The 72089-nt window shown below is 37.9% G+C and overlaps 2 protein-coding genes across 5 annotated transcripts; one reads left to right on the forward strand and one right to left on the reverse strand.

The window, feature by feature from the left end:
* The first annotated feature begins 11176 nt into the window (after positions 1-11176).
* Positions 11177-31429, forward strand: GUF1 (GTP binding elongation factor GUF1). 2 transcript variants are annotated; one of them, XM_005517742.3, is made up of 17 exons: positions 11177-11326; positions 12408-12519; positions 13420-13568; positions 13771-13851; positions 15463-15540; positions 16360-16443; positions 16897-16961; positions 18754-18957; positions 20405-20544; positions 21749-21872; positions 22246-22378; positions 23750-23893; positions 24832-24965; positions 26882-26983; positions 29005-29124; positions 30011-30047; positions 31078-31429. In XM_005517742.3, exons 1-17 carry the CDS (start codon positions 11195-11197, stop codon positions 31213-31215), a joined length of 1977 nt encoding a protein of 658 aa, XP_005517799.2. In that variant the 5' UTR covers positions 11177-11194; the 3' UTR covers positions 31216-31429. The 2 variants fall into 2 exon arrangements, with proteins under 2 accessions (XP_005517799.2, XP_087913235.1); XM_088057109.1 differs by lacking the exon at positions 30011-30047.
* A 2247-nt stretch (positions 31430-33676) lies between these two features.
* GNPDA2 (glucosamine-6-phosphate deaminase 2) lies at positions 33677-41340 on the reverse strand. 3 transcript variants are annotated; one of them, XM_005517739.2, is made up of 7 exons: positions 41209-41340; positions 39664-39827; positions 39261-39362; positions 38624-38806; positions 38128-38312; positions 37860-38034; positions 33677-34699 (listed from the first exon to the last, which is right to left on the reverse strand). In XM_005517739.2, the coding sequence occupies exons 2-7, from the start codon at positions 39785-39787 to the stop codon at positions 34641-34643; spliced, it is 828 nt and encodes a 275-aa protein (XP_005517796.1). In that variant the 5' UTR covers positions 39788-39827; positions 41209-41340; the 3' UTR covers positions 33677-34640. The 3 variants fall into 3 exon arrangements, with proteins under 3 accessions (XP_005517796.1, XP_087913236.1, XP_014116603.1); XM_088057110.1 differs by lacking the exon at positions 41209-41340 and adding an exon at positions 40838-41187; XM_014261128.2 differs by lacking the exon at positions 39261-39362.
* Between the last annotated feature and the right edge of the window lie 30749 nt (positions 41341-72089).

Raw genomic sequence — 72089 nt, forward strand, 5'->3', positions numbered from 1 at the left:
TGCTCAAAAATATTTTCTTTACTTGCAAGTCTTTTCAGGAAATAACCATCAGAAGGATTTTAATTGTCCCTTCTTTACAGATGGATGGATCTCGGTTTCTAACATAGTCAACTTAATGAGAGAGAAAAGCAATTAAAATTGGGATTAATGACCTTGGCCTTATCTGTGTCTGGAGGGAACGGAATCACAGCAAGGTACATGGATTGTGCTCCTCCAGACATGGCTCACATGCCTAAATGAACTCTGCTGTCATCCTCAGGACTGTCCCAGTCACTGGAACCTCATTTTTAAACAATATAGTGCTAAATTATCTCTTCTGTTTCCAAAACTAAAGCTCTTAAGAAGAGGTGGCAAGCCAGTGGAATTAAAGAGGATATAATGAATGTCAAGAAAGATGATGAAAAGGATGGAGGCTGGAATTCTTCACACTGGAAAAAATGAGAGACATGATTGAGGGCAAGAGGGATGCACTGAAGGCCTTGGCCAAGCCCGTGTGCTTCCAGGAAAAAGCACCTCCTGCTTCAGCTACTGAAGGAAAACACTGTTCTGGGCAAAGCATTCATCTCACCCAGAAAGGTATTTCTTATACTCTTTCTGTCTTCAGCTACGATTGTAAGTTATCCTAAAATGTACATTTAATCAATGGAAACATAGAGGTGAGTCAGGTCTGATGAGCTTTTTAAGGTCCTTTTCTGTTATACATATGTAGAAATTGAAGTGATGCCATTTTTTTTTTTTGGATAATTACATTAGCCATATTAAGCTGTATATACTGTCTTTGATTTTTTTCAACTCTAAGAAGGGCTGGTGTTCCCATAAATTTACATCCTCCTGCTACCCCTGTGCAATGTATGCATTGGGCTGCCAGACGTGACCAATGCTTCCTCGAGAGAAAAACCAAGCATCTCCCAGGCCACTCAAGTGCTGAGAAGTGTGATAGGGCTGTGAGGGCAACTGGGATGGTGGGAAGTTGATGATGAAACATGGCTTTTGCTCTATGGAAGGCCTTCAGATATGGGTTCTGCATGAGCAATTACCTTGCTAAGTACACAGGCCATGCAGCCACAGGCTGGCTACCTTTCCTTTTTCTAGGAAACTAGAAACTAGAAACTTTTCACGTTTTGCTTGTGTGTTTTGTCTATTTTGTAAATGTCTTTCAACATTCTGGAAAATTTATTTTCTATATATCTTAGTTTTATTGTTCCTATACTCTGGAGTTCCTATATTTAGTCAGAAACTTCTTGAAGCTGCACTAAACCAAACACTAGTTTTAAGAAAATATTATTTCTCTGCTAGGGTGCCACGGGGAAGTACTGAGTCTCTGAGACATCCATAGTGAGAGAGGCAGAATGACTGCAGTATTGCATTCCCACAAATATTCCCAGTTAAAGCCATTGTTTTAAAACTACTAATTGCAAAGAAAGGGTTAACCTCAGGTAGAAGATGGGAAGAAGAATGGAATGGATCCAACCATACCTCAGGAAAGACCTGAGGGTGGGAGAAAAGGGGGACATGACATTATGCCATAGCATGCCACACTTCATGTGGCACACAAGACATTTTGTTACAGCACAAAGTCAGGGAAATCATAAAATGAGGACACATAACAGACATCTGCCTTGGAAGGAGGCCAGATGGATGAGACACTGCAGCAGACAGCAACTGATTTATTTACAGCAACAACAAAGGAAATATCTATTTCCTTGAAGAGCTTAGAAGCAGGATTTGTTCAGACTTCAAACAAATAGGGCCAAAAGGCCTAGATCTTAAAGAAAACCAAAAGATGCCAAATGCTCAAGAGGCTGGAGTCATTCAGAAATTGTCTTTTGAATGTGAAGCTGGACCAGGGCCACTTCACAGGATTGCTGTCGATATAAACTCTGAATACACAAGCTCATGGAAACAGGAGGAGTAACTTCCCCACCTGCTTTCAAACCTGAGTTGGGGAATCACTGCTTTTGATATTGTAGCTACACTTCCTATAAGAAATTGGGATTGTCAAAAACCTTGCTGAAGTTGAAAGCAGGGTTGAAGTTGAAAGCATCCTTTGTTGTTTTTTTCTGTGTTCATTAGGTCAAGTAGTCTGTGATAAGATAGTTTTCTAATGTGACATAATTTTTTCCATTAATCCATCCTATCTTTTTCTTTTTAATGGGTATTATAAATTCAATAGTTAGCACTAATGTTTTTCTGACTATCAAAGTGAGTGATTAGTAGGTCTTCCTCTTCTTGCTGTTAGGTCTGTCCTCCTCTAAGGAGAACTGCCTGTCTTCCATGACATCTCAAGGACAAGTAATAATGCAAATGAGCTATCTTCTCCGTAGGCTCTCACCCTTCATCACCTTATTCTTTCAGTGCCATGGGAATGGAGCTTTAGGAATCGGTAAAATGGACTGATCAACAACACACCACTGAGCAGACCTCTAGCATCCTGAAAACACATCTCCAGGCCTTGTATATAATAAACAAGGTATATGGCATATTACAGTTTAGCAGCAATCTTTATTCTCACTGAAGCAGAGGTAATGAAAATCACTACATATACAGAGGCACTTGCAATTTTATATCAAAGGCAAACCTGGGACACACATACCCCACACACCTCCCCGCTCCAGATTTACTATGAAATAAGAAAAAATGTGGAAATAATTATCACTTTGATGCTGCAGGTGCTGCACTGCTCAAAACATCTACAACCAGTAGGTACTCATGTACTGCTAGTAGCTGAAAGATACTGATGCTTCACTGAGTTACCCTCTCTGACTGAAGTTGTATTTTTTAACAAAAATCTTTATTTGTTTTTTAATACATACAGCATTGTTTTGATTGTTTGCTTAAATAATTTTTTTGTTCCTTTCTAATTATCATTGAATTACTTGATTTCCAGGCATCTATTGTGATGATATAGATGTAAAATAGGTCTCATGCAAAGAACTGATTTTTGTTCAAGTTAGCTCACACTGACTTAAGTTTGTTGAAAGTCCCTATGAAAAAGAATCAGAGCCACTAATCTGGGAAAATTCAGGTCTATTATAAGTAGTCTAAAAAAGTAATACACTTCCTCCACCTTGGTGGATGATAAGTAAAATATGTGAACTATGAATCAGAGAGCATTTTTTTAATGTTTATGAGCTCCATTCTTAGAAAGGTTGTTATTATTTTTTAAAAGGTTAAGCAGCATGTTCATTATGTGATAGACCAAGGCACATTTTTATGTTCTATAAACCAGGTATCCATGCACAGAAAATCAATCTTTTATAGTAACAAGCCAATCTCTTGCCTTTCCTAGCTCTGTTTGCTCATGCCTAATTACAGCATGTCGCTTGCAGTATTCCTATTAAATATTAACTGAGATAAATAATGGCTGTACTATAGAAAGAGCACAGTATTAACTGAAACAGACCATAACAAAGGGAAAGAGCAGAAATGGCTCTATACTAAATAAGCTACAAAACTTTGGTTAGTATCATAAAAAAGGGAGAAAATACAAGGGAAATATAATATTCAATTAATTGTTTTGTCATTTACCTACTCAAGACCTCCTAAACCATAACAATCTCACAATTACTCATCTGCCTTCTAGGATTTTTAATTAGTTTTCTTTCTCTATAACTGCAGGTTATGTAATTCATGGCCTTACAACTATTTATAGCTTTTTAAAAACAAAACAAAGTGTAGAGACAATGTTCTGATGAGGAATTTCAATATGTTCTTGAAAAGTACTTTGCTGACCTTCATCTACTTACACTAACAGAACACAGAACTTCAAAGTTAATCCAACTGTATCTTCTTAAGCATGAATCAATTATTACTGGCCCACATGGTAAACCTGGGTTCAGTAATTCTGTCAATACCACTTACGTTTTGCAGGAAAAAGGAAATGAGTTTTGGGAAAATAAAAAGAATTTTTATACCTTTTTGGAAAGGATGGGGAAATGAAAAAATGCAGAGTAGCATTCTATAACTGGAATTCCTTGGAGAATAGCTAAGGCTGGGCTGCCTTGACATGGCAACTCCAAAAATTTGATTTATTTTTGAGAGAATAAGACAACAGTTAATATTTTAAAACAAAGCAACTTGTAGCATGGTAGGCCTTTAACACCTCTTAAAAGCCAAAGGACAAAAGTATGGATTTTTCTCTAGGATACAGAGCTCTCACTGCAGTCCAGAACACTGGCAATAGCAGTGCCCAAAGAGTCACAGGGCACTCAGCAAAGACAGAGGCTACGCTGCTTCAACAAACCATTAATCTTAGAAGGGAAGAAGAGGTATAAGAAAAAAATAAACAAGAAATGAAAGAAGATGTAAGGTGGCAATAATTACTGTAAATAAGGAAATGAGATCCACAGATTCTTGGTAATAGAGTTCTTTAGGAATTTTAAAGATGATTCATTGTTGACTCCAATATTTTCAGGGAACAAAATCCATTCCTCAGGAGAAAAAACCTCCAATCCTATTTATGCATAGGGTTATTCACTTTTCAGAAAGAAAACAATATTTGCTATGGAGAACACTTCTCTTTTGTCAGAATCCTATCCAGCAATCTTTATATGTGTACGTCACACAATAAGGAGGGTTAAATTTGTTAAATTCTAATAGCAGTACCAGAAAACATTGCACTGTTTGATTTTAAAATAGCTGTGTCCAGATAACTTGCACACAAAACTTTTAATACTGCTGCCTGACAAGCTCTGTGAACCATTAACATGGCTTTCCAGCAACTCTTGAAACACTGTCAGTTCAAGAACAGAGACAGAGAGGAAATGTGTTTCAGTTTTTAAAGTGGGCAATTATAGACCTGTCAGCTAGATGCCAATCATATGCAAAATAATGGAATGGATGCTTCAAGACTATAATCAAGAATTAAAACAGGTTAACATAATTAATGGCAGTCAACTTGGATTTGTGAAGAATATACTGCATCAAAATAATTTGATTTCTTGTTTAAAATAAGGTTAAGACTTACATTGACGGTGGTGGTAAATAACATACTCAATAAAAAATATGTAGATTTCTATTTGTTATGTAACTTTAATAACATGCTAATTTTTATCATAAAATTGCAAAAAACTTTTAAAATGAACATCACATGGATTGGTGTACTTGTTAGATCTCAAAGGTTTGGTGAGAGGAAATGATCATCATGTACTTGTGTGTCTAGTGGAAGTCTAGGAGAGTTTTTCCTTGCTTATAAACATTTTTACAATTCTGTTTATTATTTCTAGGAAAGTGATTTCTAATACAATTAAAAATAAGACAAAGATTGAGGTTTATTTAGATAATGAGAAGCACAACTCTCTGATACAAAGCAATCTGAATTGTACTGTAGGGTGGGCATTATCAAACCTGGCATTTGTGTTGGGGCCAAATGTAGTTACCTATCTAAGTACAAAGAAATTGGTTTCTATGGCAGCAGCATCAGCTTCAGAAATTTTGTGGCAACACAATTACCCTTGAACACATAAATAGTTCAATTATGAGAAAGGGAAAAAGCTATGCTACTAGCCTTTTCTCATTAAAAAATCATTAGCAGAGAATAATGCAAATGTGATAGGAAAATCGATTAACCAGGAAATAAAGGAAAACAATAAAAGAAATGTAATTCCATAAATCAAAACCAAAACCTTAGGGAATTTATTCTGATTTACAAAGAAGACCTTAAGGGAGGATTCCTAATCATGTAAGAACTTACACAAGAGAGAATCTTTCCTGATGGCCTTTTCAGTCCTGGCAATAGGCAGCTGAGTAATTCAGAATAGATATAATTCCACTTTTTTAAAGATTTAAAACTAGGTAGTTATTAGAGTAATCACCCAATGTAAAGTATTCTGCATCACTAAGAGTCTTCTAAACAAAGACTCTTTAGTTTTTATTTATAATTGTATTATAGTACAAAGAAGAATTAAATCCAGAAACTCTAGAAACTCTTATTATGTGCAGGTGAAAAATGAAGGACTTTTTTTCTTCTGTCCAGATACATATGATGCTTTTTGAATATTTTGAAATGCCTAGAATGAACTTTGGATGAGTTCAATTTACTTCATTAACTTTATGTTTTTTCTATTCAGAATGCTAGAATATACTCCTTATGAAGTATGCTCTAAAATTTAGAACATTCTCAATAAAACTAACTAGATAATAGAAAGGTGAAAGCATATTTTAAAGAGCTCCATTTCTATGAAAAAGCTAAATTTTAATAATTCTAATGAAATTTTAAAAACCACATTTTTTCTCACCATGTAGTTTGTTAAAATAATGAAATCATAGAATAGTTTGCATTGGAAGGGACCTTTGAAGGTAATCTGCTTCAACCCTCCTACAATAAGCAGTGACATCTTCAATTATATCTAGTTGCTCAGAGCCTTGTTGAACCCGAGCTTGAATGTTTCCAGGGATGGGGCATCTACCATCTCTCTGGCTAATGTTTCACCATCAGTGTTTCACCACCCTAACTGTTAAAAACTTTTAATATATGTTGGCCCTCTTTGAATTTATCATTACCCTCATAAAAAGAAGTTTGTCTTTGGTCTTTGTTTAAAACCCTGTTCAAGTACTGACAGGCCACAGTGAGGTCTCTCTGGAGCTTTTTCTCCAGGCTGAATAACCCCAGCTCACTCAGCCTTTCCTCGCAGGAGAGGTGCTCCAGCTCTCCACTCATCTTTGTGGCTTTCCCCCAATAACTCTGTGTCCTTCCTGTGCTGGGACCCCAGAGCTGGTGCAGCCCTGCAGGTGGGGTCTCAGCAGAGCAGAGCAGAGAGACAGAATCCCCTCCCTGGCCCTGCTGCCCATGGTGCTCTGGATGCAGCCCAGGACACGTTTGGCTCTCTGGGCTGTGAGTGCCCATGGCTGGGTCATGTCCAGCCTCTCTGCCACCAGCACCGCCACCAAATCTTTCTTGGCAGGGCTGCTCTGGATCTGTTCATCTCCAGTCTTGTATTAACAGGGATGAACCTATTAAATATGTTCAAATTATTTTGTAAACATCAAATCAAGCTAATAGGAACCCATCTACTATTAATTAAGCCTTCCAAGAAAATCTTAAAATAGACAATTTTCCATTAGACTGGTAAAGGCATGCAAAGCTCTGTATACTAAGAATATAATATAGGGGATAAGAAGGGAGAGAAACTTACTTAATCACTGCCCATTAAAAATATATTCAAATTACAAGCTGAAGGAAGTAAACAGAATATAATTCCAAAATATTGTCTTTGTGGTCAGTAGAACATAGAAGATACATGTCTTCAATGAAAAGAAGTTTCCAATATAAAGAAAAAAAGCAATTATTCTGTTATGCACTTCACTATATACTCTTCTTCCTCTGTAAGCTTTGGCCTAGAAACATACAGTTTGTCATTATTTATAGAAAAAAGGAAAAATTATTCTTTTTCTTTTTATTAGACAGACATCCATAATCTCTAACAGTTCTCTTTCAGAGACTAAAACACTGCTGTTTCCCTCAATTTCTGCAGTGACTTTTAAAGATTAGAGAGGAAGATGATAACTACCTTTTCTGCCTATTTTTAAGGCAAGAAGTAAATATGTGTCTGGTACTTTGTAGTCAGCTTGGCTACAACAGAAATATTTGGCCATCAGCATCATGAAATGCCAAGAAATAAAAGATTAAACTGCACTTTCAAGCACAATTGGAGAATATATATTGCAGCAACCTGACAAGTCAGTGTTGAGGAAAGGCTCCAAAATGGAAATTTGTCCTAATAGGAAAAATATTACCTGCAGTCACTGCTGCCTCTTAGTCCATAATTACTTTGGTTAAGAAAGATGTAGAAAAGATACAACAGCAAATGTGGACATTGCACATTGAAGACAAAAAAAAAGGAAGGAAGGAAGAAAGGACAAGGATTTGCTAGTTTTTGTCCATGCAAGAACAACAAGGGCCTGTCAAACTCAGATACCCTGAGGAAAACTGGGTGACTACTCCTGGCAGACCAGGTTAGTTAATTAAGGTGTCTGTTCAGGCACCTCACTCTGCCACATAGACATTCATTTAGAAGACCAGTGTTAGTGACCTCTCCTGTGTTTAGTTTGAGACTTTAGGTTTTTTCAGGGTAAACTTTGTCCTTGTAATTCAGGTCATTACTGTGCAATATAAAGTCTTAGAATTTGGCTTAGGAGAATGTATTTTACAGATAGGGAAATTTCTGCCAACATTATTTTTTAGGTAGTAATTCCCTTTTAGCATCTGCTGGCAGCAGTGCTCTCCAGTGACAAGAAAGGCAGAAAGGCTGTCACAGCTATTTCATTTTCACAGTAAGTACTTGTGGAGAATAGAAATCTGTTCTGTTACAGAAATCCTCACCAATGAAATAAAGAAATATTCCCTTTTTTCTTTTTTTTCCCCCTTTTTTTTAACTACAGCTATTGAATGTTGCTTTGTTCTTACTTCTGCATTTCCACAATTTCACAATGCTACCAGAGGTTGCTTCCAAATGAGGTGCACTGATGATTGAGTGGTGCAGTGTCTGCTGTATTTCACAGGTACCACTGATTACGGATCTGTTTGGCCTTCTGAATGCATCCATACCTTACACTGTGCAATCCTAGTTGCATTTTAGCAGCTCATACTTCACTATCAGGGAAATGCTTCCTTAGTTTTTATATTATTCATTGTATTAGGGTGTGCTATTTCACCCTGTGTGACTGTCACAGAAGTTTAGCAGATGACTCTGATCCCTGACTGGGTAAATGCTTAATTTTGCAATCTTTTCACTTTATGGGAAAACACAATTCCTGTTAAAACTCGGGCTATGAAACCATGTCAGTTAGGGAGCATATTTGTTTCTATTGAGCACAACTGCCAGGAAATAGCACGTAACACTGAGTGGTTTGCGTTTATGGCAATCACATTATGTCTTCAACTTAAATGATTATTGACAGGACATACAACACCTGCATTCAAGTGTAGCTGAAATAAGATACTTGGGAATCAGACAAGAAATTCATGCTTGTATTTTGTTTTCACCTTTTCAGTCATGAATCTGTAAATATCTGAATTTACCATTTACATGGTTGGTTTCAGTATTAGTAAATGCAGCTAGTGACAGGTACATTTAATTTGTCCTCATTACAACAAATGACTTTTGAAGTTCAGGAAATGTGTGCATCCATCCATCATATTTTGACATGCAAATGATCATGTGAAAATTATTTCTTGCTTATAGCTTACTGTCCCATAAATACTTTAATATTTATTATTCTGCTAAATTGTACATCTTTCTATAATATCTCTAGTGAATATGTCCCATTGCATATAGAGCTCAAATTGATCAAAAATCTTAATGTTTGATTAGTATATTTATCTGAGCTGAAAAGTGAAAATAAAGGCAGATGACTGTAATTTTTACTGTGCTCTATCCTGGTTTATGATGGACCTCCAATCTGAAAGGGAAAATTCTAGTTAATATATTTTGTTCATATGATTAGGAGTCATGCTTGAAATGCAGTTCTGTTCCAGTTTTTCTTCATTTATCTCAGAACTCTAAAATATATGGAAATATATGGATCTGCAAGTAGCTTTACATTTGCAGACTTCTGTCTCTCTGCCTGGACCAGTCACTTCAAAGGTGTTCACTCAATGTCAATAGGACAAGAACAAGTTCCAGGATGAAGATGCAGCACATGAGCTCATTCAGTTACTCCAGCACAGCTCCTTGAATCCAGCCAGCTGTGTGTGCATGTGGTGCAAACAGAAGTCTCTGTTCTCTAAGGTGTAGATATGGTGTGCAAGTGCAACCTATTTGGTTTGAATTATGCTTTTTCAGTTATTTTTGAGACTACATGATTCTGCACATCCCTACACGTCCTGATAGTGTGAACATGTGGTTTAGCTACCCCTGCTGCTGTTCTGCAATTGCTGAAATCTGCCATCTATATAAATTGCTCAGTGCAAGAGAGTGCTGTCTCTTTAATACAATATGTAAAGCATATTAGTTTAATTCTTGCTAATAGAGCACTTTCTTAGATTTTTTGATATTCATGTACCTTAGCACAGTGAAGACAATTATCCCTTTTGGAATGACAGGATTGCTACATATTTGTGTTCTCTGGTATTGCACACAGGTAAGTCAATACCTACAGTGCATCAAACAATCTGTGTGTAGCAGGAACAATGTTTTCCTCCAAATACAGCTGATATACTCATATGCCTGCTCTGGATCATGGCTTTGGACTCTTGGTTCCTGTTGCATTTATTCAGCATTCAAGGACGTACTTCTTCCCTATACATTTTAATGAATTTGCCAAAAGATTCTCTTTTTCCATTACTACCCAAATTCCATGGGATCTGCCCAGCAGTGAACTAGGTTAGCAAATTCACCACTGTACAATCCCAAGTCGTTTTACATGGAACTCGTGCTGTCTGCACTACTGATCACTTTTATAGTGCTTCTAACTTAAAAAGGAGTGTGAATTTAATATTGATATCCTGAAATTAAACCTCCTTTAAAGGATTTTGCCCCCAAAAACTCACTGTCTTGCTTTATTCGGCACACCTCTAGATAGTGAATCTGATTAAATACATGTAGTTTTCTCAGCTAAGTGGTCTGCTGGCATTTCTGAAATATTTTACATAGCTACAGCTGAAATCACAATTGGATTGAGCAAAAGAGAAAGGAGGAGCCAATACATGTAAACAGAACAGCGCCCCTTGTCTGCATGTTTTCTCAGGTCTGTAAAACCTGAATGCAAAAATTTCAAGAAAAAACAGAGGAACACGCGGTCACTAATAAACGCCAAACTAGGGAAGATACAAGCTGGCAAAATATCTGGAAGACCCGCAAAGACTGTGACGAAGAGTAACACGGAAAACGCAGCTGAGAATACGACAACATTCGTCCGCTGTTAAATGATAGAATTTATCAAAGCTTTGACGGCCACAACAGCCACATGCCAGCAGAGCAGCAGGCATGCCATGCAATAAAGCCGGCTGTAATGCCCGCACAGCAGCATTTGGCGGCAGCACCGTCCCACGCTCCGGCCGCGTCCCGGCGCCGCTTCCTCCCCGTCACAGCGCGGCCGCCGCGTCCCTTCCCGTCCCTTCCCTTCCCGTCCCTTCCCTTCCCGTCCCTTCCGGGGCGCTGCGCCCGGCCTGCGCGGCGCGGCCTGAGGGCAGCAGCCCGTGGCGGGCTGGGCTGAGCTTGGCTGGGCCGGGCTGGGCTGGGCTGAGCTCGGCGGCATGGCCCTCGCCGGCAGGGCGGCTCTGCGCTGGCGGGCACGGCTGCCGAGCCCCTGGCATGCCGCCGCCCCGCTCTGCCGGCCGGCCTGGCTGCCCGCGGCCTGCCAGCGGCCCCTCAGCTCCCGCGGCAAGGTGAGTCCGCCGGGCGCCTGCCCGAGGCCCGGGACGCGCGGCCTGTGCGGGCAGCACCACGCCGGCGCTGGTGGAATTTACCTGTTGGTGGAATTGCTCACATTACTCGTTGGTAGAATTGCCTTGCTGAGGTTTAGGGCTTGACGTGTTTCAACGATCTCATTTCTAGGGGCAGGTTAGCAAAGCTTGGAGAGAAGGATGTACTGTTAGTAGTGGACGCAAAGAACGCAGAATTCACGGGCCAGAAGGACATTTGACAGAACTCCCAGGATAAGGAAGGAACTAACAAAGCCAGCTCAGCAAGTCTGCTGAAATCGGCTCTGGCTGGGTAAAAAGGTAGTTCTGGCAGGGGGGGATCACGACCCAAGAGACCCACCGACTCAAGAGAAAGAGACTGTGTTGGCAAACTAGCATAAGAAATGAGGGAATCATTTAACCAATAGAACACTAATTAGAAGACAATTAAGTAACTTTCAGGCAGCAGATATTAATGCCTTTATTTGCTACAATTCGTAAATAGTACAAAGTTTTGGTAGTTGTTTGCTGGCTTTGTGGATTTTCCACGAAGTGCCCCTTTCTGCATAAAACTTTGACTTTTGCGTATGGATTGGCTTCTTGCACACTGTAGCATCCTTTTCCACTGTCTGCTTACTCTTTATGATAAGGTCACTACTTGTTGAGTCTCTAGGTAATAGCTCTGTATTCATATCATGCTTGTGAATAATGATGTTCATAATGTTCCCCTTAATCCAGTTTTCTTAATCCTTAAGTTTAGTAGTTTCACAAATGTAAAGCTGTAAAACAAAGTTTTACAGCTCCCTATGTACATAAGAACATAGTATCTTTCACAGACTTTACAGCATAGTTCATGATTGTTTAGTGATAAAAAATATATATGTCTATATGACTAGAGTGGAATGCTGACATTTTAAACAATGGTGACAATTCAAGTTTTTGTATCTCTATTCAGCCTGAGCTTCTTCCAGAGAAAAATTATTAAAAGAATGAATTTTGGTTTTTAAAGGCCGGGTCATATGGTATATAGAGACTTGATTTATGAAAAGAAATTTCTGTTTTTCAGGACAAAGTAGATATGTCAGCATATCTTGTTGAAAGAATTAGAAACTTCAGTATTATAGCTCATGTAGATCATGGCAAAAGTACACTAGCAGACAGATTGCTGGAAATTACAGGTAAGCATTTGCATTTTATACTACCTTTTACTGACATGGAAGGTGGCATCTTATGTTTCTGTACCTTTGGTTATTACTAAAATTCCTAATATTTTTTGGTCTTCTGGTGTTGCTTGTGCTTTTAGTCTCTCAGTTGTGTAGTGTTACAGATATATGGATTTTGTGGTTGAGATCTGCCTACACGTAGGTGTAAGTAAGTGTGTAATTCATTTAAAGAGGTACATATTTTGGAAGGAGACTGAGAAGGAGTTTAATTCCTTGTTCAGGCTTACTTCTGTCTTTCCAGCCAGTCATCCATTAAATCAGTACATGGCAAGTTTATGTTGTTTATTGCCAGTGGTTAGGGTGGACTGAAGGGGTGGGACTGTCGTGACCTGGGAGTTCTGGACTCATTTAAGGATGAACAAAACCAAACCAGGGAGAGAAACTTCTGATCAAAGTTATTTTTTATGATTACCTCCCATGTATCACTATGAGCATTTTTGCCTGAGGACTGAGATAGAATGGGATTTTGAATTCAGATCTGCCACTCTATGCTAGTGCTCATCTGGCACTTGAGATTGGTCTTAGAGCTGTGGGCCACTCCTCTCAAGTGATAGGAGGGGAAGTTTCCTTGAGTATCAAAATTGTTTACAATTCAAGGGAATTTTTGCTTCTTCTTAATCTCTTAGAGGGTGTTTTTTAATTCTGTTTATTCAGGGTAGGATTTTTTTATTACTTTAACGTGTAAACTTTATTTGACAAATGTAAAGAGTTGAATGGTTTTGTTTTTGATTGAAAATCTTAGTTTAGCTTAATTGTATGGGAAAGCTTAATTTGCTCTTGGTTAACTCTTGGTTAATGGCATTTTCAAGATTTATGCAGTAGATTAGTAAAGCACATTTTTTTTCTTTTTTGTAGGAACAATTTCTAAAACTGATCATAATAAACAAGTGCTGGATAAACTGCAAGTGGAACGTGAAAGAGGAATTACAGTTAAAGCTCAATCTGCATCTCTCTTTTACAATCATGAAGGCATAAACTACCTCTTAAATCTTATTGACACGCCTGTAAGTTAAATATAAACAGTGTTGAAATCACACAAATCTAAGTGCCTTTATAGTTAAAAGTAGGAGATTTTTGGCATCTTGTGTTTACTCAATTCCTCTTTTATAAGAATGTGAACATATATACAAATGAAAACAACATACAGAAATCTTTGCAAAAGACTCTAGAAAAACTTGAAATTGTAAACATTTGTTTTCTCCACAGGGCCATGTAGATTTCAGCTATGAAGTATCACGGTCACTATCTGCCTGTCAAGGTGTCATACTTGTAGTGGATGCAAATGAGGTGCAGTACTTAATTCTTGTTTTCTGTTTAGTATTTCAGTATTTCCTTAAGCTAGAGGGAAACTAGGTGTTGGGGTTTTTTTCAATTTTTCCACTAAAGTTTTTGCTTCTGGTCTATCTCCTTAAAAGTATTAGGTTGCAGAAAAAGAGTAATGGGAGTTTAAAAGCTATCAAGAGATAGATACTTGTATTAACAGATACCAGAGTTCTATGACATAATAATAGCACAGAATCAATTAGTGAAGAATCAGATCCTGTTTTTTAGAGAGCAGGAATTTTGCAAATGGCAGCCTGGAGGACTTCTAGCTATTGTACTGACACCCATTTGAGTATCTTCAGTTAGCAGACTAGAATATGAGGATTATAAAATCATGACTTTAAAGATGAGCACATTATCACTAAAATACTTTGTGAGAATTTTTTCTACGGCATATTTATGATTGAATTGTACAAGGGTCAAATGAGTGCTACTGTTTCCCATGTTATATCAAAAAACTCCAAACTAAGTAGCTTTTTGTTACTTTTTAGTTACATCTACTTACATTTTTAGTTACATTTGCTCCTTCTTAGCTTGAGGGGCAAGTGGACTTCCTGAGTAAGCTTGAGTAATAAATATGTTTTCCTAAATGTACTGTTGGTGTTTTTGTTTGTTTCATTGTTGCTTTTTGTTTTTGTTTTTTTGTTTTTTTGATGTTACATTTAAATATAATGTGATTACTTGGTAGTCTGTATTTAGCCTTCAGTCAGAATGACTGCAAACTCAACTTTCTCATTATTATTTTTTTATAAGTATTCTTTGTTGCTCCTTTATATAGCCTAAAATGTTAGGTCTGTATATTTGTAGTGAATATCCCCATATAAATAATCTTCCACTTGAACTGTTCTGAGTGGAGGGAAGATAACAAGTAGCTTCTGTTTTCCCCCTTCTCTAATCCCATGTCCACTTCTGCCCTCTCTGATCCAGTTGTGATATTATTGCTCTATAGTCTCGTTCATTAGCATCTTTATCTCTTTGTTTTCCCTTGTCTGGTACTTGGATCTGGAAGGGAATCTTCTTTCTTCTAATCAGAGCTATTGTTTTTGCCATCCTTTTGAAAAAAATGTGAGGTACAAACTTTATAATTTGTTTTCTTTTATAAAAGTAACTGTATGGTAAGTTGAAGGTACGTTCCTGCTCTGTGGAGTAGCTATAGTCTTATCACCATCATGAACATCTCTTTGTCAGAGTCCATTTTTAAATAGTTTATTGAGAGCTAAAAAGTCTGTTATTTATTTCTGAATAGCCATGATCATAGCATGCAGAAATATATGTACTTGTTGCATAATGTAAGCCTACTGTGTTACCTATAAGTAATTCCATGACAGTGGTCAGATACAATATTATTGCTTTGTTTAATTATATTCAGATTACAAGAAATTATAATTAAGAAAGCTGTTTTCTTTCTCAGCAGTTGCATATACTCAATCACCTTTTATTTATCTATCTCAAATGGAAGAGTTGAGAGAATAGCAAAACAATCTTAAATTGTTTAGTATGCCTAAAAATATTCCGCAAAACCACACCATAACTGTGGAGGCTTCTGTGTTCAACTTTCACAATGTTATTTTCTAGGGTATTCAGGCTCAGACAGTGGCAAACTTCTATCTTGCCTTTGAAGCACAGCTTTCAATAATTCCTGTCATAAATAAGGTAATAAAGTTTTTTAGCATTTTCTGTTAAATGTTAAATTTTCTGGGTTGTTTAAATGTATCTAGGGTTGATCAGAAATGTAACCTTGCAGAGAAGTATATAACAACAAAAGTTATTTGTTATAATACTTATTGGATTTAGATATAACATTACTAGAATGTAATAGGAATTTTCTGTATTTACTGTCCGTGTTAAATTTTACAGTAACTGCTGTGAAATTTTTAATTTCATGAAATACATTTAGGTATTTAAAGATGAAGCACTTAAGGACATGATTACTGGTGGACTTTGCAGTGCTGGGTCTATGATTGGAATTGGTGATGTTAAAATTTCATTAATATTGAGGAAATGACATAAGTATGAGCTCAATATTTAAAAAGTAGAGTGTCAGTTTTAAATGAAATTTAAGTGTTGTTTTCTATACTGTGGGGCTGCGTTAGGGTTGTGTTACTGGAATCACAAGATTAATTACTGCTCAGCTTATGTAGATTTATATTGTACTTAATATGTGATCCTATAAACAGTGTAGGTAGCACTTAATGATTTCAAATTGCTTTGTAAACTAAATATTTTTACTGACTCTTGGACAAAGGTGATTCCCTAATGAAACAAGCCAGAACTAGACTGGTTACAGATGGGATCCTTCCTGAAATCAAGGAAGGAAGACTTTATAAAATGAATATTGATATTTTCCTAAAGATGGACAGTATTTAACCATAAATACTTAACAGTTCTTTTTTATACTTTTGAAAGCTACAGTACTGGATGATCACTGGGAGATGCGATTGCTTGTATATTTAGCAGTTTGTTGTTTTACAGATTGACTTGAAAAATGCAGACCCTGAAAGAGTTGAAAAACAAATTGAGAAACTGTTTGATATCCCTGCAGATGAATGTGTAAGGGTAAGATCTCTTAAGTTTTATAACATAGCTAATAATATAACTTTGTAACTAATGAATGACATGTGCATGTCATAAATTAAGAGAGTGCTATCTGTCTGCCTGTTCTTGTCTGACATAAGAATTTCTTTAAAGTTTGTCTCCTATAAGAGTGGAGAAAATAACTTTCAGCTAAAAATTCTAGTATTTTTTGAGAAATGGAATCTGAGATTTTAAATTATTTCTCACTGTTAATCCATAAATGATTTTTGTTTCTACCATAAAAATAATTGTCATTCACAAAAGAAAAACCAGTATAATTTACAACCAAAAAAATATTTCTTAGTCATAGCATTCTAGAATGTTAAGTATTTCTATGGGTAGTACTATCCCGTGGCCACCAAAACTGTCTAAGTAAACATGACACTAATTAATAAGTGTAAGACTTGGCTTATAAAATTGTTTAATTTGTTTTAGATTTCTGCTAAACAAGGAACAAATGTTGAAAAAGTTCTTCAGAAGGTCATTGAGAAGGTCCCACCGTAAGTCTGTATTTAACTATGTGTATAATTAACCTTATAAAGTAATTAGAAAATTGTGAGCTGCATTTATGTGGTATTTGCAGTAGTTTTACACTTAATACGCATTTGATTTAGAGGAAATGCTTTATAGAGAGATGTAGGAGAAGCAGAAGGAAAATAATGGCTTGCACTTAAACAGGAGAGGTGAATTAGTCACCAGGGAGGCTGAAAAGCAGAGGTACATTTTCTTCACCTCTGTGTTTACCAGCACTGTTGGGCTTTAGGCCTGGGGAGCAAAAATGCAGGTGGATGCACAGACCCACTGTCAGCAAAGAAGGAGTTGGTATCTGAACTATCACAGGAGCCTGACCCTTATGTATGCATGGGCCCTGATAGCATCCTCCTGAGGGTTGTAGAAGAGCTGGCTGTGTGTGCAAAGCTGCTCTTCTAAATCTTTGAGAAGTCATGGAGATCAGGGGACATTCCAGAAGACTGGAAGAACGCTAATGTCCAATTTAATGTCCAAGAAGAGATTAAAGGAGGATCCAGGAATTTATAGGCCCATCAGTCTTACTGCCATCCCTGGAAATGGTATGGAACAAATCCTCCTGGGGGCTATCACAAGTCAGATGAAGTGATTGGGAAAAGTGAGCAGGGATTCGCCAAGGGCGTATTGTGCTTGACAAACCTGATCACTTCCTACAGCACAGTAACCTGTTGTGTAGTGTGAGTGGTGGATACTGGTACTTGGATTTCTCACTACATGGATAAGTTTTTTGATAAGGTTTCTCACAGACTCCTGGAGAAGCCACTGTGTTAGTCTGGAGTGGTCTGTGTCATGGGTGGGGTGGCAGGCTGCACCCAGAGGGTGGTAGTAAATAGCTCCTTTTCAGACTGGCCACAAGTAGGGTCTGCCAGGGTTCCACATTGGGCTCTATGCTATTTTATTTCACCATAAGTGATCTGGAAGTTGGGATGTGTACCTTAGTGAAGTTTGCCAGCAATACCAAAATGAGAGGGGAAGTAGACACTTCAGAAAGGGGGAGCAACTTTGCAGGAAGACCTAGATAGGCTGGAAGAGTGGGCAAGAACCTTATGAAATTCAGCAGAGGCAAAGGTCGTGCACCTGGGAATACATAATTCAGGAGCACAGCACAGGCTGGAATCTGCATAGCTGGGGAGCAGCTCTGTGGAAACAGACCCAGAGGTCTTTGTGGACAAAGTCAATATGAGTGAATAGTGTGCTGCTGTAGGAAAGAAAGACAGCAGGATGCTGGGTTGCCTCAACAAGGACATCACCAGCAGAGACGAAGTCATCCCAGAGAAGTTGTTCCATTCTACTCAGTGGTGATCAGTCCACACCTGGAGTACTGTGTTCAGTTTTGGTCCCTGCTATGCAGAAAATGTGGACAGGCTGAAGAGGGGCCACAGAGATGATCAAAAGACTGGGAAACCTGCCCTTTGAGGAGAGGTTGAGAAAAATGGATTTATTCAGCCTTGAGAAAAGAAGAAAAAAGGGATACCTTTTGTTGTGTTCTGGTATTTAAGTAGTAGCTACAAAGAGCCATTGGAATAATCTCTCCAGGAAAGTGGTGGATTCCCCCACATTGGACACTCTGATTTGTTTGGGCAGGGTGCTGGGCCATCTTGTTAAGCCTGTTTTTGCCAAGAAAAGTTGTAATCAGGTGATACTGGAAATCCATTCCAACCTGGAAGGACTCTATGAAAGTGTTTAGGGTGGATGTGCTTGCTTATTCAATATTGAATGAAAACACACTGCATAATACATTGTTTTAATTTTTTTTGGTGACAGACCCCAGTGTAATACTGCTGATCCATTGAAAGCCTTAGTATTTGACTCTACCTTTGACCACTATCGAGGTGTCATAGCTAACATTGCGCTCTTTGGTGGGGAGATTGCAAAAGGACAGAAAATTGTGTCTGCACACACAAAGAAAAGATATGAAGTTCATGAAGTCGGAATTCTGACTCCAAATGAGCAGCCAACACATAAGCTGTAAGTAAAAACTTCTTACAGTGGAACAAATCATATATTGGGGTAAGCTACAATATCCTGCATTTCTGTTTGATTTTTTCTTTGAGAGGTAAAACGTGGGAGATATCTAGGTTTTTGTTCTTCTTCTTTGGTGGTGGGTTTCTTTATAATTACTATTTGAAATATAATGCTCTGTGCCATTTTTTATTTTGGGCACACTGACGCAGAAGGTTTTAGTGAGTGCTTTTTGGGCATTGCTGTGGGAGGAATCCATTAGGTTCTGTAGTACATGGAACATCTGGACAGCTAGGTGTTCAAAAGCTAGGGTTCGATATTCAGCTGTCCAATTTATTTCTAGGAACTGCCTTGTTTGCGAGTGGAAGGGAATGGGGCTTCATCTTAGTAATTGCTGCAGCATATTTTGAGGGTGGAAAACTTAAAATCCATGAATGCAACAGCTTCCAGAAACTGGCTTCTCAATGGCAGCAGTGGGAAGAAAATCAGGTACTTAGAATTAGTGGAGAAGTTTTACCAGTTTGCATCCAAATACATGTTAATGACTTTATTGGGGGCATTCTCAGGTTACATTATTGTGTCTGGTGGGTTGAACCCAGCCAGCTCCCTGCTCACTCCCCAGCCCTAGCAGGATGAGAACTGAGGAGGTACTTGTGGACTGAGATAAAGAGAGTTTAATAAATGAAGGGAAAAAAAAAAAGAAATAAAAACAAGTCATGCAAAGTCCATTATTCACCACCTTCCAAAGCTACCCTGGAAAGACCACACTTCTTTTTTATTGCTAAGCATGATGTTCTGTGCTATGGAAGGCTCTTTTGGCCATTTTGGGTCTGGTGTCCTGGCTGTGCCACCTCCCAGTCTCTTGCCACCCCCAGTCTGTTTGCTTGCAGGGACACAGTGAGAAAGGAGGGCCTGTTCAGTAGTACCAAAACATTGGTATGTTATCAACGCTTGTTTAAATCACAATTCTAAAACACAGTTTCATACAGGGCTGCTCTGAAGAAAGTTATCCATCCCAGCCAAAAACAGTACCCTGTGTTTTACTCAATATTTACCATGTGTTCCCTTCCTATTAGCATAATGTGCTGATTGAAGGGGTTTGTCTAGTTTCATCCTGCTGGTATATGAAACTTGCTGTGCTGGTAGTTGGGAACTGTTCTGGTTTCTTTGTCTTAGGAGCCTCTCAAGAGTCTAGCTCCAGCTTTTAAACTGGGAGCAAGACAGTATTCAAAATCCAGGATAATAAATGTACCGTTCCGCTGTAACAGAAAAAGAATGAGTTGAGACTGTTCACAACTCAGAGGTGAAACTACTTAAACCTCAGTTCTGGACTTTGGATATGGGCTTTTAAGGGTGTGATTTATTTGAATTTCTGGCTGGGATAAATCAAGTAGGAAGACAGAGATACTGCTAATGCCAACAACCATGTCCATATAATAACAATTTTATTTAGCTATGCAGGACAGGTGGGGTACCTGATTGCTGGAATGAAAGAAGTAACGGAAGCCCAAATAGGAGACACACTGTTTTTATATAAACAGCCAGTGGAGCCTTTGCCTGGCTTTAAGTCAGCGAAGCCAATGGTTTTTGCAGGTGAGGAGTAAATCAATATAAAGAGGAGTTACTTTTGTCCAGTGAAAGGAGTAAGAGCTGTTAGAGCTTTTAAAAGAAGACATATATATTAAGATATGGGAGGATTAGAATTTTAGCTGTAGTGCATCACTTATGTAGATCTCTATGTTTTCCCTTTGACTTAAAAGGATTAGTAATAAATGCTGAATAGTTTTATATGAAAGCAAGACATGTATTTTTGAAGACAAGCATGTATTTTTGCCTGTGATTATTGTTTCTAATTCCAGTAAACTCTTAATAGCTGGAAAAGAAGGGTTCAAATTTAAAATGAAAAAAGAGGGAATTCTTCATCTAGATAATCATGTTTCTGTAATTATTGTGTTGGTTTTTCTTCTTTAGAAACTTAGCAACTCTTTCATTTTTGTTAAACATGGTAAGCTGCCAGAGCTAATACTCAGAATGATCCTGATATTCAAATGATATTTGACTTTTTGAGCTTGAATAGTTCCGTTGAGCTGTTGCCACTAGCTTCAGTAACTACTACAAATGCTACAGAAGGTGGCTTTAGAAAAAAATTCTATAAATCATTTTCCAGACTTGTTGTGAAGCAGTGTGTAAAATTCACTGGAACTGTCTTACGGAGAGTCTTAGGCAGTCTCTCAATGAGTGTCAAAAAGTATAATCTTGTAAATAATTTGGTGTGCATGTGTATTGCTTCTTGATGTAGATGACATTTTCTGAACATACAAGGATGTGAAAAGTGATATAGTAGAATCTGTTTCCAGAAGTAGTTATACAAACAGCTATTTTTATTAATTTCAAAAGAATAGAGAAATATTTGCAACTTTGAAATGATGGTATTTATATTTCATTCGCTCTTAACTTTGAGGGAACATCTCAGTGAAGTCTATACATTTACACTCCAAAACAGTGGTTATACTCAACTGTGAATCTTCCACAAATGTGAAGGATTAGATGAGTACAGTGATCCTACCATTAGGGTTTAGATGTTAATTCTGAGGTAATCAAAAACATTTTTATGTTTTGACTAATTTTTTTTGAGGAATAAAGAATCCTCATGTTGTTTTTCACATTTGAAACAGATGGAGAAAGTAACTATTCCTGATTTAATTACTCTGTTAACTGTAAGTGGCATATTTGAAAGCCAGGTACACGGTAGGTAAAGCTCTCTGTCACATCATTTCTATTTAATATATTTTGACAGGAATGTATCCTATAGATCAAGGAGAATATAATAATCTCAAAAGTGCTTTGGAAAGGCTGACATTGAATGACTCCAGTGTAACGGTTCATCGTGACAGTAGCCTTGCCTTAGGAGCTGGTTGGAGGTGAGGTTTTTGTGCTGCTTTCATTTTTGAAACTGCTCATAAATTGAGAATGCATGTTTAAGTAAACTGAAGGTAGCATTAAACTTAATTCAAAAATAGGAGCTGTAATTCAAATTAGTGATAGATAAAGGTCAAAAGCATTTGGTTTTCTTACATTCTTTGTTTGCATAGAGAATGAAGATTTTTGTGATTAATAGTTTTTGTTCTCTGAGACTCATTATTCAACTGTAGGATTATTTGGTCCCTTGGAAGTTGTTTGCTCTGCCTGATATTGCCATACTAGAAGTGTAAACATGCTGGAGGATGAAAAAGACCACTGTGAGATTTCAGGGGATGCACTAATACTTTTACTAACAGGGTATTTATATTCCAGATTTGGTTTCCTTGGTCTTCTACATATGGAAGTCTTTAATCAACGTTTGGAGCAAGAGTATAACATGTCTGTTATTTTGACTGCACCTACAGTTCCATATAAAGCTGTTCTTTCCTCAGCGAAGTTGATAAAGGTATGTTAAATTCATTAAAAAATTATATAAACAGCAGTTTAAAAGCCTTCTATAATAAACATCTAGAGTCTCTTTTTAAATGTAGGCTAGTGCTGTATTTTTTCGTGTTAGAAACACCAGTATATTACTTAAATAGTTCTTAATTTTTTCGAAGGATGTTAATAGTTCTTTCCTCTTTCATGTCAAGCACTCTCTTTTTATGTCTTATACTTTTTCTTAAAAACTGGAGTATAGGACACGTATCTTGCTGTATTCTTTTAAGTGCTTACTGACTGGACTGTGTTAAAAGCAGGTGAAGCTATCTTCCAGGCTTTATCTGTCAGAAAACATGAATGTTTCTAGGAATAGCTTGTAATGATATTGTAGATTGGCTGTTCCTGGTGAAAGAAAGAGATAATTTTTGATCACAATTAAACAGGTACATGCTAACTTCATTACACTGGGTGTAAATAGAATTACTGTGTTTGAGTTTTAGGGAGAGAAAGAGGTAGACTTAGAGCAGCTGCTGACAGAGGAGACTGCGAGTTGACTGGCTGATTATTCTGTAAATTACTAAAAACTTGTATAAAAAAGGTTACTGTAGTTGTAAGGTGTGAGGCATAGACCTTTTATCTCTGGTTGTTTTGGATTCTTACCCATGCAGTATAGCAGCTATATCTAGACCTTTGGTGTGTGATTCTGGATTGTTGATGTGGGATTCTTTTCAAATAATGCTGGAAGTTGGGTTCCTGTCAGTGGAAATGATGTAATTGCTTGCTTTGGAGGAGAGGGAAGTTGCATTTACACAATAATCAGCATAACCTTCCTTTTACCTTAGAAGGGTAACTCCAGCCCTTATTGGGATGTTGGACTGGAAAAAGTACATAATGAAAGCACTTACACAGGAATCAAAAACTTCATTTCTGAATCCACTTCAGCATGTGAGGGAGCCTGAACCCAAAGTTCTACTTAGAGAAGAAAGTCCCCACCACTGAACTCCAAAGTATTCAGAGCAGGTCTTCTGTTGAAGCTGTGTAACTTAGAGGATAAGGATGAAGTAAGAAGGAAGATCCTCAATTTACAGGGGAGAAAGAGACCTGGAAAGATGGATAGAAAGGTTTTTTGCATTTCTATAATTTCCCAAATATAAAGCTAATTTTTGTATAATGATATGGAAAGATATTTAAATGATTAAATGATATTTAAAGATATGCTGATACATTATAGAAATCTCTTCTAAAATCATCCTTGTTTTAAACTTGGGTTGCATAATGCACCAATGTTTTCAGGCAATTGAAACATTTTTTAGAATTTTTTCAATGTTTGTCTCCTTTGCTGTTCATTTTGCTTACTTCTAAAATTACAATATCCGGTTTATTTGCTTGTTTTCAGGCATATGGAAAAGACCAGATTACTATTATCAACCCTGCTCAGTTTCCTGATAAACTTTCTGTATCAGAATATTTGGAGCCAACTGTTATGGGTACTATTGTAACACCTCATGAATACATTGGGAAAATAATTACCTTGTGTCAGGTTGGTGTATAGTTTTAATTTTGTCTTTTGCATTTTTAAGTTCTTCACCTCATACTTAAAGTGAAGACAGTAATGATAATAGATACTAGTACTTAAATAATATCTTAGAAATGATTATTGAATACTTTTGAAAAAAAATAATTTTTAACTTTTTATTTGTAAAATTCTGAACTACAGAATCCATGTATTAAAAAGTTAGTGATGAATCTCAGTGACAACAAGTCAACAAGTTCTTGGTCTGTACTAGACTAATTCATAGCTAGTTCTGTTCTCTTGAAAGAATGGAGTCTGCAGCAGGGGAGTATTGGTTCTTTTAGAAGTGTATTCATGGAAATACAACCTCTGCCAACACTTCTGACTATGTGTCCATGTATTTTTTTCAGTACTTCACAGAAAGTAAATTTCGGATAGTGATGACCAAAACACTTTGGCCTAACTGTACTTGGAATACTTCTGACTGAAAATGTTTTACCTGTCATGCATATTGTGTTTATATTATTCACAATAATTTTCTTAGTTTATAACATTTCAAAATGCATAATACAAAGCAGTATAGTACTTGTATGTCAATACAGTGAAAAATAAAATCTTTTAAAAAAAATATTTATAAAATAACTTTAAGAACATGCTCCTGGGAGGGAAAACAATGAACCTGCAAGTCCTACTGTGGCAGCAGTTAGCAGAAGCTATTAAGGATTTCAGAAATTAAACATTTAGAGAGGAAAGGCTTGAGTTGTACATCTAGTTAAGGTGTAACCACTTCATTTGTTACAGTGCTGCAGCTTGTCCTGGGACTTCAACCAAACTATCAAGAAAGTTACTTTGGGGCTTAAATACAAGGATTCTCTTGTGTAGCTTGATTGTTGTTCATTTTAATTTGCTTTGTATTTTTTTGTAGAAAATTTCAAGGGAAACTGAAACAATTTTTATTTGTCTAGGATCGTAGGGCAGTCCAGAAGGATATGTTGTACATTGATGAAAACAGGGTTATGCTAAAATACCTCTTTCCATTGAATGAAATTGTGGTGGATTTTTATGATGCTCTTAAGTCTCTGTCTTCTGGCTATGCAAGGTAACTACCTCCCTTGTTCCCCCTTCTCCTCCCCCCACCCTGGACCCTGAAGAGGGTGGCATAGTAAAAAAAGGCCTGAGGAACAGCTGTGGAAGGGCATGGGTGAAGAATATTGCTTTATGATGGTGCTGCAAATCTAGTCTCTCTTCACCTCAAATGGATTAGATTCACTGTGAAAGTGGATGGAAGTAAGTCTGAAAAACATGAAAAGTGTGCCACAACCTAATAATCATTGTCTTTGACAATGTGTGTATTTTTCAAGGGCCCCCTCTGGAGTGGCACAGGCTCACCTGTATGAGTGAGACCTAAATGGTCTGTCCTTGTCTGAAGTGACACTGCAATTTTTTTCAAAAGGAATCACTGAAACGGTACTACTTACTTTATGAACTGTCTCTTGGTGGAAAAAGGCAAACAACCACATTGATTATTTAAAGCTAGTAAAAACAATGTGGGATTTAAAACAAACAGTACTTACTTTACATGCTTTATTATGTAATAAAAGAAAATGGTGTATTTTGAGGCAGAATTTTCTGTTGCGGGTGGCTGCCATGCATTCAGAGTCTAGTACAGTGCTCAGATGTTTGTGAAGAGCCTTGGTGAGTTTAATGGAAGGGAAAATGTTGCATGGCAATGAGCTTGTGCCCCAGGAGGCTCAATAGCTCTCACAAACCTGGCATGGTGAGATGTCTTTAATGAGATATGTTACACAATAGAAACCAGTATACCAAATTACATTATTTATTTTATAAACATAAAAATGAATTTTATTGAAGGAGTGAATTTGCTTTGAGTTTGTTTTCTTTAATTATGTCTTATAAATGTAAGTAATACATGTTTTGCCCAGGTTTTTATATATATATACAGTAAAAGCATAAGCAAAAGTGGAAAGGCAAGGTGCAAGAAATAGAGGGATGGAAATTTTGAATTTCCTCTCAGGATCTAGCTTCCTCACTACATAAAACCTAACCTGTTTATCAAGAATCTATATTTTTAGCAGAATTATGCTGGGTTTCCTTTGATTCATGATTGCCAATGATGTTGCATTATCTTATTTATTTGTTTGTTTTTGATTTCCTAATTGACTCCTTAATACAGTTTATGTAAGTAATGCTCTTGGTAATCCTTTTTCTGTAATATGGATCCAGTCACACATCTGTGAATTCTATCCAGCTAAGATAGAAATACTTTGAAATAATCTCAAAGGATTTTTCTCTCCCTTTTCTGGTATTTCAGATTTGACCCAATTACAGTGATATTGATGATCCTCCACAATTACACTTACACACAAGATCGATCTATCTATCTATCTATCTATCTATCTATCTATCTATCTATCTATCTATCTATCTATCTATCTATCTATCTATCTATCTATCTATCTCATACATTAACTCTGCATCTCTTGCATTCAATAAGAACTTTTGCAAACTAACACACAGACAGCAAGGCCCACACCTACCAAAGAAGAAATCTGCTTTGGAAACTAAGTGAAAAATTTAGTTGTCAGAGACAGTGATAATAGTGGTCACATAAAAAGTTTGTCAAATGAGAGGATGACAAGAAGACAGTCCTAGATTAGTGTTTTATCCCTGTGACATTCAGGATATTTACTGTTCAAAAGCTGTATTGAAGGGTTCATTAAGACTGCATTAAGCATGCAGGTTTCTAATTGCTCATTAGATTGGAAAGACATCCTCGAAGTCAAGATTACATCTTTCTGCATTGGAGGGGACATTATGTGCAGCACCTTTCTAGTCTGAAGATGTACTGAGAGACTATTAAAAACTGCACTCTCATTTTATTAAAAAGTTCAAATGTTTTATTAAGAAATGTGTCTAAAATTTATGGAACAAAGAATGCAAAATATAGTTTATACAATATCATGACTAATTTTTTAACTGCTTTTATTTTTTTAGTTTTGATTATGAAGATGCAGGTTACCAATCAGCAGATCTAATCAAAATGGATATTCTTCTAAATGGAAATCCAGTTGAAGAACTGGCAACTATCATACACAGGTAAGTTGGCTGGATTCCTTATAAAAAAGAAATAAGGCTTCCTATTATTAGTCAATGAAAACATTGTCTATTAATAGAACTGGATGATCTTAAGGTCTTTTCTGACCTAAATGATTATATGATTCTAAATGACTCTAGGTATATGTGTTACTCTTAATATGACAAATGTGTATGAACATTGAAGATTTTTCCATATGACCACCTTCATTACCACTGAAAAGGAGAAGCATTTTGTAGTATGAAAATTAGGAAATACATACCATAATTAATAGCAATTTTTTACTTCCCTTTCTCAGCTTAAGTACTGGATATCATATTTTTGTGGAAAATGTAGGGCAGAGAGAAAGAAATGCAAAATGCCAATCTTCTAAAGGGCTGCAAAATTTTAAGTACAGACCAATCTAGTAGATGCCAGATGAATCATTTATGGTGCTTAATACTGACAAAAAATGGTTTTGTTCTCACAGAAATACCTGTTCCATAGAAGTTTGTTGTTACCTTGTTTACGGACAGAGTACCAGGAGAATGTAAATATTTACTGGATGCAATTACCTCAGATTTTTTTTTTTTTTGTTAAAATGATTAAATTTCTATGAGTATCTCAGGCATTAGAGGTGAGAAAAATGCCTTTCCTGTTTCCAGCCTGTCCCCTATCTTTTCACAAAGTTTTTACAAAGCTCCCTTCTGTAACTTCAGCATCCATTTCCAGTAATGCCTAGATAAACTTTTGTAGGTTTTTTGGTTTTCCTTCTTAAAATACTAATTTGTTGTTGCTAAATATTTGTATATTTTCATATTTTTTTACATAACTGCAATCTTGAAATCCTTGGAATTCTGTAATTCCAGAAGGCTGCCACAGGAAAAAAAAACCCTTGCCTTGTTCAGGAGGATCATGGGGTTGAAGGCGAGTAACTGTCTTGCCTACAATTGCTAGATAATATATTTTTCATAAGCATGCACTGTTTAGCAATCTACCTGCATTTCCTACTCTGAAAAGATGCAAAATGGAGAGGACCACCTTGCAGAAGTTTGTTATTGCTTTAACACGTATTTTTTGATCAATTTAGCCCATGCCCTGAACTGTTTAACTCACTAAACTGACAACATTTCTTTTGGCTTTAGGTTTCTGGTTTTGTTTTGGTTTTTTTTTTAAACTTGTAGTTGCATTCATTCTGCTCTTCCTGCAGGTATTATCAGCCCTCCCAGTGTAAAAACTGCATCTGTAAGAATTACGCTGAATTACATTTATAGAGAAAGCATTACAGAGAGATTACTGTAAGCTCAGTATTAAGATAGTCATCATTTGTTCTTACTGTACAAGTAATGTATGTACCTCTTAAAAGTCTAACACTCAATGAACATGACTTATGTACTTCATGTTTAAACTGTTTGCTCTATACAGGAACCAAGGAATCACATTGTCACTACCTGAAAACATGTATGTTGGTAAAAAAATGTCTGCTAAATATGGATATTTTTATAAAGAATAGACCCTTTTCTTTCTAATGGCTTATGAAAGTATCTGTTAGTAGCTTCTTGAGACCTTTTGTTGTTTTCTCATTCCAAAACCTGAAGCATATGCAGATGCTGAATATAGTTGGGTAATTTTTATTAGCAGATGGCAAGACTATGTTAATTTTTTTTCTTGTGATATTAAACCAGACTTTGAAAGCATTCTGTAATATGTATATTTTGATTACTTGGGCCTAGATCAATGAAAATTCTCCTTGACCTAGTTTAAAATCTCACTTTAAGCTGTGGCAGTATTTAAAACGTCTTCAGTGTGATGGATTATTAGGGTGTTTTTTATAAATAGTTGATATGATGTTATATATTGAGGTTAATACAGTTTTATTACCTGTTTGTATTAAACAGGTAACATACAGACACCACTTATTAGATGCAAAATTTGATCTGATCAGCTTATCTTCTGCGTTAAGAAGAGGAAAACCTCTACTAAAATCCTTCAAAGAGTTTGATTTATGGATATATTTTTAGTGTTGCTGACCTTTTTTTTTCAGTGATAAAGCCCATGCTGCTGGTAAACTCCTGTGTGAACGTTTAAAAGAGACGGTTCCTAGACAGTTGTTTGACATAGCCATCCAGGCTGCCATTGGCAAGAAAATCATTGCAAGAGAAACGTAAGTGAAGCCCTTCTATTCCCCTTTTTTTCTGTCCATATTTTAAGATATGTAAAATACAGACTTGTAAAGTCTTACCTAGTTTTATACATTACAGGACTTTGATTTTGCTATAAAGTTGTATTTTTCTTGTGTATGCTACTTGAAGAAAAAAAAAAACACATTCGAGCAGTGACTATTGACTAAAGATTTTGAATTAAATTTACACAAAGAAATTGTATTTTTATTTTAGATTCCTTGTGGTCAGAATTGCATTTAGTGGATAAAGTGTAATTTGCAAGACCCATGTGTCCACTTCGTCTTTGGCAGTGGAAGAAGTTTCTTACTATTGAAAAAAATAGCTACTTGTGGAATACTTTGCTGTTAGAGTCAGCAAAAAAATGACTGATTTGTGCTGTTCCAAAGGAAATGTGTTGCAGCTGAACACAAAAACATTTTCCTAGCACATGCTTCTTTAAAGCAAACCATTTCCTTGATGTTGTGTTTCTCATCACATTTTTGCTGTTTAAATAGGATTTAAATTATGGTAAAATACTTAAAGGTCAGAATTCAGGCAGAGGTGCTGTAAGAATTTGTTTATATATGTATATACACACAGATGTAACACTTCTTGTGAGTCGTAACAGAAAGTCCAGATAAAAAGGCAAGATTGTGATTTCTTTATGTACATATTATGCACATAAGGGATGTTTCTAGAATTGAAAACTGTGAATTACATATTCTGTTTAAAATTTCATCTTTTGTATACAAAACCTGAAAATGTTATGATGCCAAAGCATCTTACAAAGCTAGTGGAAAAACAAGTAACATTTTAACAACTCAAGTACTTAGCTTCACATACATACGTTCTGATATGTTAAAGTGCATGTGTTACTTTATTTTTCAGGCTTAAAGCTTACAGAAAAAATGTTGTGGCAAAATGTGTAGGTATTTTTTCTCTCTCTCTTCTTCATGATTCTGAAATCTGTAAACCTTAAGAGCCTTACTAAGATGATAGTAAGATAGATCTCTTCCCAGAAACCCAGCAAAGACATATTCTGCTTGTGCTCCTAAGTGTCTTTGGAATTTGAAGATACTTTTAAGCTTTTATTTTAAAATCCAACTCTTGTAATCTCTTGCTGCAGCTTGAAGAGTGGATCAGATAAAGTAATGGCTTTTTCAGTCACATATTTTTGAATGTCTGTTCATTCCCATCTCATCATTTTCTCATAGTTGCAGACACGCAGTAAATGTGTGCGTGTGTGTTGTGTACACACAGGCATATAGGTAACTTTGTGTCTCCTAAATTGGTTTTCAGGTTATAGAAGGAAATATAAATGTGCTTCATTTGAGACTAGATTGTGGTTAATTTTCTACTCAGGTTTGCAGTAATATACTGTAATAAAAGCTGTAACTGTGCAGTAGTTGACTATGGACAAGACTCAACAAAGCTATTGGAAAACTGTGATGCCTCTTATTTAGCTTGGATTTAACTCTCTGAAGTGAACATACTGGAAAATACATCAAACAAGTGTCCCTTTCTCACAACTGCAATAGAATTCTTCTGCTAAGCACAGCTGTGGGATGGTGTCTGTTCAACAGTGTACAAGGGTTTAGTTCATTTTCCTAGATGTAAGCAACTAATGCCAGTCAAGATGCCTCAATGTATCTGAGCTAGCATGCTGCTGGTATTCCAAGGGGATTTGGATCTAATATGTCAGCCAGGCATACAGCAATGTATATATTTAGGTGACTGAGTTCAACACTCAGTTGTCCAAATTAAGTGCTTATTTGGTTCCTTGTCGTTTTTAACTAGTGGCCTTTAGGCCAAACTATTTGGAGTATAAAATAATCTTTTTGTCAAAATATAACCAGTTTTTCTGACTATTTTTAAACCCTTGAGTTTTGTGTTGCTGGAATATACTGCAGCTGCAGTTGTAGTTTAGGCTTAGTAATTTTTATTTTTTTTCACAGTATGGTGGAGACATTACAAGAAGAATGAAGCTCTTAAGGAGGCAAGCAGAAGGCAAGAGGTTGATGAGAAAAATTGGAAATGTTGAGGTTCCAAGAGATGCCTTTATACGTGTTCTAAAGAGAGAAACTGACAAATAGAGATCAGTGACATCTGATCTTCCAGATCATGTCAACTTTTTGTAGACAGTATCAAAGTGAGCTAATATGTGATTTATCACTGTGAGAGGGAACATACTTGACTTTAAATGGTATGAATTCAGCATGTGTGGGAGGATGAGTTGAAAGGACTTAAAAATGTACATACATTTGTAGATTATTATGAAATTAAAGTTACTAAACTGCATTAAAAGTTCACATTGTATTGTTTTTATGTTATTTCACTGCTTTTATATTTTTGACAAATTAACATAATTTGGGGTTTTTTTGCACTGCAAGTCTATGTGAGAGGAACCGTATGGCAAAAAGGTTATAAAAATAATTTCAAGGTATGTATAACAAACAATGCTGTGCTGGTTTGGTTTTTTTCTTTTAAAGTTTGAACTGTCAGCAACAAAGGTATCAAGCTATTTCCTGTTTTACTTTCTCTACAGTTGCTGTTGTCAGGAAATTGTGATGCTGGGAAACCACATCAGATGAAAAAAATCAATACTTTTTTTTAATTTAACACACCATTTATTTGAAACCAGTTGAAGTGTGTAAGCTTATCACTAGTTCAGCTCAGCTATGCTCATCTCCACGGAAATGGCAAATTTTAATATATTAAAAGACTTATACTGTTCCACTAGTAAGACCAATTCAGGCCTTAAAGAATTTATTTATCATGAAGGTTTGGTTTTAGCATATCTTGGTGTAGTTAATGAAGTTTTATTTATGTTTACATACTAAATTTTGTCAGTGAGTCCCCAGTTAAATGCTGCATAGTGTGTGTGACATAAGGTATTACTTTTGGAAGTGTACACAAAGCAATTATAAACATAAGTTAATGACCCGACTATATACTGTATTTACAACTGTTTACCCATCTCCAAAAGCTTTTAAGCTGCATTAATTTTTTTGATCTTCAGGGACTAGTTTCACTCTTCACAGATCTTAATCTCTTGTTATTAAATATATTTTAAAGAGCAAAATGCTAGTCATACCTACTAAAGTGCTCAAGCACCAGGAAAGTCTGCCCTTAAATTTAGGCTTGTACCTACACTTTAATCATAAGCTAGTTGTTATATTTCAGCCTGTGTACAAGGATGAATTGGGAAAATCTTTGGAGGGATGGAATTGAACAGGACATGTTCAGGACATGTTCCTTTTCAACCTGTATTAGTTCAAAGTACAGAGAAAGGGGAGAGATTCTGATACTTTAATAGTTTGTTTGGGCTTTTTTCTTCTGTTTGGTTGAGGTTTGTGGTTGGGTTTTTGTTTTGTTTTGTTGTTTTTTGATTTTTTTTTATTTGAAGCTGTTTCAGGTGCACTGAAAAACCAACAACATCTGGATGTGAACAAGATATCTGTACCTCTAAATAAAGGTACCTAAGCTGCTGTTACTGACCCTGAAGAAAGGAAGGATGCTATGGATAAAGGCTCTCTAACATATTTATTATTCCTCCTCTGTAAAAAGCTAGCCTTAAAGGAACTACAGATGCAGGGATACATGCTAGGAGCAAAGAAGCTAAAACAAGGTCCTCCCCACTCCTTGAACTAGACCTCTAAGAAGGCACTGGTTCTGTACTGAGGAACAAGGCAGAAGATAAAGGTAAGCTAGAGATTATCCAAACAGTAAATTATATCCTTGCTGAGTGACACTCAAGTATATGTTACCTAATTAAATGAGTTACACCAATGGATAAAGCTGCCTTGAGAATCTGTTTTAGCCTCATATGGCACCTGAGACAGAAAAAACATACAAATTTCAGTCATAATATTTGAATTTTTGACTTTCAAAATACCTTAAATGTGAAAAAGAATAAAATGGTAACCTTGATGTGCAAGGCTAACTTAGAAGTATAAACTTGCTTAGCTGTAAAGGCTAATGGCAAACCTAACACTGCATTTTGTCATACATACCTGCAACAGCATTCTCCTGAAAGGCACTTTTCAGCTTTTTTTTCCCCACATTGTTGCATTATTCTTCAAAAATACATGTGCATAAACTGAGCCTTAAACTGAAAACCTGTTTTAAATGTATGGATGTTCAATGTACCGTTGAGAATTGGAACACTAGGCCTAGCTTCCTGCTTTGCTATAGACAGATTCTTCCATGCTTTTCTAATTTCACAGAAACAGAGAACAGTCCAGATTTTAATGAACCCTGTAAGACCATTTGTGAGAAAGGTGAGCCTAGATGAGACTACCACAGCCCTGGGGAGACAATGTGATTTTGTAATAAAGACTACATGCTTGTCATTTAAGTGAAAACTTAAATTGTTGAAGTTAAGCTTAGTTGCACTTTCTTGCAGTGAGTATTTTACACAAGGGCTTTCCCAAAAAAAGTCTTCATCATTAAACTCTTTTCTTTCTCCTTTGGTGCTTAATCACTCCCTGAAATTCTAATGTATTTACTCATGACAGTTTATATTAGAAATGAAAAAATTTTGAAATTAAGAGATTTATATTTAAGTTTTACTTATATTCAAAGTGGGAAATAACATTCCTTGTAACAGCTCAATGCTTATAATGATACAATGAAAAAGTGATTAACAGCTGGCTTTAAATGATCATTTGCAGACATTAGAGGTCCTGTAAATTAACCTCTTTTCAGGCATTTAATTGTAACATCAGTTATATAATCGACCAGGTACCTCCAGGAAGGAACATTGAGATTTCTCCTTCTGTATAAAGCTTGATTACCAAAAATACAAAAATCCTAAAGTGATTTGAAGTACATGAGAGGAAAAAGTGCTATTGTTGGAAGTTTAATGTTTTTATCCAAGGAGCAAGTTGTAACTTTGAAGAATTTGGTGCATTTTTAGGCACAGTTTCTGTATCTTCATTTGCCTGAAATATACAGCAGGTCTTGAGATGCCCAAAAACTGTTTAAGACAAATTTAAGGCAACCAAGTGCAAAAGCTCAGTGTACATTAGATATATGTAAACAGAACATTTCATAGTAGAAATTGTACAACTATTACAAGTCCATAGTATTAACAAAGGCCAAAACCTTTCTGCCTAGAGACACAAATGCAAAATGTAGTTACACTAACCAAGCCAAAAATTAAGAATTCTGAGAAATGAAGTGTCATCATCTCTAACATAAGGCAGATGCAATACATAGCTAGAGCTAGAGCAAGTGCTCTGCTTTTCCCCTATCTACGTAACATGCAGTCTCTCCCAAGTTTGTTGTGTTTCATTTAGTGATGAACCAGCCAACAGCAGAGCTCCAAATGTTAAAGCAAAATGCACAACACAGCAAACAGATGGAATGTGAATGTACAGATATTGGACCTTTTTAAAAATACAGTACCTAGGATTTGCCATTTTAAACAGTTTTCAGCATATTGCATAGCAGTGAACTCATCTGCTACCTAAAACTGTGGCTGCTGACCCACATGGAGTTCCTCTTCAGTCTTCTTTCAGTTTTCTTTCATACTGTACAGTGGGTCCACAAGCTTATTGTGCACATGCATTAAACCTTGGGGGGAAAGCAACAACGCCAGCTTTACATTAGTTATACTTGTTAAGATGTCCTTCTATCCACATTTTTATTTGGAATTTGCTTCAAAGTATACATTATAATTAGTTAACTGAAGAGAACAACAATGGTTATTTAAAGTAGTTCAGAATCAGAGACAGCAGATATATTCCTGTATCACTTGCATACTAATGACATATTCAGTATCAGCTGAGCAGGGACCAGACAATTCTCTGATAACAGACCCAAAAAGCACATCTGGAATACTTCCAAATGAACTGAATACATCTTTTTTCTGTGTTTTAAAAACTGTCTAACAGCAACATAATTTGCTCACAGCACAATTTGCCATAAAAATCAGACGTATACATAGTGAAACTTTTATATCTTGAATTCTTTTGCAATGTTCTAGCATTATGATGGTAATACTGTCTTTGTAATAGTCATGTACTTGTGGTCCTAGACAGGAAAAATCAAATTAAATTATCCAGACTCTTAGTGCAGACTCATTTTCAGCAGTTCAACTGTTTTCTGTTTTAGATGGGCTATTTTTTTGTCATGTCAAGTCCTCCATAGCTATGATTAGGGGGTTTCCTCTTCAACTACTTTAATTCTAGAAAATGCTGAAGTGCAATTAATAAAAAAGGTGCTTCCTTCTTAACTTTGCTCTAACTTAGTAAAAATGTTACCTACATCTAGGTATGTATGACATTAGATCACTGGCAGGTTTTTAACCTCATTTCACCTTGAGGACTAATAACAGTAATGATCAGTGTTCACTATCTGCAAAGTAAAAGTCCATTTTAGTACTGAACTAAAGATTTAGCTTCTAAAATTAAAATATGCAACACTAAAAGTAGTTTTCTTAAAAACCATGAAAGAAATCTCACAGTACTGTATATTTTAGTGTCTATGGCAAAGAATATTCAAATACCTTTGCTAAATGATGCAGCTGGTGGCAACCTTAATGTCACTGCAGCAACATGAAATTTGAGTTAACTATACAGTCTTAACGTCATTATTGTAGATGACCATAAAAAAAGGCATCTTATGCAGCATCTATTACTAATCACTATGTGATTATTTAATATAAAATACAGATGTTAGATCAAGTCTAATATTTTTTCAGTTTAACAGTGACAAAAACTTAAGTATACATTTGACATAAAAGTCATTTGTCCAGAAAGAGTAACAGCTGCATACACTACGCAAACTAGAAACATGTGAGCTTTAAAACATTTAACTTTCTACCAATATTTTCCTCATCTAAAAAGGGGAAATTAAAAGGAAATAATTACTCACTTCCTAGATGCATGAAAAATGGTTACAAAGTATTGCTTCTGTCTTACTTAATGAAGAATATTTAAATCCTGTTAGTGAAAGTGTTACAGGAAAAATAGTGGGAAACAAAATACTTTTTTACAGGAATGCACCAAAATTGGTAGATGCCAAAACAATTATTTCAAAGGAAAGTCCCACTGTATATTCAAGTATGCTTTGAATAAACAAATTTCTGCACAGTTTTAAGAGGAGCATGCATAAGTATGGAAAAAACTATCCTGAACTAACTTATCTGCAGGCAAATTAGTAAATTCAAAATTCATTTTCTGTTTCATTCTTCAAGAAAGTTATTTTCCCTTTTACAGCAAGACCATAAGCACACTTGATAATTTTAGCCTGTTACAGGTTTTCAGAAAGTTAGAAAAAAATTGGTTAACCTGTTTATCAGCCAGTGTGGCACTTGACTATAAAACAAAAAAATTGCAGTTTCATACTGGAAGTTTTAAGTGGTGAAAAATCTCCATAAATCACTACCATAAACAGCAGTATTAAGAACTACCTAGCTTCCCTAGTAAGTCTAACCTGAAGATCAAATTCAGAAATAATTCCAAATTTGACCCATACTGATTTCTCCTCCATCTTATAAAGGGAAAAAAAATCTCACTGATTGGAGAGTAGGTAAAATTAAGTAAGTTTAAAGTACCATCTTTTTAAAAGTTCTATTGCTGTGTATTACAGGGTAATTAGATACAGTGACATGATAGCACACATTCATAAATTGTAGCCCTTGATGTTTTTTAAAGCAATGTTCAGTGTCATTTATACCTAGTGATTCTACAATAGATTTGTATTTCTCAAGCAAAGCCTCTTCCATAAAATACAGGATAACATTTAAAACTTATCCAAGCAGTTAAAGAAGTTTTATCTTTGAAAACAATGGTAAGTACTATCTAGCAGTATGATACAGGAAGAGACTAACCTTCCCTCCTAGCCCACAAATACATAGCAGAGAACAGCATACTGAAAAATCCAAAATTAACAAGCTGGCCACAAAGAGGTACCAGGATAAAAATCACAGAAATGTCCGAATTGCAATCTAATACATATACGAGCACTGCCTATACAGTGCTCTAAGAAATAATTTAATAAATTAGTCTTAATACCTCAACTACTACAGGTACCTGTGCTAGTAAGAAAGACAGCTGAGTCACGCAATTGCATGTGCTGTGCTAATAGAGTCAGGAGAAAACTACTTTTCTCAGCTTCTACTGTCTGAGTGAAACAGAATTCAGTCCAAGAAGTCTCAATTACTGTCATATATCCTGATTTACTTTAAGTCTGGCCCATTATACCTACTACAAATATGAAAAACACACACATTAAAAGGGTGCAGTGTTTTAAAAGGCAGTATAGACTGTTATGCTAATTGCATATGAAAAATGTCCTCAGGTGGCTTCAAAGTCTGTATCACAGTTTACTAGACATCACAATACAGCACATAGCAAAAGCAGCATGGAAATGTATCAGGATTAATAAATGTATTAAGATTTTTTTTAAGCTAAACTTTCCAATATACTTAAGACCTGTATTCTGGAACACCAGATTGCTGCTGTTTGAAGTTAAAGATAACTAAACTATTGTTTCAAACTGGAAGCAAAGGAAATACTCTTCCCAATTAGATTTGTCTGGAATGTAGGTAGCACAAGTTATGCCTCCTGACAATTTTCCAAACACAAGAAATAAGTTAATATTTAATATTTTGACTATATAACTTTATACATAGCGACTGCCAAGTGTTGGAAGGCTCAAATTTAAATCAATATAATTTCAAAGCTGTCGGTTATGAGTAAACACATGTGACCTCTGATTCAGTGCTCACCTTTAAAGTACTTCACAGTTTTAACTCTTAGTTCTAAAGTAGCATCTTCATCACACACAAAGATAGTGCGAGGGTGTTGCTGGAAAGCAGAAACTGTCCACATATGATTGACTCCTTCTTCAATTGCTTTGTACAATGCAAAAGCCTTGTGTGCACCCGTTATAAGAATCATCACCTGCAAAACAAAGGTCTCTTTACTTCCAATCCCAGTATCAATACCAACTAATCTTGAAAACACACATGCAACTAGAACTAAATGAGTTCTTACTTCTCTAGCATCCATCACTGTACCCACACCAACTGTTAGCGCCATAGTTGGTACTTTAGATAAGTCTCCATCAAAGTATTTAGCATTTGCCAAAATGGTGTCCATCGCTAAAGTCTTTAATCTTGTCCTTGAAGACAAACTTGATCCGGGTTCATTGAATGCAATGTGGCCATCTGGACCAATGCCTTTTCAAAGTTAAAAAAAATAAATCATTCCAGACCTGAGGGTGAACACATAGCCTAAAACATGGTAAATTAATAAAAAAGGGCTCATCCTTTCCCTTTGGTTCCCCATTTTCAAGAAAAACTTGCTTAAGTCATTAGTAACTTGGACACCAACCTTTCTGTTCTGGAATTTATATTGATTCTTTGTTAATCACAGAACTGTCTTACACAATAATTGAAAAATCTGGGGTTTAGTTAAGTTATGGAAATAATGATTAAAGAATTGATGTACATGCTTGAATTGTAAAAAATCATAGAGCATTTCCTCATACCTCCAACAAACAGATCAATCCCCCCTGCTTCTTCAATTTTCTTTTCAAATGCATCACATTCCGCCTGTAAGTCTGGTGCATTTCCATCAAGGATGTGAGCATTATTCGGATCTATGTCAATATGCTTAAAGAAGTTATTCCACATATAGGAGTGATAGCTCTCTGGATGATTTCTGGGAAGCCCTGAAATTACCATATGACAAGACATAAACAACCAGCCTTAATTCTAGTCTGTATGTAACTAGTGTAAGGCATGCAAAGCAAACCTGAGTCAAATAAAGCAAGATTTCAAACTACATCAAGAAGAAAGGTTTCCTGTTGGCATGTACAAGGTAACTGGTTTACATTACCTCCACATACATCTTATCCCAGAGTGTAAATTCTTCAACAGAAATGCAGTCCCAGTATTACATGGGAATGTAATTTCTACAGAAATACTGTGAAACACTGAACTTAGCCCAGTGATTATTTTTGCATTTTTGTAGATAAAGGAATAGAGAAAAATGCTTGGACACCAGTCTAATATAGGAATACAAACATACTAGACTAACCTGGTACTTTGACAAAATATTTAAGTTTTTATAAGGAGAAAAAAAAATAACAGTACAGTACGTTCTCAAATAATAGCACATCTTACCTACATACTCATCCATGTTGAAAGTCTTTACATATTTGAAAGAGAGATCTCCATTTTTGTGATATTCTATCAGCTTTTTGTAGCATCCCAAAGGTGTACTCCCTGTTAAATAAAGTTTTTCTACTGTTCTGTGTATCTGCACAACATTTTCAGTGTATTAAATGTCTTCACAGTCAAATTTTGCTACTATACATTTCAACATACAAGCAATCTACTGTTTCTCATTTAGTATTTATCAGTTTCCCAAACTATCACAACTTTTCACAGAAATCAAATCCTATTTTTAAAAAAAAGTTAGAATATTACCAAAAATAATACTTACGTTCTTTTAAATACAGTATGTGCTAGCAGTGATACATTGTTCTAGGCTTAGTTATTTACAAAGACTTTGAATAAAACTTGCCTGTTGGTAGACCAAGCGTGAAATATCTTCCTTGACTTGGCTTGAACTGGATAATACGATTACAGATGTATTTGGCTGCCCATTCACTAGCCTGATCATAATCTTCAAGAATTACTAGCCTCATTATGGCAGGGAGGAACTTGTATGATAAAACAAACTTAAACCTGGAGAAAATGGTGAAGTTTCAAAAATAAGCACCACACAAGTAGTTGTAAAACTCTTAGATTACAGAGGAGATAAGAAAATCACCTTTCATACCAATGACTTGCATTAGCATACCACACTCTGGTAGTCCCAGTTCAAGCTGGACAATCAAGAAAAAAGCTACATAATCCAAATGATAGATTACAGTCAAAATATTTATTAAAATCCACAGACTAATTTAAAGCAATTAGTTAAAAGCTAAAACAAGCCATTTTGAACTTCAATATTTTCATCAAGTGTTACCATCAGAAAAGAGGAAATACTCAAATAACAAGATTAATTCCTGCTTCTTATGACCAGCGGAATTCCTACAACTTCAAAAACAAGACCCAAAGTAATCCCATGTTTCTATATTCAAAATACCTAATTGGGACTAAATAATTAAAGCTCCTTTCACTCCCATTCTAGCTCCTTAACAATGCCCAGTAATTTTATTAATCTGAAAAAAAAAAAGCATTAAAAAAAAAAAGCATATGAAATGTTTACAATTTGCAGGAAGAAATACAATGTCATGCTTTTTCTTAGCCACATAAATTTAAACAGAAATTTAAAAGGCTTTGAGTGCAGTTGTATCAACCTTTAAGATGAATATTCAGAAAATAAGCTTGGTTGCTAGAAGTATACAAGCATCTCTTGCATTTAAGTGAAAATACTTTCTCCATGAATTTCTGTTTAACAGAGGCCGGTAGTTACTCCAGAAAGACTGAGGCTCTTTCACCACTTTGGGACGCGTTACTCTTTTTTTTCCCAGGTCTGGTGTGCTCGGCATTAGGCAGAACACAACCACAACCTACCACACGACCTTTAGCTGACCCAAAATGAGCGGCTGGTTTCAAAGCAAATATGAATTAAAGGACTTAACAGGGTACCACGTTTGTCCCACTAAAGGAGGAAGAAAGTGACCATCACCGTGTGCTGCCTGCACCGCTCCACCTCCCTGGACAGCTGAGCCGTGACAAGTCAAACTCACCTTTGCCGAGGAAACGCTACTCCACGCGTACCCTAAAGAGTTAACACACATCCCCGAGGAGGAGAAGCATGCCAGCAGGAACAGAGTACGCGGCTTTAGGGCGGCCTCGTAAAATCCCACCACTTCTACGCTGGGGACACGGGGATGCTCTCCAAGAGCAGGGACCCACAGACCCACGAGTTTTCGGTTAAAGGCACTTTTTTTGGCTTTGTTTAGTGATGGAGCGGGGGGAAGGATGATAAATCTACACTGTCAGAGGAAGAGACCTCGCAGCCAGAGCGCCGCCGGCACTGCAGCCCCGGGCCCCCACGGCCTCCCCTTCCCTTCCCGCGGGCACCCACACGGCCGGCGCCCTGCCCGGCCCCGCTCACCCGGGACAGCCCGCGGCGGCCACGAGCAGCACCAGCACGAGGAGGAAGATGAAGAGGAGGAGGAGGAGGAGGAGGACGGGAACCGCCGCCCGCCCCGCAGCTCCCGCGCCGCCGCCTCCAGCGGAACCCGGCGCGCGACCCGGAAGCGCCAGGCGAGGACGGGAAATGAGCGCTCCTTCCCGTGTCAGTTCCGGGCGTGTGTGGCCGGGACAGGGCCGGAGCTCGGCGGAGCTCGGCCGGCCCCAGCCGAGGGGCCCTGGGCTGTTCGGGGCGCTCCAGCCTGGCTGTGCACGAGCGCTTCTCTCGGAGGCCCCCTGCTGCGGAGCACATTGACATCTGAGTGGAAAAAGGTTCCCCTGTAACCTAAATGTTTACGTGACATCTGAGTGGAAAAAAGGTTCCCCTGTAACCTAAATGTTTACGTGATGCAGCTGCAAAAGAAGCCGTGCTTATTTTATAGCCGTAGTTATTGGAAAAAAATTAATGAGGTGAAGCATCAGCGTCTTGGTGAATCACAGGCTGACCATAGGCCGGCAGTGCCCTCGTGGCCAGGAATGCCAGTGGTGTCCTGGGGGTGCCTCGGGAGCAGTGTGGGCAGCAGGTCCAGGGGGGTGACCCTGCGCCTCTACTCAGCCCTGATGAGGGTGCATCTGGAGTGCTGTGGGCACTTCTGGGCTCCTCACTACAAGAAAGGCAGGGAGCTACTGGAGAGGGTGCAGTGGAAGCCACAAAGTTGATGAGAGGTCTGGAGCATTTCACTTATGAGGAGAGACTGCAGGAGCTGGGCGTGTTTAGTCTAGGAAAGAGAAGACTGGGAGCGGGGGCTCATCAGTTCATATAAATATCTCAAAGGCAGGTGTCAGAGAATGGTGCCAGACCCTTTTTGGTGGTGTCTGGAAACAGGATGAGGAGTAATGGCCATCAACTAAAACAAGAAGATCCATCTAGATATGAACTTCTTTACCTTGAGAGTGGCAGAGCACTGGAACAGGCTGCCCAGGGAGGTCACGGAGTCTCCCTTTCTCCAGGTATTCCAAACACACCTGGACACATTCCTGTGTCACCTGCTCCAGGTGACCCTTGCCTCAGCAGGGGGGTTGAGCCAGGTCATCGCCCTTCCAACCTTAACAAGTCTGTAATTCTGCTTTAAAAGCAGTCAAGTAATTCCATAGCCTTAGCTAAGCTATAATTAAACAGGTGTGGGGTGATAGATCTTGATGTGTGGAAAGGGCTAATAGTCTGAAAGGGTGCTGCTTCAGAATGGAGTGGGGAAACTGGAGTAGGGGGGGTGAGCAAGCAGCATGATTCTGAATATATGTGTATACACGTACTGTAGGCTTAACTGAGGCCTTACCAAAACAGAAGACCAGGATAAATTTGTTTACCGGGCAGGCACATAATTGTCTAAGGAAAAACATGACAGAAAGGTAAAACAAGGGAAGCTAATAAAGGGGAGTGTGTATTTAAAAAATAAAAAAAAAAAAAGAAAAAGAAATCTGGGGTCATATATGATCATAATGCCGAATTTTTTTGGCAAGACTGAGTTCAGCTCAGTTTGTTAGAGCATGATGCTAATAATGCTAAGGATTTAATGTGGGTTTATTCCCCATATAGGTCATTCATTTAAGGCCCATCCTTGCAGGCCCCTTCCAGTTCAGTATATTCTGTCATTCTGTGAGCCTGTCTAGCAAGGTTTAGAAGGATTGAGAAATACTTTGCCAAGGGCATGAAAGGTGTGTTTGCAAGCTTGTGAGGGAAAATTCCTCTTTCTGAGGTCTCTGGGGCTTAGCAGGCGACCAGTGAAAATGGCTTTTGTTTCAAAACTGGTCTTCCATTTGAATTTAACTTTCTAATATAAACAACTTTAATTCATGCGTGTTCTTCTGATAAAGTCTTTATCTCAGAAATTTTACCAGGTCCTAAAGAATAGTGTTTTGCACCATTTCTTGAGTCATGCTCTGACCCTCTGCTGCTCTCATTGTTTCGGAGTATACTTGCAGTGGAAGTGATTTTCAGATTCTGTGTAACAGTCTAAGTTTTGCCTCTAGATTTCAATTCTGGATTTTTTCCTACCTCTGTGGATGACATGTAACACCTCAGTGGTAAACTACTTCTACATACAGCAGACTAGTTAACACATTTCTTTGGTATTCCTATGCACCCGGGTACCTACAGGCCTGAAATCACCCCTGCCCCAGAAAAAAACAACTCTGTTGGTTTCCACAACTTGATTTTTTTTTTTTTCCTATCACAACAGAAAAACTCTTAAAATTCAGGTAATAGCCTCCCCCTTGTTTCATGTTTTCCAGGGGGTCTGAGAATATGTGATGTACTCTTCTACACTCAGTGGAACTTGTCCTTTTTCTGACTGCCTCTAAATTTGGAACAGCAGCTTGTCTATTGCCTTTTAGCAAACTTCACAATGCTATCAACTGCTTCTATTAGACAAACAAATTCCCTGTCTTTCATAAACATATTCAATTCTTACTCTCATTGTTTGTATGCTAATACTTAGGCTATGATTTTCTAAGTAATTCTTCAGATTTTTCCTTTCTAATTAGTAGCAGATGAAAAATGCTCTACATGCACTGAATGTCATAGCTAACAATTACTAATTAAGATGCAGCTAAAAAAAATAAATCTTAGTTCCTTATTACATTTCATTGAATTGCGTAACTAGAGATTTCACAGTTATTTATACAAGTTGCTTTTGGAAGCTGTCTTTCTGTGATTTTTTTTTTCCTTTTATTTTCTGAATAGCTCTTTCTTTTAAATATTAATTAATTTACTCTATTCATGGCGATTTGATTTGTATACATCTACTATGATCAGATCGCTTTTTTTAAACCTGTGTTTAAGTAACCATGAATTTAAACTGGATGTACTTCAACCGTACCCAAACTACATTGAGTTTTACCTGAGGAGGACCACCTCAACTTCAGGTGAATCCAGACTTTTAACAAGGTAGCTGTTCTTACAGATTCCCTCTGATTTAGTTGGAAGAACTAAATCAGTATCCTGATTCTATCCTGCACAAAGCTGGGACCTGTGAAGGAAAGTTACTCAAATTGGTGTTGACATACAGGAAAGACTCTGAGAACAAAACAAAAGGTTGCAATGAAAGTACTTAGGCATTAATTGTAGAGATTGAGAAACAAGTAATTGCTGAAAAGACTGAAAAAAAGGACTCACTAGCTTGCTGAATGAAACTCTTCTGTTGACTCTGGCTGAGGTGGGGTAATTTTCCCATAGCATCTGTGACAAAGCACAGAATTGACAATGGTATTGACAGCAATGACATTGGTAGCTAGAAGGGTGTCAATAACACTCCTGTGTAGCCCTCCACAGCATCAAGGCTGTGTCCCCAACATTCCCCCTGGCCAGGAGGCCAGGGTGGCCAAGATCTTGGGAGGGGACACAGCTAGAACAGCTGACCCACTGACCAGAGGATATTCTATAATGTAAGCTATCTGCTCAGATACAACACTTAAGGCTGGAGAGGGAAGGGTGTGGGGAGGAGAGAGCCAGGCATTTGTTGTTACTGTGTTTGTATTCCAAAGCAGCTGGTACACACTCTGAAGCCCTGCTTCCCGGGAAATTGCTGGACATCACCTGCTGATGGGGAGTAAGGATAAACCTTGTGTTTTCATTTGCTTCCATGTGCAGCCTTTTCTTTTTATCAAACTGCCTTTATCTTGATCCATGAGGATTTTGTCCATCTTATTTTCTCCCACACTGTCCTGCTGAGGAGGGGAGTTACAGAGTGGCTTGGTCAGCACCTGGTGTTCAGCCAGAGTCAACCCACCACAATTCTGCTGTGTAACACCTGTGCAATTGAGCATAAGGATACAAAATAACATAGCAGCTGAGACCTTTTAGAGGGTGATGACTGTGGGGAGAAGGGGAAAATCTGCAGTGACCATTTTTTTTTCCCCCCATATTTTCAGAACTCTGAAAGAATGTGAAGACTGTTTTTTACCCCTGTTACTTCATTTAATGCCATATGGTCAATAGCCTGCTGTTTTCCTGCCATAAAAGCAGACTGAATTTCTGGTAACTTCATTTCTTTTCTGGACATAGGCCTGAGGGGACCAAATCCACTTGGCAGCTTTGCTTATTTCTCACAAAGACTGAAGATAGTTTCACATGCACATTACATCCCTGTACTTTTCACGGCAGTCTTCAAAACTTCCCTAGTTAGAACCCTGTCACACATGGGGGATGCATGGCATGTGATATCTTTTGGATAATGTTTTATGCAATTAGCCCAGGGGAACCAGTTTCCAGTGAAATAGGAAACATGAGATTCTGTGATGCCAGGACTGTGTCAGCAGAGACACAAATTAAGCATCTAGCTAATATTTAGCACCAACTTAATTTTCTTTAAGTTGGTGCTTTTAAAAACTTTAAATTTTTTAACTTATTTTAAGATAAGTACCCTATGCTTTTGTTTTCCATTTTTGTTCTTCCAATGTGTTGGTGCTTCCTACATGGATTCTGGTGGAGTCTGTACCAAAACAGTACCAGCTGGTTTGCTACAGGGTAAACAATAAAGGTGATGAGAAGAGTATTTATTGTACCATCACTCTGTTACCTTTTTGCTGGTGAACTCTTCAGTTCTTCTGAGAGTAGGGGTTCAGTGTGGGAGTTGTATTTGGTACTACTTCATTTTGCCACGTAGAGAGATCTGATGCTGATCATTTTCCTGTGCACCTGAAATTCCAGGATGTTTCTCCACAAGTCTCTCTGCCAGGAAAAGCAGGCAGAGGTGCCTGCTGCATTCCCTCTAGATCAGATCTTTTACTGATGTGTAAGCTGCGACATAAGTATGGGTCACTTACCAATGGTTGACTGTACCCCTGCAGTGTGGAATATTCTTGATGTATGGCAGGGGTGCTGAAAGAAATTCCTGAGAGTGCTCTCAGCTGCTGTTAAAGCCCATTCCTTTCAGAATACACAGTTTAGACTGGGCAGAGAAATATATAGGATGTGTTTAATATTTTATGCTGCTCCAGCCATGCAGATGGGAAATAGGTTTCCTGTTTTTGTAGCCAGGTTATTCTATGCCAGTCAGCTGAATGCTTAGGCATGTTTCTGGATATATGTTATTTATGAGTATCAAGAAACTTAGTGAGTCCTTAGTGCTCATGAAAATATTCTCGTTTGACTGTGTTTATGCAAAATTGAACCAGGATTTAAAGTTTCATGCTAGGTATTCGCAGATGCTGGGAGCTAACCAGAGAAATCAGTAAGCGTCAATCGGTGTTTTTTATTAGTTCTGGAAAAGAAAACAATGTTGCATCCCATTTAAGATTGTTGCTTTTTTTGCGCAGTGCACTTTGCCTTTTGCATTTTTTTATAAAAGCTCGCAGAAATCATAATTATAAAACATACTCAATAAATGTAATCTGGACCTGTTATCAGTGTATTGAGTAAACGTTTCAAATATCATGTTTGGGTTTGTTGTTTTTCGCCTTTTCACCCCCTGGGTGCCGCTGTTTGGGCAGGGTGACAGCCAGGTGGCAGCAGCGGCCCTGGAATTGCTCGCGTCCCTCGCTCCGGCCGCCGCCTGCCTGCGGTCCAGCAGCTGCCGGCAAACACACACAATCGCTTCTAGACTCCTTGGAAACATAAATAAATTCGTATCTGCACCTATGTAAAAGACTCCAGTAAAGTAGGATTCATGCATGTTTGTTGGGTTTTTTTACAGCTAATTTCTTTCACACACATAGAAATTTATTTTTGGGAACTCTGCTGGTGTCCTCTGCCGTGGGGGCCATGCTGACTGCCTAGGCTGAGGCATGGCTCGAGCAGATCAGAGATGTATTTACACCTAGTTTGCAGAATGTACAGCGATGGCTGATGACTGTTTATCTGGCCTAGCTCGGTGTTTTCTGTGCTACCGTTTTAACTAGAGACTTTTTAAGTCTGCTCACACTTGTCTGCAGCAGCCCACTATCAAGTAGAGTTTAGAAAATGGTTATCACACTGTGCAGCTGCTGAAGTGTGGGTCCTGCCTGGGTCACTTTCCTGAAAGGGAAGATAGATAATGGTTCTTGGCCAACCTGGGGATGTTACAAAAGAACTGAGAAAACAGAGAAGCCTTAAACAAATTCTTCTGCCAGGAGAATTCCTTTTCTTGTAATCCCTACGAACAAGAGCAGCTGCCTGTCTCCAGCGGGTGGGCTGTTCTGTGCAGACTGTACTATTTGATGTTGTGTATGTACCTGTTTCAGAGACTGAACAGCTAATCTCCAGGTGACTTCCATTACAAACCCCTTTTCTCTCAATGCATAACTCACTGCTTTTTTGGTGTGATTTTTGTGCTTATATGAGGGCTTAGGGATCTCCTATAGGAATGCAGTTGTGTTGCTGTTCCCACCCATTCTACCCCTATCCTCGTACCAGTCAAAACTTCCCTCAGACTTTGGCACTGGAAAGCACTCATCATTCTCATCAACTTTTTAGTATAATTTTGAACTTTGAGAGAGATGAATTGTAGCAAAGATAAATTTTCCCTTTAGAAATGTATTTATATGTCTAAAAACTACCTTAGCTTTTGGCAGTTAGGTGATAATGTGGCATGAGAGACTATTTGGATGTGACAAAGCCTCCAAATTAGCACCCAAATTACTTTGGTTATTGTACCAAACTAATGGTTTGGCGTATATCTACATATATATATATGTGTGTGAGTGTAAAATAGTTTGTTATTTTATTTGACTTGTCAGATCTCTGTTGCCATCTCTCAAGCCAAGAGGGTGGTGATCAGCAGCAGAGGTGAAAGACCTGAGGCCAGATTTGTCCCTGGCTCTTTAACATTGTATCCTGTATTTCTTAACATCCATGTAGAGTTAGGCTTTCCAAATATGTATTCCTTTTTTTAAGATCTAAAAATATACAAAAGGCAATCCATTTACTTCAAAACCTGTAAAAATTATTCATACTCTACGGGTAGGATAATACTGGCACAGAATTAAAAAAATGTACATGTCTTAATTCAAGGTTAATGCAGTTTGTAAAAGGAAATACATTTTTGGTTGACATTACCTTTGGTTTTAAATGTTGTTTAAAGCAGATGCTTGGGCAAGCTTGAAACTGTGCCAAGATCTGACTTAGGCAGGCAGAGCAGGCAGAAAGTACCCACCACTCCAGCATCTCTTGAGTCTTCCAGGAGCACAGGGGGAGAAATCAAATAGTCACAAAGTAGAAGAAGATGGAAAGCACAGCCAATATTTGGGGTGGCTACTGTTTGCTGAGCTTTCCTGACATTGGGAGTTGCACCTGCAGGCAATTTGACAAAAGGAGTACCCTCTCTCCCTGTGGGCATGGATGTAAGGCAATCTGACTCACCGGAGCAGGGAGTTAGGGTGTCACTGTTTTTTAGTTAAGGGTTTGCACACAAGGTTTGATGAGTTTGCCTCTCCATGCTCAGTGTGCCATCCTTAAACATCACACTTCTTCCACCTTCCTCTTGTAGTCTTTCCCTGCCGAGGCTTTACAGTGCTTGATGTCCTTCTCTGGTAGGAAGGATGGGACCTCTCCTAGCCTTGGTTTGAATAATGTAGACAGAAGCTAAAGATAGTTTTCAGTGAGGAATTTGCCTAGTTACATATAAAACTACATATAAAACTTTTTCATAGCCAATGTTTATGGCAATGGCCCATTATTTGTATGTAATCAGTGATATGACTGTTTTGTCTGTTATGGAAAACATTTACTTTGTGCTGAACTCCTTTCAGAAGTTTCAGATTGGTTGCTGCCTGTGTGTAGCGGGACAACAGCTGGTATGTGGGGAGCTGTTTTCTTCAGGCTGCCCTAGCACTCCTTCAGGATGTTTAGATAATGCAGAAAACAGGCTACATAGTACCTGCTTTGGTTTTCCCTAGGGGAGAAGCGCTACTCAGAGAAAGTACAGGATATACTCTCAGAGCTGGGATGACCAGTGGGTTTCTTTGTTTGAAGAATTTGTAGACCAGGGCCTGACTTGTGGTGGAATGTAAGGTGTGGTAAAACTCACTCCACTGTGTTGATCCTGCTCTCGCCTTAGGGGTTTTTACCTTGGAAAAAGGGGACTCTGCTTGTGGCCATAAGATTGAATAGAAAGTAAGGTGGGGCAGGCTCCATACAGGTCTTAACATGTGACAGACAGGCCTGTACTGATTATTTGGATAAACATATTCAGCATTTTTAAGATGTTTTTAAGATGTTTTCCTCTTTTCACCTATGCAGAGCAGAAACGGGAATTTGTGAGTGATAATAGCAAAAACCTTCAGAAACATTTTCTTGGCTTCAATTGCTTTAAAATTCTATAAATTAAAAAGAAGTCTTCCAGTACAATTAATATCTAAATTTTATTACCCTTATTCCTAGAATGACTGTCCTCCTGCAATAGCAATGCACTTATGTTTCTAGTTGCTTGTTGTCACATCTGCACCTCTACTTTTCATACCTCTGGTAAGGTTAAAAAGCCTCAATAGGAAATTAAAAAGCATTTTACTGCTGTGATATGTGAGGCATGAGGCATGATGAAAGTATCACTGAATGGTGGCTGCAAATTGTGATTTTTAGGTGGTGGTCTGACTTGTGGCTGGACCTGTTGGTCCATATAACTTGCACATGGCACCTTGGGCTGCTTGCACTCTGAAATTCAGGCTCATGCCTGTGTTTTTACAACTGACATCTGTTTCAGTAACCTGCAGCCAAAGTTCCCCATGAGTTCCTGTAATTGCTGTTGGCAACTGACACAGCCAGATTATGTCTAGGAGTAGATGCTCCTGCTGATTTCAATTTAGGCAAGGCATGAATCCACAAACAAGAAGCCACAAACAGTTGGAAGGAGTCAGCTCATAACTGATTCACTGATGTGTGGTAAGGGTGTACTGAGAACAAATCACATGAATGGTTTTTTGCATACAGATGGATGCTTGCTTAAAGAAGACCTTCTCTGTTCATTCTGGAGATATGTCAAATGCTCTTTGACTAAGAATAAGGGACAGTTGCCTCCATCCTTTTAGCTGCTTCCAATTCAAAACCAAGTAGCACTCACAACGCTGAATTCCTCTTCCCAGCGTAGAACCTACTGGGCTGGATGGACCTTTGCATTGATCCATTACAGCTCTTCTTGTATTCTTATAAAACATTGAACTATAAAATTAAAATATTATTTTAAATATTATTATAGAAATAAATGGATATTATGTTTTATTATATAGAATTAATATGATTATATAAAGTTAAAATTTAGTTAGGAAATTAAAATTTGGTTGCCTTAGTTTGTCTGCAGATGGAGAACATTCCTGATACTGAAGCTGAGAAGAACATACTGTTGGTTAATCCTGTGGAAAAGCAGTGTAAGCTGGATATACAAAGAAAATCTGAAAGAACCTAAGAGAAAAGTGAAGGTGCCTTCTGGGAGGGAACCACTAGAGAGATACAGAGAAGGTGATGCAGAGAAAATGTATGGTTCTACTGCCTCCAAAACAGAGAACCCATCCTATATGAGTTGCATGTAATTTCTGTACACAGTGGTCCAAAAAAGTCAGTGTTTAAGTTACTCTTTGCAGATTTTCAGACATGCAGATGCATTTAATTTACAAAGCCTTTTACCTGTACAAGTTTAACTGTGCTTCTTGAACTACCCCATCTCATTAAATGAATTTCCCCAAAAGACCTCCTCTTTTTCAAGTTCACCTTTCTGTTTTCCCATCAAAGCCCAAAAACCAGTGATTTCCTTTTCTTCTCCAATTCCAGCTTAAATGCCTCATCCCTCCACCTCTCTCCAAATTCATAGGGCAGCTGGTTTGCATGGTTTTTGGGGCAGTGGGTGTATACTTCAGTGAGAGGCAATGGCTTAGGCAAGAGACACTCTGAATCTGAAACTCCTCACTTGAGTCCTAACTGCTAAAGCAATGGATTTAGGGCAAGCAGTACCTAAACAGTTATATAATTCTCTGCATAGTTCTGAGGTTAATCTGAAAGGCACTTGCTTTCCTGCATATCTCCTAGTCTGGGAGACACCAAACTTTTGGCTTGGAAATTCCTCTGATGATCCTCCAGTGCATAGGATCACGAAGCTATGTTATGCTGTACATATATTTAATGTATAAGCATGTGAGTTTAATTTTGATAGTAATCATGAAGTAAGGTTCTGATTCAGAGGAAGGATTGTCAAATAATTTATAATTTATATTGCCTACCCTACCTTTTGAATACATCCATATTGTTTTTATGGAAATAAGCAGTGAAAAAACCCTAAACAAAGAAAACGCTGCTTTTTTTAATCTTTTTTCCTTTTCTTCCTTTCATCCTAATTATTGTTATCTGGGAAAAATTTGCATTTTTCTTTGTGATGAAGACAGAAATTGCTTGTGCACCTTATTTTTCTGATTTCTTAATTCTGGCACTTGATGAGTTGAAACATGTGCCATGAAAGACCATTTTACTCACAGAAACATAGGATCATTGAGGTTAGAAAAAATCTCTAAGATCATCAAGTCCAACCATTAACTTGGCACTGTCAAGTCTACCACTAAACCATGTCTCTAAGCACCACATCTGTGTGATTTTTGAACACTTTTAGGGGTGGTGATTTCACCGCTTTCCTGGGAAGCCTGTTTCAATGCTTGGAAAGTCTTTCAGTGAAGAAAATTTTCCTGATATCTAATCTGAACCTGCCCTGGCACAACTTGAGCCTGTATTCTCATTTTACCGCTTTTTACCTGTGAGTAGTCTCCTTTCAAATAGCTGTAGAAAGTGTTAAGGTCCCCTCTGAGCCTCCTTTTCTCCAGGCTCAACAACCCCCACTCCCTCAGCAACTCCTTGTAGGACTTATGTTCCAGGATGTTCACCAGTTCACTGCCCTTCTCTGGACATGCTTCAGCACCTCCATGACCTTCTTGTACTGAGGGGCCGACAACTGGACAAAAGCTTCAAGATGTGACCTCACCAGTGTCAGGGGGCCACCAGTGCCCTCATCCTGTTTGCCACACTATTTCTGATACAGGCCAGGTGCCACTGGCCTTCTTGGTCACTTGAGCATGGCAAACTCGTGTTAAGCCAGCTGTCAACCAACATGTCCAGGTCCTTTTCTGCTTTACAGCCACTCTTCCCCAAGTCAGTAGTGCTGCAGGGGGTTATTGTGACCCAAATGCAGGACCTGGCACTTCACCTTGTTGAACCTCATACAGTTGGCTTCAGCCCATAAATCCAGCCTGTCCAGACCACTCTATAGACCCTTCCTAGCAGATCAACACTCCCACCCAATTTGGTGTCATCTGCAAACTGAATGAAGATGCCCTTGGGACCCCATCCAGATCATCAGTAAAAATATTGAACAGGACTGGCCCCAACACTTAGCGTTAGGGAGCATCTCTCATGATTGACTGCCAGCTGGATGTAACTCCATTCACCACCAGCTCTGGCCCAGCCATCCAGACTGTTTTTACCTGGTGAGCAGTGCACCCATTGAAGCCAGAGCAGTTTCTCCAAGAGAATGCTGTGGGAAATGGTGTCAGAGGGTTTACTGAAGTCCAGGTGGACAGCATCTACAGCCTTTCTTCATCCTTTGAGCGTGTGTCACCTTGTCATAGAACATCAGGTTGGTCAAGCAGAACCTGCCTTTCACAAGCTCATGCTGGCTGGACCTGATCCACTGGTTGTCCTGGATGTGCCTTGTGATCTCCTGTAGTCTCTTACAACAGTCAGCTGCTGTGTCCTGACACATGCCCCGAAGGAACATTTCAAAAACTTCTCAAAATCTCTTTCTTTCCCTCTCCTTCCCTCTTCTTATCTAGCTCTTCAGCTAGTAAGGTGCAATACCGTGTAATACCTATCAAACCAAAGACATTTGATTGACCATCTAAGGGTGATGCATCTGAGGGTGTTTTTTGCAAGTGAAACACTTCCATCTTTTTTTAGGAGTTTGAAGGCTTCAGGGATCACATGTATTTGCATACAGGAGAAAAACATTCTTTGGCATCAGATGTACAATGTACTACACTGTCAAGAACTAGGATTAAAGGGTGTGCCCTACCATCTGTCAGACTGTCATTTTCAATAAATGCTATGTCACTGTGATATTACTATGGCAGAGACACTGCCTAAAGGAGAATACACACATCATCCTAGGAGGATATTTCTGAAGTAAAAAGAAAAGGTAAAGTGTGGCAATAAAAAAAGAGTGGTGTTTTTTTTGTTTGTTTGTTTTGTTCTTTTCACAGCTGTTGGAAAGAAAAATGGCCAGAACTTGAGAATTTCTGTGGAAACAAAATACTGGACAGTGAGGAAAAAACTTTATTCTTGATGCAGTTATATATCATACAAAATACGTCACAGTCATTTGAGACCGTCACAAATCACATAATTGATCCAAGCCTTGGCCTTTTTCCTGTGTTTACTGTGCTCCTAGTTGGGAAGGCCACAGCTCAGTGAAAACAGTCACATAATCACACACCACAGTTCCTGCTGCTTTGCAGGTAGGAAGGAAAAAGCATTTCAGACACTGTTGCTGGAGGGTTATTTTTCATGGGAACTTACTCAGACACTTTGAAGTTATGGGCAAGTTCATATTGATGTTTTTGGCTGTGTGTTGGAGATGCAGCAGAAATTCTAAGAACAGATATTTAATTGATAAAGTAATTCTTTTTTCCTTGGAAAATGTCAAGAAAGAAATTACAGAGGTTGCTGTCAGTAGTTCCTCTCAAACTGTCAAGTGATCTGTACAAGGCAGTTCTGGGTTTTCACAAAATTTGACCTGTTGTGCCCACATTTCTCTGTCTCCCAGTAACACACATGGTCTGGGATAATCTCTCAAAAATACCCTATGCTTCTTTCTACAGCTGGGTAAATTTATAATACCTTTATCAGAGATAATCCCTTTGTTGTTCATCTCAAAATTATCCAGGCGGGCTTTTCTGTGTGTTAATGCTGGTCAAAAGTCCGTCAGCAATGCAAAATAGAGAGAGATGTGTGCCCAGCAAACCGGGCACTTAGGAGACACAGCTTCTGAATGCTGACTTTCTGGTTCCAGCCAGAAAATGCACACCAAGACATTAGAAAGCTGTGCTTGGCAGTTCCTGAGAACCAAGGCAAGAATTCCAGAGATTCACATGTTCTTATGAATATAGGGGGGCTTTGATCTCCTAAAATGCTTTTTCTATATAATTTTTTTTGTGCAATCTCAGTGCATGAAAGCTGTGCATTTGTCCTTCAGAGTTGGTTTTTTTTTTTTTGTTTTTTTTAGTTCACTGTTTTCTGCTGCCAGTGCTGGCTTATGTAACTTGCAGCATGATAAGGATCCCTTCAGCAAGCCAACCATGAAATCAAGATCTTTTGATCGTGTTTAAAGGAAGAGCTTGTTTTTCTTCTTTTGACATTTTATTGGGCTGTCCTTTCTCTTCTGGTGTCATTGAAGTTAGGCAGTCATAAGTACAGTTGCATAATATATGAGATGAAACACTTGTATAGTCATTAATAAAATGACTGAATTGTTGACAGTTCTGCTGCTGTCTGCCGATTACCTCATTTCCATTCTAGGAACAATTTTGGACCACTTTGAGCTAAATGAGGCATTCATGAAAACATGATGGTAAGTCTTTGTGCCAGAAGAACAGAGCAGTCTGTAAAAAACTGCAGGTGCTACAGGTGAGCAGCAAGAGGAAGCGTGCTTGCTGGTACGTCCAGATGCAAAACACGGATCAAGGTTTCCCACTTACATTTTGGATCAGGTGGAAAAATTTCAGTGTCTGTTATTTTATTATAAAATACAGACTAATCAACTCTTTGTGTTTAGTTCTATTTCCAGGGAATAGTTCAGGGCTTGAATAGACCATAAGTCTAAGGGAATCACCAAGTCATTAAAAAGCACTGGTCTAAAAAGCATTTAGTCCATTACTCAGCTTCTGTTGTAGCCATATCTTTCCAGGCTGTTTTTTGTCTAGACTGTTTTTTAAAACCTTCTCTGGTGGTTATTTCATAGTCTCCTCCAGTGCTCAATTATCCTTGCTATTGTAATGTCTGTTCTGATGCCTAACCTAAATTTCCAGCTTGTGTAATTTGAAACAATTACATTTGCTTTTTACACAGAGGTCATGGCATCAAGGATTCCTTTTGTCATTGCAGATGCCTTTCTTCTTTTTGAAGACCACTCTGATGTTTCTCCTCAGTTCTCCCATCCCTAGACAAAACAACTCACAGTCTTTCAGTCTTGATAGATCTTTTTTCTCCTTGCTTCTGTGTAAGAGAAGAAAACAGCTTGCTTTTCCCGTTTTTCTGGCTAACTGCATGTTCAGAATATTAATCATGTTTCACCTTTTCTATTCAATAATCATTTGGTATAATTTTCTGAGTGGGTCTGAAACCCATCTAACAAAGACAGGATAGAGGCAGAAACTGCTCAAAAGTCATAGTAAAAGAAAGTAGAAAATACAAGCTTTGGATGTAGGGTTTAGTTTAACATCTAAGGAGGAGTTTTGTGTGAAATTAAAAGAAGTGCATGGGATATCTCATCTAACTACAGCCTCAGCACTCAGGTTCTCTTTCCCATTCCTCTCCTGTCTTCTGTAGGAACCATTCTGGTTCTTGCAACATTTCTGCAAGTTATGATTAAACTACAGAAAATTGCAGTCACAAAATTACTTGCAAATCTCTTATAAAGAATAGGAGAAATATAGAGCTTCTCACCTTGTGATAAAATAACACAATGTTTTTTTCTTCCTCTCCAACTGTTGAAGAGTTAATAAGTTTATGTCAGGAAGACAACAAAGCTGGAATAGAGGGAGGAAGGGAAAGAGGCTTTAGTGCCACTTCCTGACACAAAGAATTTTCTTTGAGTGCAAATAGATAGAAAGGTTGTTTTACCAGGCTTTGTAACAGAAAGTGTCTGCAAACGTGTTTAAGTTTGATCCTTCAAAGTATTTCACTTTCTCTAATTTTGATGAAAGCACAGAATAGAGGGAAAGGATTCAGGATAGCTACAAAACCAGGGAAAGTAATGGGTGAAACTCAGATAAGATGAAACCACTCTTTTGCACCATCAAAAAAGGAAGCAGAACCCATTTCCAGGTCTTTCCACTTCACTAGCAGTGAAGATAAAGATGATCATGATTGAGTACTGAAAAGATGGAACAAATGTTTTATTTCTACAGAGATATATCAGAGAGTGCCTTTTCATCAACTGTGTTCTGAAGGGCAGAGAGCTGAGGTTTCTGATGGAAGCCTTAGCCATTTAGTTAAGTCCTTTGCTAACAAAACTGCATTGAACTGAGTTTAAGATTTATCTAGAAATAAGCAGATGACAATATTTCTAGTGTTTTGATAAAGATGAATCATCTTTGAAAACTTAAACTGTGAATTACCTCTACACATTGAAGAACTGGTCAGGAATTTGTTCTAAAATAAAAATTGGTAGACAACTGATTACTGCAAGAAAAATAAAGTAATATATGCCAGTTTTCCCTACAAATCTACCAATCCTTTTCTCTTACCTTGCATATCTCATTAAAGAAGTTGAAGAATTAACTCTTCTGTGCCCTAGAAATGATAGCTGCACTGGATGAAACTTCTGCTCCTTCTTATGTATGTACTTCAATTTTTACTTCTAGTGGAGTCCCTTCTGTTTAAACACAACCCAAAAGTTTAATATTTAAGGTATAGAATAGTGTATTATACGGTTGGCAGTGTGTCATAGAGGTTGCATTAGGCAATAGAATGATCTGTGTTCAGTTCTGTGAGAATTGTTTTGATCTGGGGACTTTATGTTCTCCTTATATATTTTTCAGCAGTTAAGTGTGTGGCAGCATCTGTCCTGGGTGCACACCATTACTTTTTCCACATTACTAGCAATGCAGAGCAGTCATCTGTGTGCCTCGCTCAGAGGCAGTCAGCCTCTGACTCATGTCTCTCCAGCCAGAGCTTGTTTTCCTTTCTGGTGTGTTCTGCAGTCTGTTCAGTCTCTTGAGCATTAGGAAAACTCACCTATGCTGTCTTCCTCACTTTGATCTTACCGTATAGCTATTTAATTTCTCCCATGTGCTCAGGACAGTGCTATGATTAGAGAGTAATCCTCGAGACTCAGAACTCTGTTTTAGGAACACTGGCAAGAGTTTTTAATCAAGTGTCATAAATAGTATTATAGCTATAATATGCAGACTTCTGTCTTGGAGTGAGGACTCCATATGGTTTGAATATATAGCCATACAGCTTGCTTAATCACATGTGAGCAGCAAAATCTGGATCAGACCTTCCAGTCTGTGCAATGCTTAGGGCAGGAGGTGGGGAGAACCAGCTCCAGAATTCAGCGGTACATGTTGCCATCAGGATGATCTGCTTCATGGCAGCACCTGCATATCCACCTCTATGCTGTTTGATGAGGCTATATTTGGACAGTGGCAGACGGTTTACAACAATTTGACAGTGTCTCTCCATGATGATGCCAATAGACAGGGACTTTTGACAAGGGTGTGTAGTGATACAGCAAGGGGTAATGGCTTTAAAATGAAAGAAAGTAGGTTTAGATTAGATATTAGGAAGAAATTGTTTACTGTGAGGGTGGTGAGACACTGGAACAGGTTGCCCAGAGAAGGTGTGAGTGCCCCATCCCTGGAAGTGTTCAAGGCCAGGTTGCATTAGTCCCCGAGCAGCCTGGTCTAGTGAAAGGTGTCCTTGCCCATGTCATGGGGGGGCTGGAATGAGATTCCTAAGATCTCTTCTGAGCCAAGCCATTCTATGATTTTGTTTTGGTTTATAAGTTCAATGAGCTACTACCTGATCATGACAAAGGATGAGACATTTTACCAATCTCTTTGTTATAAGTCAAAGCCATTAAACAAGTAACTGGACATTAAAGCCTGAAATAGAAGGCAGAAATCTTTATTAAAGCAATATTTTTAATACCTTTCTACCAGGAAAACAAAAGAATGAAAGAAAGAAAAGAATGAAAGAATGAAAGAACGAAAGAACGAAAGGTAAATTGAAAGCTTCTGAGGTTAGCTAAAGATTCATCACTGGTGTGTCATCACCTCTAGATACGGGGGTTGTACCAATGTGTTGAAAAGAGATTTCCTCAGGAATGGCCACCCTGTGGTAGTGATTCAGTGCCAGCCCCGGATCTGGCTGGGGAAATCCAATCTGAGCGTAACATTGCTGTTCAAAAGCATAATTACTTGGCTGCTAACGTCAACAAAGTTGTGTGTGGGAAGAATCCCAAGCATGGTGTGTCACTGCAGATACCACATAATCCAGGGTAAACCAGCAAGGCTGACCTTCTTTGAGTCCTACTCTGTGGATATTTCTGGTGCCTAGGGGCTTAGTAATTTACACTTTTCAGCATTTTAAATGCTAATTTTTGTTTTTGAAAGCTTAAATAGGAACCAAAAAATGACAGTGTATGCCTTTACAGCTTTACTCTTAGTCTTTAATGAAATCGAGTTGTGACCTTCCAATAGGAACTGAAGCACTGCACTAAATCAACTTCTAGTTCAATGTGCATCTATCCTACCATTATGCTAATGAAGGTCCAGGCATGGAGCAAAAACATATTACAATGCACTACAGATGCATTAATTTTTAGAAACATTCAAGATGAAGATATCCCATCAGGGAGAGAGCCAAACTGAAGAATAGAATAATACATTATGTGCATGGCGGTTTGTATAAAGCAAGAAAGAAAGCAAAGAAACAAATGGGACTGTAGGAATGTAGGGAGCAACTTTGAAAGTCTGGTCCCAGTGCAGCACCTACATAGCAACAGCATTTTAGAAGGACTGAAAGGGTAGCAAGATAAGAGCTCAGAAAATATTTGAGAAAGAGGATTGAATGAGCAAGTAAGGAGATAAAACTGAAAAAAAATTTTACTTACAGGGACTGCATGCAATTGAGAATCTAAGAAAAATATTGTATAGCTGCTGTTACACCTTCCCATTCTGTCTGTCAGCCATGCCAGTTCTAAATTATAGTTCAGTTTGCATTGAGAAGCACTGTACACATTCACACTCCCTGCCCAGAGCTATTCAAGTTACATCTTAACTTCAGGCCTTACCTCTGCCTTGCTGGAAAGATCATGCCATGGACCCCATTGCATATTATTTAGTTTGGGGCTTCAGTACAAAGTGATTCCTGCAGTTATTGGGATTCTTCCTCTCTCACTTCATGGAATTTCGGGCACTTGAACAAAGTGTATTTCTAACCCAGACATCTGAGTTCAGCTCACAGGCATTTCTGCACTGTTCCATCACATACTGAAGAAGAGAATTGCATGGAAATATTTTGTTTTATGAAGGACCTTTAGAGAGCAGCTTCCCATTTCATGTGGTCTTTAGGGTTATTGCTGTGTAAAGCTCACACTTTTATAGCACAGAGTGAGCAGTGTTGTGCTGCATCCAAAACTGGACTCTCTGACCTCTTTTGGTAGCCAGGTTGTGATCTGGACTCACCTGAAAATAATGGCCTATAAACAGTAATGTTATGAATGAAGATGTCTGGGAACTGTTAATCACAGGTTAGACATGTTCTGGGTGAAAGAGAGGACTGTGAAATATGATCAGAAAGAATCTCCACTTGCAGGTACAGGTCCTAAGAGGGCAGCAGTAAAGTGAGGGAAAGGAGTTCGGAACTCTATTGCCTAAGGATATAAGATGTATCCTTGTCACTTGGGGTCTGCAGAGGGGCAGTTCCACACCAATATATACTGGTAACACTGCAGGAAATAGGAGCATTTTAGTGTTTTTATGGGATTATTCAGGTTAATCCCGTGGCATACACAGCAGAAAAAACAGAAGACATTTTCAGACTTCTGGGACAGAAGATGTCATTCTGCTACAAGAATATGTACATTTAAATCTCAAAATAGAAAGTGTTCAATTTGCTTTTTTGCATTGCAGCTTTCAGCCACAGCAATCTAGCATATCTTTGCATGTAGAGATGGATAATATTACAGTTAAAAACTAGTGATTTCTTTAGTAATAGCTGCCTTACTTGCTTCACTTAATGCCATCTGCAAGGTGTGCTACTAGTTGCCCTCAGAGAACCTCTTTGCATGCCCCACTGCTTTTTGAAATGTAATTTATAGGGATCAGTGAGTGACTGACACGCATCTACGAAGACATAATAAAACTCTATGAATATAAATTACTGTTTTATCCATGATTTTTGTCTGAGACACTGTTTCATTCTATAGTACAGAAACATTAAAGAAACTGCAGATCTATGTTACAACTCTTTTGGTAACTAACCTAGTTTAAGAAGTTCCAAAGACTTTTTCATTATCACTTCTGAGATGGTATCAGTTCCCTCAACTGGGCTGATTAAACTCCTTGATTGTACTCAGATTGCTAAATGATCAATTTAGAAAGGAAAAGAAAAACCAAAACATGACTCCTTCCTGGCTCACTCAACCTGTATTATTTAGCTCTTTTAACAGGTTTCATTAACAGTACTGCCAGAGAATCATTCCCCTAAAAAAGATGATTCTGCAGCATAGGTCAGGAATGAATGATGGGGATGAAAGGTCTTACCCCGTGTCTAGTGCTAAGAAAATAATAAGCTTGAGTTTCAGTGTAGAAATTGTCCTTAAAAGGCAAGACTTTAAGTATATGTTTGTTAGGTCTTTGCTTCAGAAAACAGCCCTGGTACTCTGCAGATTTTCATTACATCAGTACAGACAACAGACCTTCAATACTTGAAAAAAATAATCCCAAGATATGTGAGCATAGATGTGAGTCCTGGCCTGACTGGGAGCTCAGAGCAGCTGCAGCAATGTGATCCTGATGCTGTCTCCCCCTCTCTACTGTTGAGCACTGAGAAAAGCAGGGCTGACATGGAGCCTTCCCTGCCTGCTTTCGAGGGGCCAGTTTGGATAGCATCTGCTTGGCCATCTCCCATCCACCTGCCTGCAGCAGGGCAGGACAGAGAACTTGGCAGTGGCTGCAGCTGAGGGGAGCAGCTGCTTGCATGCAGGGTGGGTACACAATGCAGAAGGTGATTTGGAGCTCAGGTCCAGTCTCCTCAGATAATCTTAAAATTCTTCTTCAGGTAGGACTTCTAAAGCAGTAGGGCCGTAAATGGCAGAGAAAAATGGAGAGCTATAAATGTATGGAGTAGAAAAGTGTTCACAAATTCAGAGTTGAAAAAATCAGATTAGTTGTTTTCAGAATTTTTGCCTAGAAGTTCTATTTAAGGTCACGTATTAGAATACATATAATGACTATGTAACATGGAGAGGAAAAATCATTAAATTTGAGGTGCTTTTCTTTGAATTAGGAATGGTACAAGGAGGAAGGTGTGGCACACACTTTAATAAATGTGCAAAGAAAAATTTCTGCCTTATCATAAGACCAGAAAAATTGTTATTGCCTGGTACTTTACACAATGATGCAACCTTATTTTAGAAACTCAAACTGCTAAAGTGCTTTGGCATTTAGATGAGATTTTTTTTTCTTATTTTCTATCAATCAAATGATCCACAGGATCTGTATAATCCAAAATTTGTTAGACCTCTTCATTTTAGGCCTAAAAATGCATTAAGCTATGGCTGTCCTGAGTAGCTAAGCTCCCAGGTCCTGCTGAAATTCTTATGGAATTTGCATGTGGGGCTAAGTGGTACAAATGCCCACAAATACCTTTTTTAGGGATTATGGTCAGAAAATTACTAATGAAACTGATACATGCTTCTTTAGTTTTAACTGCAGCCAGACAAACAGTGATTATAGAGATCCATTTTTCCTGCCTGCAATAGTACCTTCTGCAGTACTCACTCAGTCTTTTTGGAGACAGAAAACCTCAATTCACCATGTTTGTAATAAATGGGCCTAAATCATTCTTCCAAGGTTACTTCTCTGGGTTTCACTCCCTGGCTATGTTAGCTGAATACATTCAATATAAATAGAAATTTAAAGTCTCCCATATGCTACTTGGGTGATATCCTAAAAATAGTGCTGTCCCACTAGTGTTTTGAGTATCACACTTGTAGGAACCTGCTTTCTCTGTCACAAGTATTATGTGACACCTGAGGCTTTTCTGAGTCACAGCATTGCAGGCTAGCATTTTTTTTTTTAGTTCTCTAGAATTCTAGAAGTACTGTCACTACTCAAGAATTACTTTACCAAATGAAGTGAGAAGGGGATGACTTTTCTTCCCCTGTAACCTTAAATTTGTTTACATAGTTTTCTTCTGATAGCATCAGCATTAAAGAATATGAGATATGTTAACAAAAATCTATTTTTTTTTTAATGGTTTGTCAGAAAAGAGTAAGCTGTTGAATTCTGACCAATTCACAGTAGGGCAACACATACATTTTTATGCCAGCAGAATCAGGAGATTCCAATTTGTACTGTCCCCATTACAGGCTTGAGTGAATCTTGTAACAGCACTCTGCTCTTGCAGAGTCACAGAACAGGTCAGGCTGGGAGGGACCACAGCAATCATCAGGACCAATCCCCTGCTCAGGCAGGTTCATCCTAGAGCACAGGGCACAGGCTGGTGTCCAGACAGTTCCTGAATATCTCCAGTGAGAAAGGCTCCACAGCCTCTCTGGGCAACCTGTTCCAGTTCTCAGTCACCTGCACAGTAAAGTTCCTCCTTATAGTCAGGTGGAACTTTCTGTACATCAGTTTCTGCCCATTGCCTCTTTCCTATTGGAAAAACTGAGAAGAGCCTGGATCCATCCTCTGACATCCTCTTTTCGGATACTTCTGCAGATTGATGAGGTCCTCTCTGTCTTTTCCAGACAGGAGGCCCAGCTCCCTCAAACTTTCCTTGTAAGAGAGAGGCTGAGGTTACAGTAGACACCTTCAAGACAGGGCCACACTTGTATCTGAACTTCAGTCTGGAAAATGAGATACCTCACATCCCTCTAGCTCTTTGCAATTCAAGATTAAAAAAATGTGACATGCAAAGGGAGAGTGGAACATCTAATTTATTAAGCAATGTAATCCTAAGTATTACGATATTACCAATGTATACTTTCAAGGCTGGTAATGCATGTATTGATAAAGTTAGGATGGAACAGTTTTAGAATATTTGTATATATGTATATGTGTGCAAAACAATAATTTGTTTCTAATTTTATCACCTTTGTATTTTTATACTGTTTTTGTACTGATTTTGTGTGTGGTTTTAATCCTGCTTTTAGTTGTTGTTTTTTTTTTTTTTAATCAATATAATATATCTTTTAAAACTGAGCAGGCATGTTGTTATGCCAGTTGGCAGGGAAAAAAATCAGATTACTTAAAAAGTCATGCCAAATCTGCGAAGGGTCATCTAAGAAGTCATAAAACAGGTCAATCCCCTCATGAGTGAGCATGGAGAAGCACTTTTGAGAACTTGGAACTGATTCAAACAATGGGAATCCAGCCTGCACCACCAAGACAAGAGAGCTACACAAGGGAATGGACCCCTCATGCCTTGCACTGTGTAACTTTCAAAATTCCTGGGACTCAAGCATTGCTTAATGCTGTTGATTTTGAGCATAGTTTCGTAATGAACTTGACTAAGCAATCTATAGGTGTACCTGTATGTAGCCTTGGACATCTGGTTACTGCTTGCTCTAATAACTTGCATAGGCTTTCTCTAGCACTGGTAAACATATGAATGATCAGCTTATTGTTGATCACCACAGAGAAATGGTTTAGAAGTTGATATCCTTTAATAATGTATTCTTTTAAAAGCAAAGCTGGTTTCTTTTCTTCTTTAGTTCATACAAGATCTATGCTCCTGCATAGATTGGTTGTACATGAACAATCAAGAATATCAATTCAGTTGTTTAGAGCAAGAGTTCAGATGCGGTCTAGAAAAAGACAGTATGTTTTTCCTCAGTCTTGTAGTGCCAATATTTTTATTGTCATTCACAGTTCAGCAATATGTGTTTTTAATTTAGCTGGTGAATCTACTACAGCCTGTGAAATAAGAAATTACTATGCCCATTAGAGGCATTGAAAAATGAAGCATTTTGTTTGGGAACCATGAAGTTTCAATGCCAGTGATTCACTTCCTGGGTTTTCAATTTAACAGATTTGATTGAGCTGTGATTTTTTTTTTCCTTATGTGATGACTTGAATAAATGATGGCACATGACATGGTTCACCTACTAAGGGCAAGAGTTAAGCAAAGCTGATGCTGTCTCATATGCATTACTTGGAACAGATGCACATGGTGTCTGTGTCTGACTGTTGGCTAGACAAAATGAGACAGTAGTTGCTTGGCAGCACTTAGAAATTTTTTGACAGATAATGGATTGTAAGAACTTGGTCTCTGTAGAGCAAGAGGGCTTGGAGGTTATCCCTGCTATCAAATTACTGCACGCTTAAAAAAAGCTTGCTACAGCAAATCTTTTAGCCTTTTCACACGACAAAAAATGGGATGGTAGAAGCAGTGGAAGGAGATTAACTTGCACTATAATAAATACTATTAGGATGTATTTAGATTGCTAAATTCTCAAGATTTTTTGTAAAGGACAAACCATTCCAAAAGATTTCACACTCTTCCTGTGTTTGGAAGCTTTACATTTTAAATTACGTAGGTTCTACTGTGTTTTCCCAAATCACGGATGAAAACAATGGACAGCTTGGTGCTCAGCATTCTTTACTCTGTTTTGTTTGAGTACATAAATTGAGAATTGCTTGAGTGACCATGTTAATTTTTTAAAACAAACATACAAACAAACAAACCCCAGATATTGAAGCTTCTGTTTTTATGTGGATAATTACATAGTTTGGGTTAAATTAAAAGTTTCAGCTTTCTGGGATTGTAAAGGGACAGTTTACCCCAGATCACTAGTGTTAGAAGACCCATAAGGAAATTGCTATGGGATCACATACAGATGTACGAGTATTTAGCTGTCTTTATTTCAGCTGTTGCTGGGCTTGTGTGTGTGCCTGGAAATTCTGGGCTTTTTGTCGAGTCTGCCAGCATAGGAGAACCAACAATCTGGAAAAAGGGGGGTGTATCACTGGGAAGTTAGTAAGGCAGACTGTGACCTCTGCTGGGATTCCAGTCCTGACCAGCACTCTCAAGGTGAGAAGGGAGCTTTGCCCTTTCCAGTTTTATTAAAATACCTTGTATTCTGAAAAAACAGCAGAAAACAGAAATCCTTAGTCATTAAGGTTGGTTTTGTGCTGCATAAATATTTTTCAACTAGCATTGCAGCTGAGCTTCTGAGTCTGAATGCCTCAGCCCTGAAGGATGACTGCTGCAGGACTGAAAATATGTGAGCTCAGGATCATCCTAACCTGATTTTACTGCACATGGGTGTGCCCTTAATTGTGCTGTCAAGGGCAGAGCATTCACAAGTCTCTCTCACGGCCACATCCAACAAGAAAACTTATTATCTCTCCTGAGTATTTGAATGCAGGTAATGGGGATAATGTAGCTCTGCCCTTGAAAAACCAGCCTGCAGTCTGCCGTCCATAGGAGTTTTGGACATTCAGAACCTTGCTACTGATTAGTTAGTATCAGCTTTCTGCATCATAATTGTTTTCTTAAAAACAAATTAAAATAAAAAATACAACTTCATACAGTGATGACACTGCTAATTAATTTCTACAGAAAAGGTTAGAGGAAAATGAAGCAATCACATCTTAACCAGCTCAGAAGGTGGCACATAAAACTGTACACAAGGGCACAGTTCAGATCATGAAAGAGACAGGTCAGTGACTGGAAGAGAGAATGACCTTTCTTGTTTAAGGATTTACAACATACCTCAGCTCCTTGAGACTTTTCCTGCAACCAAGGACAGATCACAGTGCTGACACATTTCTTTTAGTACTAGAGAATGGACTGCACAATCATACTTGTTCTCAGAAATGGAGAGTTCTGGAGGAACCAAATGGACACTTGAAAAAAAGCAGATTTTTTCTGGAAAGGAATGCCATATTCAGTCTGTTGAGCACCTTTTATCTTAGTGTTGCCAGCAATAAATAGAAGAAACAAATCTTCTGAAAATTCTCATCTGAAAATGCTGATGCTTCTGAGAAGATCATCTAGACAGACATTCTCTTCCTCACTGAATGTCAAGAGATTGCAGCATATGGAAATGTATTATCAGACAACTGCCTCAAATGCCAACCTCCTTATTTCCTCCTTCATAAGGCACCAGTTTCAAATAACTAACAGAATTCTCCCGGAAACTGTGAAGTGTGAAACTACCTGGATGAATCCCCTCATTGATCTCTGACACATGATCAGTCTGCTTACAATGAGGACAAAAGGATTTATGCCATTTCTGCAAAACTTGGATGATGCATGGAGCTCTTAGCTAGAATGATCACTGCCTTTTGATATGTAGGCTATCCATCATCTTCTCTCCATATGCCCAGACACCCATCTGTCAGGGAGGCTGTCAGTAAATTCAAAAAGGGGCTGTTATGTTAGTGTAGTTTTGAAGGTGGCATTAAGTGAGAAATAGGGCAAAAGATTTTGGTCTGATTCTGCAGTTATGCCCTAAACACTCACACTGATTCATTACCAGTAAAGAGGTCAAGTATATCCTTTAATATTGTAGTCACTGTATTTTTCACTGCTCCATTAAAAACCCATGAAGAGAAATTTTACAAGACCTTGTATACTTATTTCATAAGGCTTCAAAAGAAGGATTTGACTAAAGAGAGTCAAATACGTCCAAGATAAAACTCATATTTTCTTATATTTGTAGCTTCATGGCATTACAAATCCTTTTGCTATGCTTGTAGTGACACTTATGTTTTAATGTCCTCAGTGCGGAGCTACCCAGGCATTCCTCATGCACCCAGAAGATGCTGTGAATGCAGCTGAGCAGAAACCCTTCTCAGCCACAGTGTTCCTTGTGCAGGAACACTGCAAAAGATCTAGCTGTAAAGGAAAAGTGATGTTTCCAGTGATTTTATTTTCTTTCACTGTTTACCCAACCTATCAGTAAATTACAAGGCTCTCCAAGTTTGGATGTTTCTATCGCACCCAAGTCATATTTCACATGACAGCTATTATGACATCTTGTTTATCTGCACTTAGAAACTGGAAGGCTCAGATCAGCCTGTCTTATGCTGTCTAAACATTTATTTTGCAGACATAGCTTTAAGAGCTCCCTGACCTCCTCCTAAAACATACCTCCTCCCTGTACTTTGAAGGTGACTTTAGATACAGATATTAGCAGGGGAATTCATTGGTGAGCACTACACACTTTAAGAGGCAAACATCAAGGAAAGGTAACAAGAAAGCTCAGTAAACCTCATGTGACTATTAGAAATTTTTGTACTCAGTCAAATAAGATATAAGGCTAACACTGAGCTCTCAATCAATGTATCATCTTCTCCACAGCTGTGCTTGCACACAATAAATAGATGCCTTAACCTCGTTTTGGGACTGAGGAAAAGTCCTGACCTCAGACCCAGGCAGGAGTAGGCCTCAGCAGAGTTGGGCAGCTATGAAACACCCACCAGCCCTGGGCACTGCTGCAGCTGGTCAAGCACCAAAGCCAAGGCAGGGATTACACTGTTCAGTGTGGTGGCAGACTGCTTCTGTCCTTGCTGAAAGGCAGCCTTCTGTGCCAACTCTGGAGTGAACAATAAATGGTGGGAAAGGGGAGAGGGAATGGATGGCCAGGATGGTCTTGCTGATCTGCTGGCTGAAGCAACTGCCCACTTACCAGAAGCAAGTCCTGCTCATTTTTTGAGGTCAGTCTGTGCTCAGGTGAGAGTGGACAGCCAGCAGAGGACATTAATATTACTCTGAAGAAATGACTTTTCAATGAGGTGACAATGAGGTGATTGATACTTAAATAGGGAGTATCTGGATTATTTCCTCCAAGCTCCCTCAGACTGAGAGAGATGTTAATAACGGGGCAGGTACTGAAGTCAAATATATTTCAGTCAGTTGATGTCTGTTTTGACAGGATCATATTCTAAAGTTGCTCTTCTAATAAACTTTGAAATGTCAGGAAAAGTTGGGGAATAATTAAAATTTTAAGCAGAAAACATCACTACTATGCTAGAAGTAATTGAGTTAAAGTAAAATTTAATTAAAAGCATGTGAGCAAGAAAATCTTAGAATGATGAAACACCCATGTTAGAAGAAACCTCAAAAAATCATCCATTCCAACATTTGTGGGCAAGGGAGCCTAGATGATTATCTAGCACCTCTCCAGTTGAAAATTTAATCTGTTAACAGAGACGCCACCACATCCCTGGGGAGGTTGTTCTAATGAATAGTTGTCCTAACTGTAAAATGTCTCTTTATTATATCAAAATGAAATTTCTCCTCATGTTGGGTGTAGATACATGAACAATAAGAAGAAAGGCTGAATATAGCTTGAATATAGTTGTATGTAGCAGCAGAATGTAATCAATAATCCTTAATTTGAGGGTTGAGTTTTTTTAAGTTAACTTAGGGTCTACTGAGTTCTTCACAGTGACACAGCAAGGTATTTGTACCGCAAAAGCCATCTGTGCAGGTGAAATAGCTTCTTTCTTTATACACCTCCATGAACTTTTACATATTGGTAATCTATTATATATATATATATGTGTGTGTGTGTGTGTGTGTGTGCATGTATATATATATGTATATATATATATGTATATATGTATATGTATAAAAAATATGCTGGTATACTATCTAATTGCCTGTCTTTGTTGGGTCTTTCTGAATTTTACTCCACCAGTCTCTGCTGGCTGGTTTGTATCACCTCTCTGCTTGGTCCCTCTTTCCAGGGTGTGAACAAAAAAGTCATTCAGGTTTATGAGGGAAAACCTGATCTTTGCAGGCCCATGCTGTTGCTGTTTATTTAGCTGTTGTCTGCCTTGTGTTTCCAGATTAATTCCCTTATCATTTGGTCTGTTGTTTTTGGCAATACTGATGTCAAACTATGTGATAATGTTCTAGACTTTGCCCATCTTTATTGCAGATGTGGTACCATATTTGCCCTCTGGGTTGTTTTGTTTCTAATTGATTTTAGTTAAGTATGTGATAAAGGTACCTCTGCTTGTCTGACAGTTTAAAAAACAGTAGCAGAGGTGTGACCTTGCTGCCTTGTGATATATCATTTTGAGCAGAGGAAAGGTACACAGGTCTGAGGGGTGAGCATTACCTTCCAGGGGATGCTGGCTCCTCAACATATGTCCTAGCTAACATCCTTGGACACAATCCTTGCTCTGTTTATTTTACAAACATACACATAAAATCCTTTCCCCTCAGAACATAATGGCCACATCCAAACTGAAATCTGTATGCTGGCAAGGTGCCTGAGTCCTATGCCATATGCCATGCTCCTGAAATGCACATTTTCTATATTTTGGTTTGCTTAAAACATAGTATCCAAAATAGGTCCCAGAGGGCCCCTAGGGGCTCAGTCTGGATTTTGTGCTGTATGTGCTCCAGCCTGCAGTTCTATATTGCCAGCAGTCAGTTACTTGTATTGATAATGGGGAAGATATGGAAGAAACAAACATTTTAAAGTAAGAAAATTCGCTACCAGCTGGCACAATGATAGAAGAAAAATCCATCTTAAAGTTTAGCCTTTTATATTTACTTTTGTGTATTAGAAATCTTCTGAAAGTCTATCCTCAAAAACATCAAACTCAACACAAGATGAAAATCAGTTACCATTAGCAGCAAATAAAACAGATGACATGTCTTGAAAACTTGAAGCTCGTTAAAAAAATCTTGAGGAACTACTTAGCATCTGTATTTGAACTTCACTCCTAATAATTTGTGCATTGAACAAATGTTGTGCTTTATAGTGGTGGCTGTATTTTATCTGAGAATGGAGCTGTCAGATTAAATCTCCTCTTAATTCCGAATTGACAGCATTTTCCTTCTTTCTAATTGCCACCCTGAAAAATTAACTCTTTTCTTTTATTCACTTGTTTTATATTTATATCTTCATCACCTTCTTCCCCAGAAATTTTCTTTCTCATTCATTTTCTCAATTTATTTATGTCTCAGCATTGCTCTCTTTCTGTGTCACATTGCTCCTTCATTCCAGGCACTTTTTGTCAAAACATAACGATGTCTCCCAGTAGAAAACTGCATTAAGCTGAAGAGTTTGTGCTGCTTTATGATAACCCAGATAAATATCCGAAAGAATTAATAATTTTATCCAACCTGGAATACTGTTTATCTGTCTTCCTCAGGCACAGTTAAACTGCCTCAAATAAAGATATTGCACATAGATTAGAATTAGGGATGTATTTTGTAAGTCTTCCTTGAACTTCATCTTTTGATACCTAGAAAAAAAATTTGATCAGTTGCATTTTTTTTATGGGACATTGACATATTTGTGAAATAAATTTATTTCCTCACAGATGTGATTGATGATAACAGCAAGAAACAAGTTTACTGGATGTGAGTCTTTATCATCTTTGGAGTAAATGTGAGACTACTGCTCACCCTAGTCTTTCTGATCCAGGGGAAGAAGGCAAGTGGGTGTTTGAACTAATACTGTTCTTTAAGAGCCAGAAAATATTATTTAGAGAAGAAACACAGATTGACTAATAGAAAAGAAGAAATAACCCTCTTATTTCCTTAGTGGTACTGGACTTAAAGTTGCATAGGGATATTAATAAATTATTGAAAAATATGCCATATAAATCCTCATAATTTTTTGATCAGAGCTTACTGATTTTTTTATAGCCTATTTAAGTAATAAAGTAATAATGACAGATTGATACAACCCATCCATTTATACATACAGACCTTTTTACCCAGTCAACAGAAAAGCTACAGAGAACTTGAGCAGTATCAAGAGAGATGGATGCCTTCACAGAAGACATTCAGTGAACTGGCTATCTTTGGAGCAGGTACCTATTAGATAAACGTGTTTTGTTTGGAATGCATGTCTTTTAAACTCATTAGACTTCAAACCAGAATATGAAAAGCAAAAGAAAGAAAAATGTGCCACAGTGAGCTGGACTGCTGAGTCATCTTATTGGTTGCTTTTTGAATTTAGATTTATCCATTGTTTCTTTTCTGAAGACCACCTGTACGACACTACTACCAACATTTAACATCTTCACAAGAAAAATTCATTTCAGAAGTTGTGTCTTCTGCACTAAGCCAAGATGTTTCACCTGGGTGTGAAAGTCAGTGGGTTGGATACTGAGGTCAAGAAGCAAATGTCACCTGAAGAGTGCATGTCTACTGTTCCTATCAAAAGCATATATACCTGGTTTGATCTATTGCTTACAATGTTCCAGGTCTTGAAATTCAGTCTAAGGCAGGCCGTCAGCTAAATATTATAAAGTGATTGCTATATGGACTACATTTCAACTCTATGGTATCAAAATGACAGTTTTTATTTTGGCTATTCTCCAAGCCTTTCCAATATGCCTTCCATTTCCTTTGCCTCCTACCAGTTACATAGGCCATCTGTTTTCCCAGTGGAAGTTAAAGAGCCAATATATGAAAAGCACAAGCTCCTTTTAAAATAACTTTCCCACTGTTTTGTATTCATGTAATTTTATAATGATCAGACTCTGTTTCTTGTTGCTCTTCCTTAGTGCAGGCGAGATTTGTTAGCTATTGAGGGTGTTGTTGTTAAGTAAATGTTGTTTGAGGTTTTCCCTTCAAGTGCAGCTCTCTGAGAAGACATCAGTTGGAACAATCTGGCGTTCTTTCATGAAGATTTTCTCTCTGGTTTGAAAGTGACATATGTGTAGGATGAAAATTACATATTTCTTCGAGAGTATATGTTATTTTTGGCTATTGTGATCTGTACATTCTGTTCATGTTCTATAAAAGATGAATGTAAAAGCCTTTTCTTTCTTTTTTTGAAGTTCTTGGAGAAAGTCTGCACTATTCACTCTGATACTACAGAAAGAAATTCTGTCCCAGAAATGTATTAAAAAGTAACATGGAACAGATTCTGTTGTGCAAGAGAAATAATAGATACATCCCAGCTGGGTTCTCGTATTCTCTTT

Source organism: Pseudopodoces humilis, chromosome 6 (assembly GCF_049639895.1).
Source record: "Pseudopodoces humilis isolate 2021_Gansu_Grassland_sample_001 chromosome 6, ASM4963989v1, whole genome shotgun sequence".
Lineage (NCBI taxonomy): Eukaryota > Metazoa > Chordata > Aves > Passeriformes > Paridae > Pseudopodoces > Pseudopodoces humilis.

Bases quoted from the DNA above. Each gene is read 5' to 3' on its own strand.
- GUF1 (XM_005517742.3), top strand. From the start codon at position 11,195: ATGGCCCTCGCCGGCAGGGCGGCTCTGCGCTGGCGGGCACGGCTGCCG. The intron at 11,327-12,407 runs GTGAGTCCGCCG...TCTGTTTTTCAG, and splicing joins CCCTCAGCTCCCGCGGCAAG to GACAAAGTAGATATGTCAGC. The intron at 21,873-22,245 runs GTGAGGTTTTTG...TTTATATTCCAG, and splicing joins GCCTTAGGAGCTGGTTGGAG to ATTTGGTTTCCTTGGTCTTC.
- GNPDA2 (XM_005517739.2), bottom strand. From the start codon at position 39,787: ATGAGGCTAGTAATTCTTGAAGATTATGATCAGGCTAGTGAATGGGCA. The intron at 39,363-39,663 runs GCAAGTTTTATT...TTTATTTAACAG, and splicing joins CACGCTTGGTCTACCAACAG to GGAGTACACCTTTGGGATGC. The intron at 38,313-38,623 runs GTATGAGGAAAT...AACTTTGAAAAG, and splicing joins GATTGATCTGTTTGTTGGAG to GCATTGGTCCAGATGGCCAC.